The 72089-nt window shown below is 37.8% G+C and overlaps 1 protein-coding gene and 1 long non-coding RNA gene across 2 annotated transcripts; both read left to right on the top strand.

The window, feature by feature from the left end:
• Positions 1-33818: 33818 nt before the first annotated feature.
• On the top strand, positions 33819-34912 carry PEX2 (peroxisomal biogenesis factor 2). Its single transcript, XM_010127469.2, has one exon. It carries the CDS (start codon positions 33889-33891, stop codon positions 34804-34806), a length of 918 nt encoding a protein of 305 aa, XP_010125771.1. The 5' UTR covers positions 33819-33888; the 3' UTR covers positions 34807-34912.
• An 11090-nt stretch (positions 34913-46002) lies between these two features.
• On the top strand, positions 46003-49368 carry LOC147601828 (uncharacterized). The gene is made up of 2 exons (XR_015257867.1): positions 46003-46902; positions 48963-49368. It is a non-coding gene; the product is annotated as an uncharacterized LOC147601828 (long non-coding RNA).
• Positions 49369-72089: the final 22721 nt, after the last annotated feature.

Below are 72089 nucleotides of genomic sequence, written 5' to 3'. Positions count from 1 at the left end.
TCAGTCTTAATAACAGAGTAACTTTATTAGTAGCATGTTGTGCACAGGCTAATTACTTTTGCATTGCAAGGTGCCGATATGCTTTTAAAATCCCCTCCCACCTCCTATTTTCAACGGGAACATCTTCCTCCCATTAGCTAATTGAGTGCCATATCTATGGCACATCATTCTGAGTAGACATCTAATAAATGAATAACAGGTCTTCTGTCACAGTATCATTCATATTCAGTTCTACTGTGTTCTTCCTTTACCCTCCTTGCTAATCCATTATTTTGCTCTTTCCCACATGAGTAAGAGCTCAAATTGTAGATTTATAGAACCTAAGGCTATGAAAAACATTATGATCATCTATGCTGACCTCCTGAATAACATAGACAACAGAATTACACGATTCCAAATTAAATCTATAAACTCCTGCTAAAGCAACAGTTTATTGTATTAAATGACCTCCAATTCCAATTTAAAAGACTTCAGGCTCTAAAGAGCCCATCATATTCCTATACCATTTGTTCCACTGGTTAAGTACCCTCACTATAAAATTAAATCTTATCTAAATCTGCCTAACTTCACCTACCACGCATTGATCTGCTTAGTCTTCTTCCATATGCAAGAGCCTACTATCAGAAATGTCCTCTAGGTTTCTGTAACTTGTAATTAACTCTTTTCCTAAACTTCTTTCATTAAACCAGCTTTCTAGTTTCTCTCAGTCACAGTGGGCTGCAGAAGATGGTATTAATCCAATTTAGCAAATATTTTTGAGAATCAGTAAACCTAAAGCCTATGCAAAAATATATGGGCAAAAATAAACATTGAACATGGAGTAGAAAGAGAAAAACAAGCAAACCATAAAGCTGAAAAAAAATTGCTACAAGAAATTTAAGTCAGTAGTAATGATCTTACATTAGTTATCTAGTCTGCTTTCAAAAACATATAATTGGACTAAGCAACTTCGACACTGGATTCTTTCAAAACATTCAGCTGTTTGAAGCAAAACTCTACTTTGATCACTTAGATAATTTATACAGAACTGAGATAGTCTTATTTCTGCATTAATTGAGAAATAAAGAAAAATTAAGCCCATAACATTAAAAGGGGATCACCTTGTTCAAAAATTTGGCATTTACCATCAGTTAAAATACTCATTTGTTCCTCACCTTTCAACATTATTTCATTGGTTTTCTTTTTCCTAATTGTCATAATAAGCATGCCCACGTAAGTTAATATATATTGAAATAAAAACAGCTAAACAGAATCAAAATGTTTAAAATGTAGCCCCAAGGAACTGCTGGGGAAAAGGGCAAGCTTTCTTACTTTTATTAGAAGTTTAAACTGAACTACAGGTTAAAGGTTCTGTAACATGCTAACAACACAGTTTCCTTTAGGATATAGCTTTTGGAAGCTTACCAAGACAAATTTTAACTCCTTGTACAATTCTAACCCTGTTTGCTATACAAACTTCTTTGCCTCATTCAACTCCTTGCATAAACTCATGACTGCCACAAAGACTGGAAGAAGTTAAATTATTTTGCTAACTCACAGTGAAAATACAATATTTATAATTTTCTACAGCTCCATCCTTTTCCCCATGTGAGCAGGATTTTGTCCCCTTTGTAGAACACCAACACAGTTTAAAGTAAATAATGAATAATTATTATATGAATATTTTAAATGTCAAGGTTCTAGACAACATTGGATTCTATAAATTTTCTACAAATGAGCTAAAACTATCATGTTTGACCAAACCACATTTCATATGAAACTGATAACTATACAGAGTTATGCCAAAAGATTAAATCATTGAAAAAATGCTGAAATCTTATGATAATCAACAGAAAGAAACACTTTCAATAAAGTAAGGATCAGGAAAATTAATTTCCAGAACAAGAAGAAAAATGCTATTAGGATAAAAAAAATAAAAGCAAAGTAACCTAACCAATTGTAACCAATGTAAAAATGAGACACTCTGTTCAGATAGAGCAAGGACATTTTCTGAAGTGTTACATTAGTCAGAATAAAGTAGGTCATTTGAGAGAACTCTGAATGAACAGAAAGCTGAAATTTTAAAAAGAAAATTCACATGTTGAGCAGATCCTCATATTCCTAGGGACTGTGAACCCAATGTAAGTCTCAAAATTAATTTTTTAACTTTTTTACCCATCGATTACAGTTAATTGATTAATTAGGAATGATAACAGCTGTACTGTAAGAAAGAAGAACCACTAACTAAAAAATAAGAGACATAGGACCTCACATGCCATTTCTCTGCTGCTCTTTCCTATCTAGCACCAGTCTAAAAGGAACACTCCTACTAGATGCCTATATAAGACTAAAATTCACTGACAGAAATCTTCCTTTGTAGTAAGCATCTCATTCATCCCACAAGTAATAATGCAAATACCTTGCCTTCTATGAAAAAAACAGTAGAGAAAAAGTTAGTGCCGTACGTTATTCTCCATAGTTTTGTATGGAAACAACAGGTACACATTATGTTATCTATCCATTCATCTTGTTTTACCTAGCTGTAAATGAACACAGTTCATACACTTTAAGTGGCAGGAGCTGCAGTGGTGACCTATATGGGAGGTCATGAACCGCATGTGCCAGTCAAAATTGCCTCTAGCCTGCCTCAAATGAGATTAAAAAGGTGGAAAAAACTGCAGTCTACCAGAGGAGGACACAATATCCTTGCTCAGACATATTTAAGATGGGCAGAGGCAAGTGTGAGGGGCTGGAGATACACTTGGTGGGGATGGGGCACTCCAAGCCAAAAGGTGGTAGGAACAACCCTGAGGGACTGTGACTGTGGGTAAACCACAGCAGGGCAGGGACACCCCTGAAGGACTGTAGCCACTAGCAACTCTCAGCAGTGCAGAGACAATCCTAAGGGACCGTGGCTTACAGGTGATCCACAGAGGAACCATTGACATGAATTAGCAGACAGAAACCATCACATAGACCGTCTCAACCTCCTGGCTGCCCATCACCATACCAGAGGTGTTTGCAGGGATTGAGTACCACTCATGGCAAAGTAAGTGCAGTTGGACTGGGCTGGGGTGGGGGGTCACAGATGTAAGTGTGTGTTTAACCACTTGTCATTTTCTTCATTTCACCACTCAAAACAGTGATCAGAGATTCATGTTGGTTTGCAATAAATTATCTCAAGTAAAAGTCCCCGACTCTAGATTGTCTCACTGACTACACTACCTTAAATTTTAATCCAGGAACGCAGTTCTACCAAATTTGAGAGCATCTGAGTTCCTGAAGATTGTACAGCTGTTGTGGTAGTCAGTAAATGGGGAAGGACAGGGGATAGAAAGGTGGGAATAATCTCTATTAATTCCCTGACTGATGGTAGAACAGGGATACTTTAGATACTATTCACTTTGACAACAGCCAGCAGGCCACTCAGCACATGCATTTTTTGGAATAAGCACAAGCTTTGTTTGGAATAAGCCAGAGCACATGATGCCTTTTGCCCAGCTAACAGAAGCGAAAGGAAGCTGAAGGTACTACAAGCATATGTTTTCAAAAGGACACGAGAAAGAAATGTGGAAAACTGCAGTGGGATTCAAAGGATATTAGAGGACTGATTGTGAAAAGATATGAGGGGCACTGCTTTAGAAAGCCCTAGAGAGATCTAGAGGTAGTACTAAAAGATGTCAAAGAAAGAGGGAGGTAGCCAAAAGCTGGATTTTACAGTGGCAGGATACAAGATACATATGATACAAAAAAAAAAAAAAAAACCACCAAAGAAAACATATTTTGTTACTTCTCACTGAAAAAAAAAAAGTATTGCACTACTCTAACAATAGAGAATTAACATGAAAAATGAGAGATACAGATTATCTTCTCAACATGAAGACGTACACTTTAATGCCATGGTGCTCTAGCCACCAAGAACGGGCAGAGAATGGGGTACCACTCACCCTTCCTGCAGCTGCTGCTGTAGGTAGTCACGAACGCAAGGCACCTGGGACCAAGTATGCCACCATGAGAAGTTTGCCTTCACATCCTTGTTCCCAGGAATGCTTACTTTCTCTGCAAGATCCACTCCTGTACTCTCTCAGATTTCACTGTACAATGACAGAAAGATATCTTTGATGCCAATTATGGCAGCTTCCTTCATCACTCACTCGCTAACTATTTTTCTCTAACAACTTCGGTACTACTTCTCATTCTGCCCTTACTATTGGCAAGATGGTCCCTACAAGACTGTGCTACATTTTTAACTTTTACTGGGGGAAAAAAAGAAGTATTTTACCAATAGAATATTTTAACAAACTAATTAATATGAACTTGAAAGCTATTAACTTATTGAAAAAGCTATTAACATATTTTCATTATGCTATATTGCAAATTAAATATTATCTATGAAAGTCTAAAATCAGGTTTTCATTCTGAGAGGAAATATCTCAGCTAAGGAGATTAATTTTTTTTTTAATTATAAAAATAAGTTCACTTGACAAATGTGTGTACGTTTCTCTCACACATATTTATAAGTGGTGTTCGTTGTACAGCAAATGTTTACAGGCATCAAGCTTTGCTCAATTTTAAAACATTTCAGCTCCTCAAGTGAAAAATCCTTACCTTCTGGCTGGCATGTTTTTATGCTTGTCCCAGACTGCACTTTCCATTTTTGTTAAATCAGGGAAAGAATTACCAAATATGGATGTCAACAAAAACGGTGCATCCACTTAAAAAATGAAATACACAGGAGATGCTTTATCCCTATAAAAAGTGAGGAAATGTAGGAAATGTTTAGTTTAAAAGTGTTAAAAGTGTAAACCTCAACACAATTTAACATAAAGGTTTGAAATAAGGCATGTGGGATGAACTACCTCCATATTGCACTTTAATGAACCCTACAGAAATTCTCCCACCTTTGGCCAAATTGTGAATCTCTGCAAATTAGATTTTGTGTATGCTCAGCCGAAAGTTCATTCCAAAAGAAAAAGTGTCTTGAAAAAAAATATCCTTACTGAGCATTCTACAAGCTGGAGATGAAGGAGCTAATCCAGCCCTTTACAGTTGCCTCTGTTCCAGGCTGTTACAACGCCAAACACAAGAACAGACAGCAAGGGAACATCTCCTTCTGTGCCTTTTGTTCCTTCAATAATTGAGCACTGAGAGTTCACAGATGACAGGAGCATAAAAGAGGGAAGACAATTAAGTAGATTAGAAAGACAACTGCTATTGGAACAATGATACAAAAGGTCAGAGAAAAAACAAAACAAAACAAAACAAACCTGCAGAAGGGGAGAAACTAAGATGAGACCGTTTTAGACCTGTATTTGCTCATGAAGGACAATGAGCAAGGTCAGGACAGACACTAAGGTGAGGATATGGGTTAAGCAAGATAAGGAAAGAAAGGTTGTGTTAAAAAAGAGGGCCACAGACAGATGTGGTCCGCTGACAGGAGGTAGGGTACAATTCTGTACCTACATAACACATCCTGCTCAGAAACTAGAACACAATCTGCGTTTACAATCTCGGCAGTCTTCAGTGGTCAGGAAAGCATGTGCTTTAACAACCTCTAGAATTTGGCCCATATACAGATGATTATCGTTAGTACTCTCTCAAATTAAGTAGCAGATGTTTGCATCATCACAGTGAACTATGTGAAGATCAATATAATTCCAGATAATGGATTTTTTTTTAGTTTGCTTCACTTAAAAACTTAGCAGTTTATATTGATAAAACTACAATTTTTCTGAGTGATCGTTTTCTAACTGGATAATATTATTTCCCAAATTACTTTTATCCCTTCCTTCATGTCATAAATCACTGCTGGAGAAGCACTGGTATTATATCTAAAACTGACAAAGAGTTGAGCTGGCACCACCAGTAACAGGGTAAATATTTTTTAAAGATCTTTTTAGTGCTTTGCAGGAAATATCACCATCACTGCCCCAAGCTAATAAATAACCCTGTTCTTGGATAAAACATTTACTGAATTTGTGCTTCCACAGAAAAATAAAATCTTCCCGAATAAACCTGAGATGCCAAGATCTCTCCGATTGTACGTAATGAGGTGAAAAAAACTAATCTATTTAATTCCCTTACCAAATGCAGTCATGTAAGAAAAATAGCCTTCTCAATAAGTCAATTAAAAGAAAATATCGTAAAAGCAATTTTTTGTCAATACATTTATCATGTTTTCCTAGTCTAGATAATCAGAAATAGAAGAGGGAGACCCATTTTGACGAATGTAGCTGCACTTTTTTCATATTGTTTTTTAATAGTATTTTTTGTTGGGAGAGTCATAAAAAAGCATGTCTGTCATTGTCGCATGCCACACTAAACTGAAGTTTACAGAGATGGTTAGAGCTAATGTTGAACTTTGTATCATCATCAAATATAATGTAGACACACTGTAGTGCCCCTATTCTCATGAAAACCTACACAAAGTTGGAGACATCTATGCTTTGGCAAAGACCTAAAGGGACAAAGGATGCCAAGAACTTAAAATGAGGACACTGCTAAAAGATGGTTCCCCCAAAAGAAAATGAGAGAGACCCAAATAAGAAAAACCATACCTTCTTTATCTCTAGCTATTCTTTAGAAGAAGAATCCTATATCTCTTATCAGAGAAATGTTGACTGCAAAGCACAGAAAGCAAATTTCTTGCATTAATAGGTACCATTTTAAACAGTTACTTTTCAGATTAAAACTGCATTTTACAGTGATGCAAAGAATTGCAAAGCTGAAAAGAAGGATTATAAAACAGAAAGGGTACTCTTCACTTTAAGAAAGATTTCTATTGCTCTCCAAGGAGATTTATTTCATCCACCATATAGCATGTGTCAAGAGTTATGCTGATCCTTCACTGGGAGCTAAGTACCAAATAGTTTTTACATTACCATGCACCACAATAGCAATCCTTGACATTGGTTATAAGCGTCAGACAGAGCCTTCATTAATTGTCATCATCTTTAAGACATAAAAGAAACCCTCTCTTCTTTAATGTTATTACACAAAAAGTGTACATGTTATCTATATATAGCAAGTGCAAAAATGTTTTGTACTGTAATAATAATCATTTAGAATATATGGGATAGAAAGTGTACTATTGTTAAACTGTCAGTCAAAACCCTTGTTATACAAGGATAGAACATCACATTCATCTATAACAGCCTTTTCTGTCAGTCAAATGTGTTGTTCTATACAAATCTAACATCAATTTGATTTTTAAATTGGCAGAGGCTGTAAAACATTATTCTGATGTGATACCAATGTGCTCTAAGTTGATGTTGATATCAGAATACAACACAGGTTTCCTCTCCAATCCAGTTCTTCTCCTGCTTTTAGGCATCTTCATAACGTAGATGATTTTGCATATATAAGTACAGAAATAGTCAAATTAACTTTTCTTTTTCTTTCATTACGTAACAAAGAACACGTTTAGTGATAATCTCCTTCAATTTGAAATAAAACATAATTTGAAAAGTCTGTATCAGAGTGCGGAAATCATCATTAACACGTACCCTACAAAACCCAACAAATACTCCTGTTTATCCATCACACGCCTTCATTCAGAACCAGATTAGACCATTTATCCCAGCTATGAGCAACTGTAGCTTATGAAAATTGAGTTAAAGAGCACTGAATTCCTACAGCATTTTTCTGTGACATTAGCAGCAGAATGAACCAAATGGGACAAAATATTCACTCATAAAAGAATGCAGAGTTGGACTCTCTTTCTTGTCCCACTGCAAAACTGAACACAACTAAAAAGAACAAAAATTACATTTTATTATAAAAAAAAAAGGAAAAGTGAAGACAAACTCTAGCCCTTTTCAGCCTATTCCCATGCACACCTTTATGTCTGCAATTTTTATACTAACGTCCTAATTTTTGTATTTGTGTTCAACACAAGCTAGAGAAAGCACATCAAATCAATCTCTTCACAGACTACTAACAAATTTAACCATCCATTTTCTTCCATCTTTGAAGAGTGAGTGTAGAGGTAATAAAAAGTACAGGTTATCAAAACCAATCTTAAGTTTTCATGCCGTATTTTTTACTTTTTCTTTACTAATTTCATACAGGAATCATTAACCTAGAGTGATTTATTAGCATCCTTACAGTTATTTGGGTATATGCAATGTAGCAGACATATGGATATAATCAGTGACTTTTAATATACTTAGAATACACAACTTCATGGAATACTATCTAATGAATTACAAGATTTCAAAATTCTCAAAAGCTCTGGGTCAAACAAACTGCTACTGTGACATTATCATCGATCTGTTTTCCACTTGCGCTGTTTCAGTAACACCTACAGTCAAAGTCAAGGGTGCCAATGCCTAAATCATCCCAGTTTTCAGAGCACTAAAGCTTACAACTGTTAGCGAAGGCACAGAACTATAAAGCAGAGAGGCTAAAATGCAAGCTCACGATTTTGTTTAGCAACCCAGCTACCTTTTTACAGAACTGAGGTAAACAGCTGGCAACTAAATTGCAGTGAATCAGAATCAGAAGTAAGTTATGTACAGAACTACTCAGGATTAGTTTTCAAAATCAGGCTATAACTCAAAAAAATCCCAGTACCTTGGGTTTGTTCTCAGCTTCAACACCTTAACTCCCCAGTAAACTACCTACTATTTCTATTACTCAGTTAAAATTTAACTATTATAACTCAAAAAATCTTTTATAAAGTCTAACTAGTTATTCATGTTAAAACTAATACTTAATAGAAATGCAATTTGTAAGGCAATCAAGAGTTTACACATAAAAATTAAACACAGGTAACTAATGCAATTAATATTTATTGCAATATTTACTTAGGTAGCATGTCAAATGAAGTTAAAACATAGGCAGCTTACATATTGGTACTGTGTACAGTCTTTCTGTTCTGAGAAAACTGTAATTTACTCAGCACAGTGCACTGTATAAACATAATTGTTCAGCATTATAACATTCCATATGGTCAAGCATGTTATGCTAACTGCTTGTGTTTATGTGCTTTTTAATTTAGGATAGGGATAGAAACTGTTCAATCTCAATTACTATTTTAAATATTTGAACTGGTATTTGAAAGCTGGTACAATGAAAAAGTGTTGACAAGGTAACTACACAAATTACAGAATTATGGAATGGTTGAGGTTGGAATGGAACTCTGGAGGTTGTATTGTCCAACCCCTCACTCAAAGTAGGTTTTTAAGAGCTGTGTCCAGTTGAGTTTTAACTATCTCAAAGGATGGAGACTCCATAACCTGTCTGGGCAACCTGCTCCAGTATTCATTTACCCTTAAAATATGGGGGATAGAATAAAGCACTCACACTCAGTCAACCATTATATTGTCAAAAATACTATAAGCACAGTTACACTGGAAAAAAAAAATCTAAATCCTTTGAACATGCTGCTTGTTCTGCTTACAAAACTGGTCTATAAATAATAGCAAAAGTAGAATATTATTTTTTTTCCCAGTAGAAGCTTCCTGCATGAGAGGGCAGGTGCATGACACTGTAAAAATACATAGGACACAATCCTTGTGTCTGAGAGTTTACAGTATGCCACCAAAGCAAAATTTAGGATAAAGAACCTTAAGTATATAGAAACACACCTGAAAACTTGAAATTAAAGGTATGCAGTTTGCCAGTGCTACAAAATAGACCCGTTCCTTCTTTTTTTTACGGACAAGTAGATATACAAAAACCGAAATGAGCTACATTTTACTTTAATTTTCAACTAATGAGGATAACAACTTATTCTTTAGAAGGAAATAGTAATGGAGAAATAATCACAAATTACTAAAAACTCAAGGAGATTAATGTTTGAAATTCAGGTGAGAAAGAAAATTTTGATCAAACTATACCATATATTTTATACCTTGGAATCAAATGTAAGAAAGTATATTTACAAAACCATTCACATCATTTTTCCGGGTATTTTAAATTACAGAGCTAAAGATATTACAATCACAGTGGAAATTTGCTCCTTTCTATTAGAGACAAAGAAGCACATAAAAGCAAAATAAAATAATTACTAAAAAAAAAAAAAAAACCAAAACCAAAACAGAAAAGATGCACTACATCATAGTTGATTTTCAAATGTATGGAAATAGTCATGGAATACAGCACACACATTTCCACAGTGAGAGTCAAATTCTAATAATTATTTTGATTGATAAAAATGTCTAATGTCTATACAATATAAATTTGCCTACTGTACAATCTCTTCCACCAAAAACCATACCAAAGATTTTTCAGGACCAGTGCACAGCTTTACACCTCATAAACTACAGAATAGAATCAGTTCTCTCAGCAGATCTGCATCTCCACCAGAGCTTCTGCTGGCTATATTAGGTAGGTACTACGATTTTTTTCCCCTTTCTGTGCTGTCATGATTATGCCAGCAGAACACAGTTGGATGTACCAATTTTTAAATTTCAAAGCATAGAACAGATATTAATTTATGTCTACAACACTAAGAAGCAAGCAGGTATTTTACATACCGGGAAATCAAAGAAAGGTGAAGTGCTTTGTCTAAAGGCACTTGGAAGAAATGAGTAACAAAGCCATAATTAAAATTCAACATCAAGCTTCATGTTAATCCTCTAGACCTAACTGCCTTTTTCAAAGTGCGTGATTTGGAACATCAAAAATAAGAATCAATTCAGTCTCTTTTCTCAATACACGCTTTAATGATGAAATAAAACACCACATTCAGCTTCTTCCTCTGTATTGGCACAAACAATCATCTTTCTTAGGAGTCAATTTCATGAAATCATTTTGGATTAAAAAAAAAAAACTAAAAAGGAAGACAAGTCACGGTTAAAATTTAAATTCCACATTTTATGTGGCCTCTACTTTTGTGTACTGAGGGACTCACAGGAAAACACACATACGTGCCAGGTATGCTGGTATATCAGCTTATACTAGACTGACTTAATTAGTTTGCTTTCAATGCAAAGGTGCAGCACCTCAGCAATTATGAGATCGTTAATACAACAGAGCATAACAGCACCTTTAGAGATCTTGTCTAACCTCTAGGCACACATACAACTCCCATTAAGGCTAATGGGAGTCACATGTGTGCATCCAAGGGAGAAGAGACCCATTAAAACTGATACAACATATCCATTAATCTTCAGGTCACTCTTAAGGTCAAACATTATAAAAATGTTTATGAACAGTACTTACTAGGCATGCACAGTGGCTACTTTGGTTTTAGGACAGACCTGTGAGCAGTTAAGGCCATGGAAAATGTCTGCTTTAAAAGCATCACCACGTTTCAAGTACTGGCATGGAAATTTGAGAGTGCTTTTCTGTAGTCAGAGAGGACATTTTTCTATCATCTCCTGAAAGAATTAGAAGGATAGAAATGACAGGGAAGGTTAGACACGAATGAAAACCTTGGACAAAGGTATGCTCTAGCTTTTCATTTTTCTTCCACCCCCCACTCTTTCTTCATATTCCAGTCCCTTAGTTGTGGTTTTCCGCTTCAGGAAGAACATTAACTGCAGTGGCTAAATTCCTGATCTGTGCAGTCCGCTACAAAGACACTACAAATAAGATTTTGATTATTGAATCACCAGCAAACCACAACAATTCAAGCACTGCTTGCAGGGAGGAAGGGGTGTTGAAAGTTTTTCAAAGAGAAAGGTAATCTTAGTTTGCTACCCATCCCACTCTGCGTATCTGAAAACACCCTTTTTCACCACTGTAGTATAGTTTAGGAAAGCACGGTCTTTTCCAGCTTAGAAAAAGCTAAGGGTATCCAATCTGTAAAAACCGATCTGATCAGCAATAAATTTGCTATCTTCATCCACATTGAGTACTGGAGGAGAGAGAGGTTTCTCAGCAGTATGGGGGCCAGATGATCTCCATATGAACAGAGCAAAAGGAACAGCAGGAGGAAATGTGAGTGTCAGATGAGTATAGAAATGAGGACAAACTTCAGATATGAACTACCTCTGTTTGTTTACTGTTTCTTTCAGGAACTGGAGTGAATGAGGAAAAGTGACTTCATCAGGAGTTACTCATGAACTATTCTGAAACTCATCTTCCAGAAATCATGTCAAGACTCTTATTCTGCATGTTAGACTTGTTCAGCACTATCCAATTACACTTCCTGTTACAGTGTGTAAGTATTCCAAGCATTGGCAATGCTTAGCATTGCAAGCTTTTGTTCAGAGACCTCCTGTGACAGATACAGATGGTTAGCTGCAACTGGAGTGTCAGCTCAAAACACAGGCAAGAGGCTGGAGAACAACATGTCACCCAGAAAGCATGGCTCCCAGAGACAGTCACAGCATTGGCCCTGCCCAATAATAGCACATTGGTTCGGTCTGGAGTTGCAGGTCCTCTATTGCCTTTCTCTGGTATGCCCATGCCACACATGGTCTCACTTCACGACTTTAAACGCTGATATAGTGCTTTACAGTGCCCTGCACAAGGAAGTGTTTTTGTTTCTACTTCAAATATGCAATTATAAATAAGTGATAATAAACAGATTAATTTCATTATTCAATTAAAGGAATTACTCCTCAGCAGAAATAAATAATTGCATGGTTTGTTTCAAAAACATTGCAAAAATTGCCCGAATACCTTGGTGTATATGCTGGACTATCTAAACATTTGGGGGTGATTGTTTTTCCTTTATTATTGGTCATAAGCTTTCCACTGCCATGTCTGTCTGTGAAACAAAAGCTGTCCTAGCTCCAAAGATAAAGTTACCTCATTTTGCTTTAAATGCAGTTTTCGTATAAAAAGATCTAATCCCCATTTTGTGAAATCAGCCATGTGAATTAGCGTTGTTTGCCTCAAACAGTTCTTCTAAATGAGGAAGTAACAATGTTACTCATTGTTAACAAAGTAATACATCTGTTCTGAAGATGCTTTACCACTGTGAAAAATAACATCTAAATATTCAATGGAACTGTTATTTCAAGATTATTAATATTCATAAAGGGCTGTATCCTGTTTTGTGACACCACACATAGTCCAGACCTAATTCTTTGGCTGCAAGACAGAAAAAAATGGTATGGAATCTGTCAATACGCACCCATGGAATCTCCCCACAGCCTCCTTAGCACAGATAAACCCCAGCAAGGCATCTGAAGAACTGCGGCTCTTAAGGTCATCCACAAATTTGTACTCATGAATATGCCAAAACTAAACATAATCACTGTTTGGAAATAAACAAAACACTATCTGAGTACCTTTTAATTTTTATGTTTAATAAACAATGACGATTCCTCTCAACCTGTTCCTACAGTCAGATTTTAGAGAGTTTCCTTTAATTTGCTTTCTAGAGCCATAACAGTCAACTTCCCAAATGCGGTTTTCCTCGTCTGAAGTGTGTATTACGTTCAAATAACACCTTCTGAGTCACCTGAAACACTCCGACACCCGTGAGGGAGGACTTGCCTGTCACCAACACCACTAACCAACTGATTATCAAGCAGCGCCGGTGTAAAGCTACTGGAAAAACAACTGCCTGCAGTAGTTACAGGCTGCTGTCTCAGTTCCCCCCCACTTTGCTCGATTTCTCCTTTCACAGCCCTGCGAATCCTCTCAGTAAATGCTACATGAGCCCCTCACGCCTCACGGGCCGCGGCTGCGCCCCAGGCTGCCCTCCACGCCGAATCGCTCGGCCTCGCCCTCGGAAACCACCCCACTCCGACCCGGGAGCCTCTCCACCGCCACACGGGCGGCCAGGGCGAGCAGAAGCCGCTGCTGGCGCTTGCCGAGCTGAAAATGGCGAAACGGCAAATCTGCTTCCCCCGGCCGCTCGCGCAGACTCCCGCTACCCGACGGCCGCTACTCGGCCCCAGAGATGTCCCTCCTCCGGCCTCTCCCATTGGCTCCTCGTCCTCATTCCCAGCCGCTGATTTGCTCTGTGGCCTGTCAGTCAAACCGCCCCGCGGTTCACCCTGGCACGGATACCTTCCCGGGAACGCGTCATCGCGAGCTCACGGAGTACTTCCTGCAAGGCCGCTCTAGGCGGTTAGCTGTGGTATCTATTGTCCGTGCCGCAGCCGCTCTGGGCAGTGGGAGCTGGCTCTGTGACCCGGCGGGGCCCGCCGCTGGGACGTTGCCGGTGGGCCGAGACCGGGAGCAGGAGAGGCGAGAGCCCCCGGGGCGGCCCGAGGGGGTTCTGTCCTCGTAGACCTTAACCAGTAAGCTCGAGACAGAGCCCGTCGTCCCCGTTACCCCTGCGGAGCCCCGGCGGCGGCGCAGGTCAGTCGGGGTGCGGGGCGGGACGAGGTGGGGGTGCCGCCGGCCTTCCTGGCGAGCAGGGCCGCGGCCCTCGGCAAAGCTCGGACCGGCAACACCCGCAGCCCAGCAGGCCCGTGCCCGGCTGGCCCAAGTGCGGGAGCCTCTCGAGGTCAGCCCCGGGCGCTCCTCCAGGCCCGGGGAGCTTGTAAAAACTCACGTTCGCTTCCGTTTCGTGAGTCTCGCGGGCGTGCGGTCACCTGTTGCGTGCTTCGGCGTGCAAAGAGGCGGCAAGGCTTCCCGCTAGGCCCAGGGTGTAAGGTAAGAAAGGACAGAGCCTGATAACGTGCTCTGTAGAGAGGAAAGGGCAAAGTACTCCGGCTGAGGGATGTTTTAATCTGAATTGTTGCTCTGATGTCAGCTCTGAGAGTGAACCTCCAAAGGACTGCTTGCTGTAGGTGACAAGGTTTCCTATGGGTATTGCCTGCCAAAGGTGACAAATGTCTCCTTTACATTTTCTGTTAATCCAGTTTTGTGCAGCCTGTGATTGTAAGTAACAAACCCATTAGTTTGCCACAAAATTAATGTAGATTTAGTCTGAATGGCTGACGTATTTGGGCAGAGGGATAAACTCTACGTATGGTGTAGTCCATACTGAAAACCACACCACCATATATTACTTTCAATCCCTAGGTATGTTTCTTGTATCATCTTTCACCTGTCAGTGAGAGGGAAGTGTTTATCAAGGGCAAAGATGAAGTATGGCCATCTTGCAGTAAAATCTCATGCCAAAATATTTAGCCATTTGTTTTATTTTACTGGAAGTTAGTGAATTCTTGTCTGCCTTATTTGGAGCTGTTATTCAGCAGTTCAGCAACAAGTTGCTGATAAAGTGTTTACTTTAAGACTGTTACTATATTTATTTTTTATTATGATGTATTTTATCAGTGCTTTCTCTTACAAACTTTATTCCCTGTTTATGCTTCAGTTTCTACTCATTAGCAGTTTGTTTTTCACTTCCTGGATGTCCATCACCACTAGTTTATGTAATGAAGTGATTAGTAGGAAACAGCTAAAGTTATAATTGCAGGAACATGGATTAGAGTAGCAAATGAACTATTAAGGGAAGTAACAATTCACACTTCTGAGTTCTTTATTTAAATTTGTCCATACTGCATGAAGTCATCCATTTCTGTTACCTGATCTGGAGTTAGAGGGGTAACTTCACACGGGTTTTTTTTGTTTTGTTTTGTTTTTTTTTTTTCTTTCCCCCCCCAGTAGAAATGGAATAGACCAGTAGAGCACATAATGTCAAGAGTATTGGAGGGACGCTTATATTTTAATTCTTCTGGAATATACTGTGGAAATAGATGATCATGTCAGTACTGGAGTACCTACTGTGGTTGCTAGTGGTCTAGCACTAGTTACTAGTAAGAATACCTTTTTGGAATTTAAAAGTTGTATTCTCCGCAAACCCTTTTTTGGAGACAGTAGCTCACCACTTCTGTCTATGGTGATGTACACGGAGAAAAGACAGTGCTGTGCATCAGAGATTACACCATGAATAGGCTAGTTCAAACTAATTTCTGTTTTCTGTAAAGAAAATCCTTCCAATATTTTGCTATCCTATACACTACAGTAATGTTATGAAAATAATTTATCTTCTTTTGGGTAAATTAGGTATTACTTTTACTGCTAAAAACTGCTAGAAGTTTGTGTCTACCTATTCAGAAAGCAGCATTATTATTTTTTATTTTAAAAAAACTTAATATTTCAATAGCTTATGCGTTTACTCTTTAATTACCATGATATTAGTGTTATACGTATTGTTAAGTAACTGATAGAGTTAGTGTATTGGAAAGTGGAATACATTTAAAGCTATTGTCTATGAAGGTTTTGCAAGGATCTTATATTCACATCCTCTTGCCTACCAGTCTGGGCTGTACTATGGGAAGGTGAAAGAGGTGGAGTGTTTGGGTGTTTTTATGAGTGACTACATATATCTATATATAATGTTATGTATTTAAACTTATGGTTTTTAAAATAAGAAATGAGTACATATTTTTGAGTACAGAGCATACTGAAATTGCATTAATCTGAGGACAAGGCGGCTGAAATAGTTCTTTGCGTAGAGTTTTGCCTTGATTTGTAAGTCCTTTTAACTTCTAGGCCTGCCTTGGCTCAAACTTGTGGGTTTTTATTTGTTGAGATCATCCTTTTTACCAAATGAGGAAAATCACTTCCCATTAAAGTTTTAGTGAAACTTTTATTGTTGATACGATAAAGTAAATAATTAAATTAGGCATCTCTTTGAATGAATGGCAAAGTATCTGTTACTCACGTTAGAACTGTTGAAAACTGTAAAGTAACAGTGGTGAACTCACATGTACCTGAATCAGCTCATGCTTAAGTCTCTTAGAACACTTAGAACTCTTAGTACAGCAGTACAAGTATATAAAATGTCATGCTCTGAATTCATTTTTCAACAAGTTTGATTTCTCAGGTGATGGACTTTTCAGATGCGTTGGAAATCCATCCGCTAAATAAAAGACTGTCAGGTAGCTGGAATGGTATCCCCCAGTTCGTGTTGGTGGATTATTAAGGATTAAGCTAGATATATGGAATGTCTGGTTTCTGCAAGGAAGGTGTTTAGATTTGGGAGGCAATTTGTTTGTTTGAGAGCTCTGTTTGTTTCCTGTTAGATTCTCTTATTATTCCCCCACACCAAGACTGTAGGTATTTTAATAGAGAAGGTAGTGACTCACAGAAAAGTTTTGATGCTTACTGTGATTCAGGACATGTAGGAAGCAAATGTTCTTGTGATGGACTAAATAAAATTCAATTAAAACCTGAAAACAGGTATTGATACTATATAAAGACTTTGTTAGACACTTCATAGAGTAGGATGGGAAAGGTAATTTCTATACTCTGATAGTTTTTGACACTGTTACTAATCCAAGGACCTCTATTTGTGCTTTGACATCAAATGCTGGTGCAAGTCAAGAAAGACATTTGATCTTCTCCTGTGTTTGTGTTTAATTTTTATAGTCCTTTAAAGTGACAGTTCTGAAAATTGCTAAAGGCTGCTACCCAGAGAATATATGAGAAAGAAGGAAACAAGTTTATGGCTATGTACTATTTATACCAAAAAATGAATGACTCTTCAAGATGTCAATAATCAAGGGGTAGGGAGTGATGTCTGAGTCCAGTATTAACATATATCTGGATATAATAATGAAGCACATGGTCTGTCAGAAAATAAAAGACTGTTTAGTTATGTAATCAAACTGGGAGAGAGTGGGAGTGTCTTTCCTTTTCCTATTTTTTTTAGACATATGAAAGTGATTTCAAAGCTATGAGGTTTGGAGGGAGTAGGGATAAAGAAAGGAGGGAGAAGATGAACAGAAGGAAAACTAGTAGTAAATTAAACAGTAGACAAACCAGTCAAAAATTTGAGATTATAATGTAAGTACCTTATTACCTATGTGCTTTATTTCTATATTGTTTATAATGGCCTACTCTTAAATATAAAATTAAAAAAAATCCCACAGCACTATTGCACTCCCAGTTTCTATGTTTATTTAGTGAGAACAGGAATCACAAAAAAATAGAAAAAAAAATTGTGTCCAGCTAACAGTAACTGCTGTTTTTAGGCATAAATACAACTTTGTGAAATTAGCTTGTAAGCACAGTGTGCTCTAATAATAATAATAAGAAACAAACATGAGTATGCTTTTGAATTGAAAGATAGTGCTGTATTTAATAAGAAATGTTCTTCATATATTACCAATAAGCTTGTTCTCGATTAATGTCAGTCTAACTGAAGAATAAGATATATTATATTACATTATTTTTAATATCTGACTTCTAAAACTTTTTAGATATTTTATGATTTTGGAGTAGAGAGGTTTTTGAAGACTCTGTAGATAATACTTTTTTAATAAAGAAGTTTAATATGTTTGTTCTAGTTTAGCTCATGTCTCCTTTAAGCTGTATGGTCCCTGGCAGAAACTAACGTAATCTATTTCTTATTTGGTTGGTTACTGGTACTAGTTCCTGCTTTCTCCAAGAGCCTAGTTTAAGTATTAGAAAGCAGGATCACAGCCCTGAACTTCAAAAGAGCAGGCTCCGGTCTCTTCTAGAATCTGCTTGGAAGAGTCCCATGGGACTCCCACCTTGAAAGGGTGCAGGAAAGCTAGTGGATATTCAAGAATCATCTCCTTGGAGCTCAAGAGCAGTCCATTCCAATGAGTAGGAAGTCAGGCAAAAATACCAGCAGCCCTATGTGGATGAACAAGGAGCTCATCACAAAATTCAGATGTAGTAGGGAAGTATGCAGAAGCAGGAACAGATAACCAGGGAGGAATACAGAGTCAGTGTCTGAGCATGCAGAGACATGGTTAGGAAAGTTAAAGCCTTCCTGGAATTGAATCTGATGGGAAATAGCAAAAGCAACAAGAAGTGCTCCTGTGAATTTGTCAGTGGCAGGATGACTAGGGAAAATATGGTCTTACTGCTGAATGGGAGAGGGGCTTGGGTGCCACAGGATGTTGAAAAAGGCTGAGGTACTGAAGGCTTTATTCACCTCCATCTCTACTAGCAAAGACCTTCAGGAATCATAGAACCCAGGTGAAAGTCTGGAGCAGGGAAGATGTATGCTTGGTGGAAGAGGTTTAGGCCAGAGAATACTTAAGTAAACTGGACATATATAAGGCTCTGAGTACTGATGGGATGCAGCTATGAGTACTGAGGGAGCTGACTGATGTCACTGTGAGGATGCTCTCAATAATATTTGATTGATCATCAAGACTGGGAGAAGTGCCTGAAGACTGGAGGAAAGCCAACATCACTCCTGTCTTCAAAAGGGTAAGAAGGAGTATGCAGGGAACTGCGGGCTGATCAGCCTTGCCTCAGTCCCTGAGAAGGATGGAAGGTAGTGGAGCAGCTAATCCTGGAAGCCATTTCCAGACACACTAAAGACAGGTAGGTGGTCAGGAGTAGTCAGCATGGATTCACCAAGGGGAAAACATACTTGACCAACCTACTAACTTTCTATGGTGAAATGACTGTCTTGGTAGACAACAGAAGGGCAGTGGGTAGTGTTTCAGTAAGGCTTTCAACATTTATATCCTGTGACATCCTCATAGAGAAGCTGATGAAGTGTGGACTGGATGAGCAGACAGTGAGTTCAATATAAACTTGCTGAACAGGTGAGCCCAGGGTGATCAACAAAGTCTAGATGGAGGCCAGTAACTAGCAGTGTACCCTAGAGGTCAATACTGAGTCTGATCCTGTTTAAGGTCTTTGTCAATGATCTGAATGATGGGGCAGAGTGTACCCTCTGCAGGTTTACTGGTGACATAAAACTGGGAGGAGTGGCTGATAGGTCAGAGGGGCATGCTGCCATCCAGAGGGGACCTTGACAGGCTGGAGAAACGGGCTGACAAGAACCTCATGAAGTTCAAGAAGGGAAAGTGCAAAGTCTTGCACTTGGGGAAGATCAGCTTCGTACCCTGTTATCTGCTGGGTGGCAATCATCTGGAAAGCAACTTTGCAGAAAAGGCCCTGGGGATCTTGGTGGACACCAGGTTCAAAATGAGCCAGCAATATGCTCTTGTGGCAAAAAAGGCTAATGATATCCTGGGCTGAATTAGGAGGAGTGTTGCCAGTACTTCAAGGGAGATAGTTGAGGATCCTCTCACTCTCCTCAGCAGTGGTGAGGCTGCATCTGGAGTACTGTATCCAGTTCTGGGCTCCTCAGTGTAGGAGCGGGCTGGAGGTACTGGAAAGTCCAGCAAAGGGCCGTAAAGATGATTAACGCACTGGAACATGATTCCTGTGCAGAAGGACTGAGAGAGCTGGGACTATTTAACCTGGCGAAGCAAAGGCTCAGGGATCTTAGTAATGTCTATAAATACCTGAAAGGAGGGTGCAAAGAGGACGGAGCCAGGCTCTTTTCATTGGTGCCCAGTGGCAGAACCAGAGGCAGTGGGCATACGCTGAAACACAGGAAGCTCTGCCTGAACATAAGAAAACACTTCTGCATTGTGAGGGTGACTGAGCATTGGCACAGGTTGCCTAGAAAGGCTGTGGAGTCTCCCTCCTTGGAGATATTCAAAAGTTGTCTGGACATAATCCTGGGCAACTGGCTGCAGATGGCCCTGCTTGAGGAGGCAGGGATTGGACTTCATAAACTTACAGTAAACACACTGATCCCTTTTTTCTTTGCGCCTGTTACCACATTTATAAAAAATAAAAAGGGAGGGAGTAATAGTCAACTCCAAAGCTTTCTCTTTTTTTTTTTTTTTTTTTTTTTTTTCTTTTAATATTTGGCAACCCACCAGTGGACTTTCACACACGTACTTTAGGAAATTCAGAGAGGGAAACTGTTCCATACTACTTTAGAATGACTGCAAAAAAAAAAGACCACTTTGCCAGCAAGCTTCAAGAGAGGCATATTTTTCCTTAAATCGCAACAACTCCATGCTATAAATATTCTGAAGTGTCTACTGGTCCTTCACATAAGTATGCTTACCTCTCTACAAATATATTCACCTTATATGTATGTTTAGTATATACTAAGCTGAACAACTCATAAGATACAAAATATGGAAAGGATGTGTTTCTACTTGTCTGTAATGTATGCAGTTAGAAGATGATAATTTTGTTAATTAAAATCAGTTTTTCACTAGAATACTGTAATGCAAGTTTCTCCCTAGCAAGGTCTAGTTTCCAAATGTTAACTTTCCAGGAACAATATCTGAATTCACACTCTTTTTTTTTTTTTTTTTTTTTTTTTTTTTTTTTTTTTGAGAGTGAATTTAAATTTCCAACCTAAATGAGGATAAGCTGTGTACAACTAAAAATGTGACTGGGCTCAAACTGATTGTATTGCTGCTGCAGTTAATGATGACAGCCCCCACAACTTGTTACATCTCTTGGACTGCAGCAGAAGGTTACTTCAGTATTATGTTTTCAAGCAGCTTGCTTGTGCTGTTTTGAGGGGGTTTTGGAGGTTGTATTTTTTTTAATTTTTACACCTCATAGACCATACACTTTTTTTGCCTACAGCAGTGAAAGGGGAAGAGAAAGGGTATGATGCTACAACTCTCATTTAACTAACTAGCATGCTCTCAATACCAGCTACTCCACAGCACTCCCTGTACTCTTTGAGTAGTAAAGTTAAAAGCATCAAATAAAAATATATATATTTTTTTTTTAAAAAAAAAAAGGTTTGTTCTACTAAAAAGCTGCAAGTTCATGAGTCAGATGTGCTGTGCATGGACAGAGAAGGTAGCAGGCTCCCTGTCCTGCAGCTTTTCAGATGAGCTAAATGGTTCCTGCAGCTATGCATCTGACTTACGTCTACAAGCATTGGTAGTTCACATCTAAACTTTATAAAAATATTCATGAGAAGAACAAAAAGGATGCCATCTCTTTGTAACATGCCTCTCTCAGAGGTGGTGGTAGGGTTTTTTTGGATGGAGGTGGAATGTAAGAAATGTGGACGATTGTTTCATACTGTTTTTGAAAGGAAACTAAGTGCAGATTTTTTCAGAGGAACAGAGGATAAAAATTAAGAGAAATAAAAAAAAAACCTGTCAGATGGAGGAAAAAGAGTACAAACACATTCTATAGGAAGAGAGAGGAATTACGGCAGTGGTGCAACTCATGATTCAAGATTGACTCTGACAGAGTCTGGGCACTTCTTCTTTTCCCTGCAAAAGAGGACCTGCGGAGGTTTTTGGCCTTTAGAAGTAAGTTGAATCATTCCTAATATTGATTATGTTTGTATCAGTAGCTGCCTGGGAACAACCTCTCTGAAAAGGCTGTCTCTGCCACTGCTTATCTCCACTGTCTCCATTTTTACTAATATTGGCAGTGGGACTGGAAAAGAAAGGAAATAATTCAAATTCTAAGAAAACTTGAAAAATACATTGAAATAATATTATTGAAAAATATTATTATTAATTTTGTAAGCAGACGAGCTGATAGGAGATATCGCGGAAGGGGGCTGCCAAGGGGAAAGGAACTTTTCCTGGAAAGGAAATTAATACAGGGCCATGACACTGTGGGTCATAACTAAATTATGAAGGGGGATTCATGTTAGAATTGCAGAGGGATTGTAGAAGCTGTCATAGTGTACAGCTCAGGCTGCCTAGTCAGGAAATTATTATCCCCTTCTAAACTGTTACTTGTAATATGTGTGTGCAACTGTGCCAGTGGATTCTGAAATGCTAATGAAGTTATAGGATTGAAGAGTGTATGGTGAAAGCATATCAGTCTTCCCTCATGTGCGCTTAAAGTTACCGTAATTACAAAGTAATAAAACTGTCAAGATTTGGGGACATTGAGCACATCTAATTTTCCCAGCATCCCTATTAGTCACTGTGTATGCCAAACATTTCAATGTACAATCACATCAAAAAGGTAAGAGTTGGGAGGAATTACATAGTGTTAGTTATTTAAACAAAGTAGCCTCTCACCTGCAAGCCTGCATGAATCCTACAGGGGACTTGTACAAATAATTCTTCTTTTTTTCTTTTCGTTTTTGAAAGACAGAAAAAAGTTTCAGTATTCACTTTAATAGTGTTGTGGTGTTATCCTTGCACATTCAGTATGTTGGGTTTGAAGACCATAAGAACAGTTCTTCTAGTCAAAGCAAAGGCTTGTTTTTCTATCTTGTTATTGACTAGTGGCAGATGTAAGAGTATGATGCTGAGATTCAAGGCAGCCAGTTTCATGACTACCTTTTTTCCTGGCCCCAATGCTCTTCTTACTGGTACTGCACACATCTTGCCTCATGCTGTGGTGACCTGTTTGTGTACTAAATCTGCAGAAAAATAAATCTTAACATATTTGTTTTCTGCCAGTTTAATATAGAAGAACAGTTCAGTAGAGGATCAAATGAGTATTGGCATTACCCTGTAAAAAAAGGTGGCAATACACAGAAAGATGGGAGGGAGTGACTGTAGGTATCAGGAATTACATTAGTTTATGTTTCTGTAGAATGCAAGCCTAAAAAATAAGCCACATACATGAGGTAAAGTACTGTTATTTGTCCTTTCAGCAGTTGAGAGTTCTTGGTTATGATTAGATGCAATTATTCCTAAGTTATGCCATATAATACAAGGGCAAAACTTAAAACTGACAATGATCAGGCTTGTCTTTTTATTGATGCAGGGCCTTCTTGGCTTTAACATACCATAAATATATACAGGTTGTAACAACATTATTTTTCTGTATAGTCCTTCTTTTGGTACAGGTCTGGACAGAGTTTAATTATGAGTTAGCTATGCATTTAGGACAGATTTTACCTTTCTCATTTAATAAGTATTTCTAATAAAAGATTAAAGGATGTTATGTTCCTGTAGTGCAGTACTTGAATCAGCATTGTTACACTTGCTTGCATATCACTGAATATTCATGACTATGCAGTTGGTATGCATATATATGTAAAAGGAAGAAAGTTGGAATAAAATCTGGGCAATGACTGTATTTCACAAATGATGAGGCTAAGGTGTTTAATGCAAAATTCTAGGGTTCTGTCATCTGTGGTAATTGTATTTGAGTATATAGAATAGCTATTGCTTCTGAATCCCTTCTACGTGTCTTCTCGATCTTCATCCTGGCGTCTCCATACTTATCTGGTGATTCATTCATATAGAGCAGACACGTAGGAGCAGAACAGAAACACAGAGCTATGAAATAGACATTTAAGTTAGATTTTTTTATTTTTTTTTTTTATGTAGTTTTGAATGGAAGAAAGTTAAGGAGGGGCATAAAGTTTGGGTTGACACTGTGCTTGACAAATAAGGCTATGTGAGATACAGTGCCCATACAGCAGTGAAAAGCAGTTACTACGTATGTCACAAGGCGTAAGGCCAACTTTTCAGGTAATAGTAACCAGCAAATAAAAAGTTATGGCAATAACTGCCCACAGTGTGCTCACGACCATGCATTCATGTTTTGTGTTTGAACCATTCTGAAAAGGAACTGCATATGTTAACTTAACTTTCACTTACCTGTCTTCATATCCTCATCATAACCAAAATCTCTTCAAATGCAAGCTTCTCCCTGTCATCTGCTGATGTGATGACTAACAGTTAAGACCTACATTTGTAGCGCAAGGGATCATTGTTTTTCCCATGCGCTTACACCTCCTGATACTGGTTTGATCAGAGATTACCCTTCCTTGCAGGAGGCTATTCCTTTCTATTTAACCATCATGATCTCAACTCTGTCGAGCTACTCCAACCAAACCCTTCACCATTTTGATTTAGCAACAACAAATGTAAGGTATGTCTCCAGATAATTCCCAGTATGTAGTTCAAAAGAGCGAGAGTCAGTGTTGCACATTGGGCATATAGGGAGGTGATTCTGCCCCTCTACTCTGGCCTGGTGAGACCCCACCTGGAGTACTGTGTCCAGTTCTGGAGCCCCCAACATAAGAAGGACATGGACCAGCTGGACAGGTCCAGAGGAGGGCCACGAAGATGATCAGAGGGCTGGAGCATCTTTCCTATGAGGACAGGCTGAGAGAGTTGGGGCTGTTCAGCCTGGAGAAGAAGAGGCTCTGGGGAGACCTGATAGTGGTCTTCCAGTACCTCAAGGGGGGCCTACAAGAAAGATGGGGAGAGGCTATTCAGTAGGGCCTGTTGTGATAGGATGAGGGGTAATGGCTTTGAAATAGAGGGAGATAGATTTAGATTAGAAATTAGGAAAAAATTTTTTTACAATGTGAGTTGTAGAGCACTGGAACAGGTTGCCCAGAGAGGTGGTGGATGTCCCATCCCTGGAAACGTTCAAGGCCAGGTTGGATGAGGCTCTGAGCAACCTGATCTAGTCAAAGATGTCCCTGTTCCTTGCAGGGGGGATAGAATAGATGACCTTTGAAGGTCCCTTCCAACCCAAACCATTCTATGATTCTATATTTTGACTCTTCATCTTAGTGTTCAAGGGATTTTTTTGAATTACCTTTTTTTGGAAAGCCTCAAGTTACGATGCAGCTTTGTTTTGTTGAGCTTTTGGGTTCTTTTATCACTGATTTAATTGAAAGGAGCAATGGCTAGATTACAGATTCTCTTAGTACAGCAGAGAATGAGAATTTACAAGTGGAATTGACACATGCCTTTAGAGATGAATTTGCAGTTTGACATACTAAGGAGAGGGATGACAAAAAAAAAGGAAATAAGATGAGGGAAGAAAAGGAATAGTATATGGGATGAAGAAGAATAGTGATTGAACATATGACGTGTTACATGCTTATCATGCTGTTTATTCTAATAAATGAAAATTAGAGCCATATCCCAAAAGTTGGTAGGGTGATTCTGTCTGTAGCCTTTATGCTATGAGGAATACAAATGCACTTAGAGCTTTTGTAGACTTAAACTTAACATCACAAATTTTAAAAGGTAGTATCTTAAGTATTAGTTATGTGGTAATTAGTCTATCATATCTAGTTGTTTGTGTCTAATAATCTGTCTTTCAAGAGTGCTGTCTGATCACAATTTTTTCTGAAGTCAGCGGGGGCTCTTAGCGTTCAGTCTCTTTAACGGCAGCCAATAATAGGCTTAGTTGCTGACATTCATTGAGAGAATGTGTTGCATTGACACAGGATTTTCAGTTTCCATCAAATACTGACAGAGATGACTGATGTACAGCTTCTAACAGTGCAGTGTTTTCCTACTGCTCTTCATTACTGTTGTATCAATTCTGGCTCTTCTGGGCTGGTTTTCATTTTGTAACTTGGAGCCCTAATATTTTGACTCTGGGAGATAGTTTATGGAAGATAAATCAATGAGCTATCTTTATTTTCTTGCTGTCTCAAGGCATTCAGCAGTGACTAATCTCTTGTATTTCATTTTATGAAATCTAAGTTTACTGAGTTAAAGTTGGAAAAGAAACTTATTTTAATGTATCTTTGTCTTATTCTTCTGACATTAAATGTAACTGTAGCAGTCAGGATTCTGGGATTCGTTACTAGTTGCTCACTCAGGCTCCTCAGTGAAAATCTTAATTTCATCAATGGGATCGACTTGTTACACAGTCAGTTTTTCAATGTTTTCCTTTACTTTGTCTATTTTGAAAAATAGTCCTGCCTCCCAGGAACGTAAGTAATAAATATTTTCCATTATTGCAGTGTATAACTGTTGTTTCAATTAGTGCTAGTAGTTATTCTAAATGATTTAATAATCAGTTTGTTCTTTACAAAATGATAGGTATTTAGATGAAGTATATAGAAATCCAGACAGTAATACAAAATCAATCTTTTGTAAGGTTATTTGAGGTAATGTTATAGTGATAAGTTAATTTTACAGTGATTAAGAGATAACACAGTTGGGGTTCCTAATTAGACTTTGATCTGAGGATATTTCTCTCTACACTTGATGAGCAAGAAAGAGATGAGAATTAATGGTAAAACATGAGGTTTTGAGCAGCTGGGGTTCAGCTTCTGTGTTTTATTATGAGAGTTGAGGTAAAGGAGGATTTTAAAATTAGCTGGATATATATAATTTGATTTATCATCTTTAAAGTTTATTGATTTCAAATTGACATCTAAAATAACCTCTGCTATTGAGAGTAACTGAAAAGAACAGCTAAATGGATTACATTTTCACCCAAAAAAAAAAAACCACAAAAACAATTGACCATCCTACTCACCTCACATTTAAAAAAAAAAAAAAAATCTCAGCATTCTTGTGGTCAGTGGAAAGGTAGTTTTCATTGCTATCTGTTGATGTCCTAGCTTTGTGAACATAAAAGGAGGGATAGTAGACCAAAGGTATGGCTTGCTCCCTCAGTCTCACACAGACCGAGTATGACAGCAGTGAGTGCTCAATACTGACTGCATTGTAACTCCTGAAGTAAAGAGGAACTGTGCGCTAGTGAAATTTTCTCCAGAGAGGATGTGATTCCTAGCATACCCACCACAAACCACTTCCCTCTGCCTGGACCATAGATCTGAATGCTGGGACTTGGCAGAATCTAGTCTGTCGAAATGGCTAAAAAAATGTTATATTTAATCTTTGTCCTGTTGTGTCTTTGTGTTGCAATAGTTTATAGTAATAAAGTAAAACAATAATAATTAATGTTAAAGAGGTTTTAGACAGCAGGAATTCTTCAGTGGCCTGGAAATCGAAAGAGTTGTCCAGGTAAAAATAATGCAACTTGATTAGGGATGAATGTAAAGGAAAAAAATAGAAATGTAAGAATAAAATCAGTGACTCTAAAAGGTAAGGTAAGTTTCAATTTACAAAGCACGAGAAAAGAATCAATAAAAGGGTCAAAAAAATCTAGGGAAGAGGAGGCACAAAGGGATAGATCCATTACCTTGATCTGTTATTAAATAAGAAAGGAGAACAAGTAACAGATTTTCAAAGACTGATTCTTTACTTCATACTTTATACAAGAGAGATATAGTGACCTGCTGCTTCATAAAATTAATCTTAGACAGGAAATAAGAGTGGAACTAAAGCACAGAAAGAATGGCCTAAGGAATCTTAATATAGATGTGCTCAAGTGGCAAACCCTAATAAAATTCATCCTAGAACGACTGAGGAATTAGGTACCACTGATTTTATATATTTATTTCTTTAATGTCCCAGAGGGTGAAAATAGCCAGAGAAGTGGAGTTTTCTGTGTGTGTGTGGTTTTGTGTCTCTATTCTTTTGTTAAGAGAATTGCTGAAGCTCTCAGTTTAGATTCCAAATAAAGATTCATGAGTAAATAGTTTAGCAATTAATTTGTATCTAAAAATACGCCAAAGAGAAATTGTAAAACAGCTAGGATGGTTTGACATGACCTGTTCCTAAGAAACCTCAGCATGTTTCTACTCTTAGAAAGGATGTCAAGCTTAGTAAGTAAGAGGAAAACTATAGGTACAATACTGCCTGATTTTAATAAAGTCTTTTTGCCTACATAAGCAAGCTAGGGAAACTTAATATCGATACTGTCTCCATTAGATGCTGATATTATCAGCATCAAGTTGAAAAATTGCCTTTACAGAGTAATTATCTATAGTACTCTCTCAAGATGAGAAGGCATTAATGAGTTGGATGATCGAAGAGAACACACACTTACAAAAGTTACTGACAATACTAAGGTGAAGAGAGATTTAAAGTTATGGGGGTTTTCTTGTTTGTTTTGAACATAAGATCTGAATAAAAAATACTCTTTGTGGATTTGGAGAGACCCTCTGAAATCAACAAGGTGAAAAGCAAATATGAAGCACTGCATTTAAGAGGAAAAACTCAAATACATGAATACAAAACAGGAAATAATTAGTCAGACAGAAAAGTGATTGGAAGATATAGTATACCGCAAAGTAAATACTAACTATGCTGCTGGAAAAAAGTAAGGTTGTGTTTTGTTGTTTTGTGGTTTGTTTTTTTTTTTTTTCTTTTTTTTCTGGGGGATCATACCAGGCATATTGTAGGAAAGATGATGATGTCTGGTTTGGCAAATCTATATGTAGTTGGTCCCCTCACAGCCTCACTGTTTTTTCCTCTTGAGAATGTGTAGACAAACTGAAAGATCTCTGTTGTTATTGTTTTCTCCGGTGGAATTAAAACCATCTTTATTTGTAATAAAGATGCTTTAGATTGAATATGAGAAAAAGATTCTTTGTAATTATTAGGGAGATAAAACAGTGGAACAGACTTCCTAGAGAAATTGCAGAATCAACTTTCTTGGTAGTTAAGCATCGGTCAAGTTATTCTTGAGCCTGCGTTCCTTCTGAGTTAGGATTAGGTAGTCTATTGTGGTCCATTCCATATCTGCGTAAGTACTCAAACTACATATTTTTGGCTGCACAGAAGAGATAATCTAAAAGTTAAATCAAGTGAATGGATGCACTACTTATTGCATCCTGATGCAATTTTAAGTTAGAGCAGTAAGAAAAAAAAGTTTATTTTTGATTTAATAAAATATATTTTATTTGGCTTCCCAAAAAGTGTTTTGACAAATCATACTTAAAAATATTTTGAAGCTTCTGCATATATTATATGTTTGCCTGTCTTCTAATGATTAGGCCAGAAAATCAGGGAATGCAATTGCAGTAGCACTGAGACACCTTGATTACTCATCCACAATGGAATAGCCCTGTGGAAAAAAATAGCACTCTAGAGGTTACTTGGATTTGTATATTTCTGCAGGCAAAGTTTACAGACCTGTAAATTTAAATGTAGAATTTTTGTGGGCAGAATGCATTGACAAATATGCCTGATGGTAATACATCTCATACTGGTAGTCCCAGAACAGGTCAATAATAATGCTTATATTGATAGCAGCAAAGCAGGAGATGTTACTTGGTATTATAGCTAAAATCCATGTTATCCCCTTAATCATAATTACATTAATATTGACAGACTGTTGACAATACTCACATTACTATTGATAGATTTCTGTCAATAACATGTTTCCAAATAAAATATATTCATTCATAATTTGTACAATGCTCAATAACAGCACTAACATATACCAGAAGAAATTCCTCTTTCCCTGGTGATATACAATAATTTTGTTGTTGTTGCACAGTGTACTGTATAAGTGGGATTATTCATTTGTTTAGTTTAAAAAAAAAAAAAAAACAGACAAACTATCGGTTATTTAAGAAAGAAGTGTTCTGTGCGTTTTTTTTCTGGGAGGCAATTTTTAATTTTTTTTCTCTGGAATGTCTGTCACAGTTTGAAATCAAGGGAGAACATTTCAAGTAGCAGTCTTTAGTGTTTTGTCTTTAACTTGTTAGATTAATAAATTTTATCACACATAGAGTTTATTATGTGTCTTAATCTAATTTTTTGACTATTCAATTCTGATCATACAAGCTAAACCTGATGGCATCCTTAACTGAGCATTGATATTTGTCTCTTTCATTACTGAGTTTACAGTTCTGAGTTCTTAAGTGTTAAAAAATTTAAAATAGACCATATAAGAGAGTTAAATTCTATTTGTGATGTCCTTGCTGTTTTAACACAGAAACATGGAGGAAAAACAACATTGTCTTTATAATCTATGTAGCTCAGCAGAATATGGAATGCGAAAATAACATTAAAAAGTACAAGTTAAATGTCTTGACACTCGCATGTTGTGTTTATTATCTAATTTTAAGCCAGAATATTTCTCATTTATTCCCACTCTTGGACCACTGTTTGTGAAAACAGTACAAACTGAAAAATCTTAACAAATTTCTGAAATAATTTTGTATAAAGGAAGTAATTTTAAAAGGGAAAAATTTATTATAACTTGAAAAAATTGACACCATTGATAAAGAATATAATGACAGTTCCCTACTATAGCAAAATAGAGCGAGATTAGAATTTAGGCCTCTTCTCTCAAATAAACAGTTGCTGCTATCAAGATCATTAGAATATTTGCAGACCTTTTGCACAGGAAAACACAGATTTCAAACTTTCCCTTTTAAAGTTTGTCTGTAAGAAGTATCCACCCTGTAAGTGGAGTAAGACCTTAAATCAGTTCAGAAGTAAGCATAGTGTATAGCAGAACACTTCAGCTTGTATGTAACAGTACGCATACTGAAATGTGCTTACACATTAAAGTCAAAGCTATATGGATATAATTTTTAAGTACCTTGTGGGATCCAGTTAACAGCTATGGCCTATGGCAAACTTTCAGTGTTCTTAGCAAGCAACAAAGAACTTCAGAACAATGCCCAGATTTATTGCTTAAATTGAGAATGCTTACCTCATTGTTCATCAAAAAAGAAAGCTTGGCTTACATAGGAATAATAAAAGCATAATTTAAAGGATTTTAAAGGAGTACATCTTTATTATTAATTACTTATGTTTATTATTATTTTAATAATTAACTTTATTATTACTTTCTCTCTTTCACTGCATATCACGGAAAGGTTTGACTTAATCTTGTCTGTAACTTTGGTAGTGGAAGGTTACTGTTAGATTACTTCCTATCTGCCTTACCTTCAAGTTGAACAATCTGAGTTCCTTCAAGCTCTCCTGATACATCAGGTGTTGGGGCTCCCTGATAATATTGGTGACTGGGCTCTTTTCAGTTTCTTGATGTTTCTTTTGTATAGAAAGAGGCAAAACTGGATATAGTATCCCAAGTGTGGACTCGCCAATGCCACGTAGAAGGGAATAAGCACGTCCTGCTAGCTATGTATGTACTAATGCACTCCAGTAGGCATTATTGCTGCAAGGATGCACTGATGACTCATCTTCGTGCCTACCAGAATCCCCAAGTCCTTTTTTTGCAAAGCAGCTATGCAGTCGGTCAGCTCCCAGTCTGTAGTGATTCATGGGTTTTCTTGTCTATTTCGTGATCCATCATAATCCTGTGTATTTGACACATTTTCCTTGAACTTCAGAAGGTTCCTGATGACCTATTCCTCACTTGCTGAGGTTTCTTTAGATAATCTGGCTGTACTGGGGAAAAAGAAATCTGCACAGATTTTAGCCTACCTTGTTCATGAGAAATCTACAGCAGCAATTTCTAATAGCACCTGGAATAATGGAAGACAACTGGAAAAGATGGTTGAACTGATGTTGGAAAATAGTCTTAGTATGTGGATCAAGGAATCTGTTTGATAAGATGTCCCTTTTGAATAACTTTAGGATTTTGAAAGGGATTTTGTGTATTGGGAATGTATAGAACACTAGTAAGAGGGTAAATGAAATGAGTAGAACAGAGTGAAATGAGTAGAAGGGACTGAGGTGTTACTAGAAGTGAAGAAGATACTAGGCTTTTAGGGGTTACAAGTCAATAGAGCTAAACCAGAGTGACAGGTTCCAGAACAGATGGTTGTCAGAGGCTGTGGTTCCTGAAATGGTAGTGGGATGGGAAGATAAGGGAAGACTAGAAGGATAGTCATTGGAACTAGAGGTTTTGAAGTGATACAGCAGGAATCCAGTAGGAGTTGAACTGACCCTTTGATCACAAGTGGAGGAGGTAAGTTATTGGGGTGATACTGGATAGTGCTTTCCAACAGCACTTCCTGTGCCTCGGTGCTTACTACAGAAAAGACAGAAGTGTGATTGAGACAGGCTTGGGTACACTGGCTTTGTATACTCATGTATACTGCCTTGGCAGGCCAGTGCGGGTTGATGCAATGAACACTATAGGATTTGCCCAGAGGAGGTGGCCTTATACTACCTTCAGTCATATTTTGCTTGCTAGTGAGGAACGAGGAGCTTAAAGAAGCCAAGTAGAGCTATTGCATGCCCTACCCATGTAGTCAGTCTTAGTTAACTGGAAACAACTGTTTTACAGCATACATTAAGGAAAAAAAAAAAATCATATTTCCTGTTAGCTTTGCATTATATTTTCCTTACAGACATGACCAGTTATAATAGGAATGCTACAAATAATGTTTTATACTAGGTTTCAAAACTTTTGGTGCGCTTTTGTTTCAGCAAACAGTATTGATTTGTAGGGTTGTTTTTTGGGGTTTTTTTTCTGTTTTTTTTTTTTTAGTATTCTTAGCATCATTAGCAACCATTCCTATATAGGGTCCTACACAGCATCGTTTATTCAGAGCAGTCTGATGTTTTAGCAGGTTTTCTTCTTATAAATAAAGATTTTAAGTACCTCCTTCTGTACTTTCTCCAGAAGACTGTTGACCCTTGCTTGTCTGTTATGCAAAGAATCTGGTTTAGAAAGTGAAATACGTTGCATACTGCCTGAAATATACTACTTCTCCTAAATCACTTTGGGTTTTTTTATGTGGACAAAAGGAACCAAAAATCAGTTACCCCACAACTTCATATTACTGAGGGGTTATTTATATTTTGCTTATGCAATTTATTGCATTTATTTTCTTAGCCAGAGAATTCAAAATAAAATAACAGTTAAACCAAGCAATTTTTAAAGTATGCTTTTATTTTTCTCTATAATACTTGAACAAGAAGAGTATATATTTGTTGAAGTTGCTACTGTACATTAATCATCTTGCCAGGAAATTTATTATATGACAAGTAGCACAATCCCATACCTGTCAAAAGACTAGAAAATATATGCAGACTTCAGTGATGTACTGTATGATAATTTATGTCTGAATGCAGAATATTTCTTTAATCTCATGTAATGATTCTTCTCTAAACAAATCACTGCCTTTATTTAGCAAGTGTTATTCCCACCCTAATTTTCATCCATGTCTTTCTCTGTGTAATCTTTGAATTTCTTAGTATTTTAAGATTTTGCTTTCAACTGCAGCTACTGAAGTATTCATAGGGCAATATTTTCTATCCACTCCACTGTTCTCGTCTAGATTTTAAGTTAGTATGTTCATTTTCCCTATTTCTCCATAAAACACCATATAGTTTTATAATCTTGTTTCTGATCTTCTGGTTTAAGGTCCAAATGAATATTACAGTTATGCCCAGAAACTTTTTTCTTTATTTATACAGTGAAATATTAAATCTGTGGAGTTTTCTAAGTATCTGAAAGATGTTAAATGCTTCTCTGTAACCAAATACAAATGTTACTGTTTGTGAGAAATAGTCTTATGTAACTCATTTTTAGATGAAATTTTGTACTGTTAATGTAATGTGACCTGAAAGGAATTGTAGCACATTAATAGCATATTAATATAGCACTCTGAATAAGCTTTTTTCTTATTTCTTGTTTACTGCTGATATATTGCAACTTTGTTATCTTTCATAAGAAAAAAAAAAATAGAAAGTGCTCCATTGTACTAAAATCTATTTGTGTTTGTTCCTAGAAAGTTTTTTTTTTTGTGAAGAAATGGCCTCCAGCATTGGAAGTGAAAAGAGTGTGAATCCTGTGCTCAGAATAAGTCAACTTGATGCTCTTGAACTAAACAAAGCCCTGGAACAACTAGTGTGGTCCCAGTTTACCAGCTGCTTTCATGGATTTAAACCAGGGGTGTTGGCTCATATTGAACCAGAAGTAAAAGCATTTTTATGGCTTATATTATGGAGATTCACTATCTATTCCAAGAATGCAACTGTGGGACAGGCTATTCTGAATATTCAATACAAGAATAACTTATCTCAGACAGAGAAATACCAATCTCTGAGTAAACACCAGAAGTTATGGTATCTTATTTTCACTGTTGGTGGAAGATGGTTGGAAGAAAGATGTTATGATTTATTTAGCAACCGTCAACTCCAGTCTTTCTGCAAAATTAAGCCCTATATTAACTTTGGAGCTGGACTTCTTAAACTTTGTGGACTTCTAAATTTTCTGATTTTTCTTCAGAAAGGAACATTTGCAACACTTACAGAACGCATTCTAGGAATTAGGTCAGTTTTTTGCAAGCCGCAAGGTGTTCGTCAGGTAGGATTTGAATACATGAACAGAGAGCTCTTATGGCATGGCTTTGCTGAATTTCTGATCTATCTACTACCACTTATTAATGTACAGAAACTAAAAATTAAAATTTCTTCTTGGTGTTTGCCTGTTGCAGGTCTTTCCAATAGTAAAAACACATTAGCAGCTCACTGCAAGGAATGTTCTCTATGTGGAGAATGGCCTACCATGCCTCATACCATAGGCTGTTCACATGTTTTTTGCTACTACTGTATTAAAAGTAACTATTTATTTGATATGTATTTTACATGTCCTAAATGTGGCTCAGAGGTACACAGTCTTCAGCCTCTGAAATATAAAATTGAAATGACAGAACTGCATGCCTGGTAGGAGTTGATTTGTTTTTATACTGTACAGGAAATACTGTGTTGCAGAGATTAATGGAAAAATTCAGAAATATTGTAAACAGACAGCTTAAAGATCTTTTTGGAGACTCTGTAAGTTGTTGTAACATATTTCTTTATTGGTATTAGTATTTTACTGAGTAATGGTGTCAACTTGCCTCCCTGTAGGAAAGGAAAGAGTTCACCAGCTCTTCTAGTCTGTCAGACTGCTTGATCCCATTTTGTCACTGTGTTGTCAAGTCTTTCCTTCTTAGATACACAGTCTATCAGCCTTCCAGTTCCTAACTGCATGCTTCCTTCAAAGGAAGATGCCTAGTAAGCTTTTACCTATTTTCTGGATTTTCTCAACCTTGTTGTAAAAGTTTTTGCTCTTACCAACTTAGCTAGTAATCTAGTGGGAAAGTAATTGTTGTCATGCCTACAGAAAAATTTTAAATTTGAATTTTAAAATTTGAATTCCCAGTGTGATATTCCAGTGCAAAATGGAAAGGTGTAAAATGAATTGTCATCTCAGTACAGTATTAATAGTTTTCATCATATTCAGCTACCATAACAGGGCATAGTCTTTCGGTAACTCAGAATTGCTCTCTTACAGATAGACCATGAGCTTTAAGTGATCCATCTGGTAGACAGACAGATAGTTCATAGTTAACAGGTGCCTACAGGAGATATAACCACTTCCAGTGCACCTTCTAGACCTTCATGAGATGGCTGAATCATTTTCTCGCTCAGCTGTATGTCTGTGATCCTCAGTGATGTATGTATAACGACCTCCCACTTCTTTGCTATAAAGCTGAGGTGTGCAGTCCATTGTCTATTGGAATGTGGCAGCTGCCCCAAGTAACCTGCATTCTTCTGAGTCTGAAACACTGGAAAAAAAAAAAAACCTGTTTACTCACAAGATGCTGTCTTTGGGACTTGCCACTCTTCTTTTTTTGGTGTGCTCAAAGGTGGGTGCTAAACCTCACTAATAGTTCACTACCACACAGAAAAAAGATCAGTTATGTGCATGTAGACGTATTAAAAAAAATTAGGTAACTCTTCCTGGTTTTACTGTTACTATTTCTTTTCTCTATTTGCTTTGCAATGGTTTTGTTATTCTCTGTTTTAACACTTTATCCATTTATTCTCTGGCCTGGTTTTACAAGATTTACTTTTTTTTTTTTTTTTTTTTTTTTTTTTTTTTTTTTTCAAAATTGCAGTCCTTTTTTAAAATGCAGTCTTACCCAGAAGTGTCTCATTAACACAAAAATACATTACATCCTTTTTTGGCTCTTAAATCAAGTTCTCAAAAACTTATACAGTTAAATTGAGTAAATAACTTTATGATGGCGTATTCTTGATTGGCTATCATCCACAGTCAGTCCCAAAAATAGTGTGGTAACAACTGATCCGGTATCTTTGATCTACTTTTATGAAATGGTTTATTACATTCTTCAGTGTCTGATTAAAACAACCCACCAGCCTATTTGTTTGAATATCTTAAATTCTAGGTTTTGATCTTTAGTGACACACAACGCTTTCATCTGATGTAATTAAATATAGTTAGTGAGTTCATAAGTATCTTTGGACAGCCCAAAACTTCATTAATTCTGCTACTGTTCTGTGAGTCAACAGAGACTTAAGCACAAGTGCTTCCAGATACTGTGCCGCAATGTATTACTTGTCATCAAATGTGTATATCTGCAGCCTGCCAAATTTCTGTTATTCACAGTTGCAGTTTGAACCAACAGGTACAAAACTGTCTTTATTAGAAGTATCAAAACTGGCACATCTGTTGGAGAATATCCTGGAGTCACTTGCTGGTCCTGAAGTGATTCTGTGTGAATTGTCCCTCCGCATCACTTAAAAGCTCTTCCCAAAGAAATATATTAGCAACCCTGACTTTGAGGTGGTCTCATGTCTCCAGAAAAGATCATCAGCATTCCTACTACCTCTCTCTGACTATCCTTACTTAATTAAGATTTGTACGTATCCAATATTCCTATTTTATAATCATAGCAGATCTTTTTTTCCTGTGGACTCTTCATTCCTTCTGAAGTCACAGTGCAGTATTGTGTCAAAAGAGTATAGATTTTCTATATTGAACTGTTAGATGTCACATCCTTCTTATGTAGGAGTTAACTTATTTCCTATTTAGAAATGTTTCTTTTTCCTGAATATTTAAAGACTCTAATCTTCCTTTTTCATTCCACCTCTCTCTGTCCTGCTGTTTGATTTACCTAAGCTGTATGAATTTACTGAAGTTTGTTTTGACTCTTGCAGCTCCATGCAGGTGAAATTCTGGTAAAATGTACTCTATTTTTCATCGCTGTTACAGTATCAGTACAAAACCTGTTCCCAGAAGTTTTTTCCTCTCTATTGTACAGCTGTTTTCTACTGGCTGTGCTATAATGCACTTGACTTCCTTGTTTTTCTTCTGGACTTGAACTTTTGATACTTAACTTATAATGGTTTATTATAACAAAGCATTGGCCTACTACTGTAGTACCTCATCATCACTGTGTTAGGTTTGTAGCCCATAGGACTGACTAATTTTGTAAAGTCTTTGACTTATGACATAAATAAACAGTTTGCATTACCATAAGATCCTAGATCCTAAATTGTGGCTTTAATTCTTTTATTTTTCATGCAAGTAAGCAGGTACCAGGCATCTACCAGAAACAGATGGTTTGTGAAGAGAGTGGTTCCTTTAGTACAGAATTTTTTATTCTTTTTTTTTATCTACCATGTGTTGAAATCTACACTCAGTTGTAGTCACAACTGAGACTGATGAGACCAAGGTTTCAACTTGCATATTGAAAAACTACTTGCTACCAGGTTAGTTTTTAGGACTCCAAAGTCAATACCCAGCAGCTTCTGTATAGGATTGTAAAATTAAAAACAGACCTTTCTTTTCTACTGTGTTTCTGCTTTGTTGTATCTTGTGGTATATAAACTGCAGAAAAGTCTTACTTAAAGATATTACAGGAAAAAAATAAATAGATAATTTGTAGACTAATCAAAGGATAATTAATTTTATATACTAATTGCATTGATAATTTGTCTTCATAAGCATTATTTTTTCAGGTTAAAACTCTATTGTAACAAAGAACTAAGATATATCTGGTGATGCTTCGTACAGTAGAGAGAATAAAATTTATTTTAGAATGTTAATCTTTTTAGTTATTTTCGCTAAACAAAAGGTTTTTAGCATTCAGCTACTATGAGAATGGACTTCTGATCGGTCATATATGCATCAGTGAAAAGGATAAATGCCTAGAATTTAAGAAAGCTAAAGGACCAGAACTCTTATTCAGTCTTGGATGGGAGTTAAGCCCTATATGAACACTTTTATTTGTGCTCTGTTCTGTGTCTTTGTGTGCTGCATGAACATTTTCATTGAAGTCAAAAAAATGAAGCCATGACTGAAACAGACTAATTATATTAATAAACGTATTATGAAACTTTTCATATCTTCATTTGAATGAAAAGTACCAGTTGTCACAAGGTGTGATTTTGGAGACATTCAGGTTAAAGGAGTCCGAGAATGCTGATTCCTTGCTCCCACAAACCGCCACCACTCCATTTACACCATGAGGTTTAAGAGAGGTCTCGTTTAAGTAATATTATCAAAAACTTAAACTTAAAAGCAGGAGTTTCAATATTCTGTCAAACAAATGACAGGGATCCTATCTGTTTTCGACATTACCTGGAAATATTTCTTTATTTTTCCATAAGTGTGAGATGTGACAGGCAAGCATGATCTGGAAAAAGTGATAAAGAGAAGATGTTAAGAAAGATGGAAGAAATATATTTCCTAAATACAATGATACAATGTAATGAATGTCCTTATTTGAGATTATTACTATAATTGTTATCTGGGATGTATCATTCTTATGAAAACCAAGTTGACAAATAAAACATACATCTTAACAGGAGGTTCTGAAGTTTGCCTTTTTCTTAAGACTTTTTTTTTCTCTTTTTTTTTTTTTTTTTTTTTTTTTTTTCCCCCCCCTATGGAAGGCTAGTTATGCTTGTTCAATGATCTGACTGTCAAGTGACTTCATATTTTATGTCGTAGTTCAGCCCCGATCAGGACCAGACTACGCAGTCTCTCTCTCGCTCCCCCCACCCTCCAAGAGAATAGGGGGAGATGATATAAGAAAAACGGCTCGAGGTTTGAGATAAGGATGGGGAGAAAATCCTTAAAGTTACCGTTACGGGCAAAACAGACTCGACTTGAGGAAAGGTATTCATTTATTACTAAAACTAGCAGGAGAATGAGACAGGGAACAAGATAACCTCCCCCACCCCTCCCTCTTCCCAAGATTAATATTATCTCTACTACCTCCCCTCCCGAGTGGCACAGGGGGGAAAAAGGGAATGGGGGTCGCGGTCAGTTCATCACATGGTGTTTCATGCCACTGTGTCATTGCTGGGGGAAGAACTCCTCGCATTCCTCCTCTGCTCCAGCGTGGGGTCCCTCCCACGGGCCACAGTCCTTCATGAAACTGCTCCGGCGTGGGTCATCTCTTCCACGGGGTGCAGTCCCTCTAGAACAGCTGTCCCAGTGGGCCCTCCACAGGCCACAGCCTCCTTCAGGCCTCCACCTGCTCTGGCGTGGGGTCCTCCACAGGCTGCAGGTGGATCTCTGCCCCTCCATGGACCTCCATGGGCTGCAGGGGGACAACCTGCTCCACCATGGTCGTCACCACAGGCTGCAGGGGAATCTTGGCCAGGAGCCACATTACTCCTTCCCCTCCTTCTTCACTGACCTTGGTGTCTGCAGCCATTCCTCACAACAGGCTGGCAGATGCCTCTCAGGATCCTTTTTACATCTTATTCACTTCTCATCTCCTCTCCACTTCTTGCAGCCAGGCTGGGCCGAGTTGGGCCCAGTCTGCTGCCTGGTGGGAGGCCAGAGGGTGAGGCCTGCAAGGTCCACAAGGCTCGTGCCTCCCCGACTCAGCTGCTTCACATCTTCTCTTCTCCATTTTTCTGTTTTCCCCTTCTTAAATACGTTATTGCAGCGGTGTTATCACGGGACATTCTGCTACCAATTGGCTTGGCCTTGGCCAGCAGTGGGTCCGCCCTAGGCCCAGCTGAGTCCACTGAACAAAGGGGAGCGACTTCTAGCAGTTTCCTACAGAAGCTACCACCTTAGGCCCCCCTTCACTAAACAAAACCAGAACATATTCATAACACTAAAATATAAAGTGGGAAACTAGTTTATAATTACAGTTCACTTTAAAAGTTTCTTCAATTTTAGGTTCTAAAGCAAATTATCTTTTTAATAATTCTTTTGAGCAGACTAGTCATAGCAATCAATTGCCAACTGTTACACTTTGCTGTGTGTTTGCTAGGAAGCTGTCTTGGCTTGTACTAAGCAAATATTGTGGCATAACTGGACACACAGAATAGTCATGTGGTTACTGCCATGATAGATATTAAAGCCGATGGTCATTTACTTCTACTACCAAAAATACAGTAACCTGCACTACTGCAAGTCACAGTACAGACAATCGAAACACCAGGCAGCAATTTCAAAACAGTGCTTCATATCTTTTGAGTGTCAACCCCTTGTGCATTCCCAGGAAAAACTTAGTAGAATTGGTCCAAGTAGATTACAACTGCTTGCCTTCACCTTCCCAAAAAGATTTTCTGTGTTGACACCGTCAAAACATCCACCTAAATTGTTACTACAGTCTTAATAGTTTCCATCATTCCAGGGGAGCCCACTTCCAAGGCAGGATCTGACATAAGCCTGGCAAGGTGACCAAATAGATGGCATTCAAGCAAAAGACATTTGTAGAGTGATCCCTCTCAGGCTGGGACACTGGGAGCAGATGACCACACAAACATGCACAGAGATACTTATAGCCTGATCTAGCATCTCGGAATTGTTTGTACATTTGGGAAGGATACCTCTGGTACAATAACCATGTCAGGAATCTTCCTCAGAGATACATTGTCTTAGTGGAAAAAAAAAAAAGTCACAGCTTGTAGGTTCAGTAGAAATCTTCAGGTAAATATATCGGATTCCCTGACAAGATTGCTACTACAAGATTCTGTAATTCTTGTATTGTTTGGGGCCTAAAGACAGGGTGCAGAAAGGATCAGGTTTCTCTGTCAAAACACAGGGCAGTCACTGGGGCTAGGCGACTAGGAGAGTGCCTGTTGCAACAGGTGAAGACAGTTAAGTAGTGTTTGTGGCAGTGTTGACTCTTACATAGGAATCTGCATTAGCACTAAAGACTTGCAAACGAGTTTTGAAACTTGCTCTGCCTTAAATGCGATCTGCTGCCTGTTACATGATTACTCTGAAGGAATCCTCTCCTGTTATACACAATCTTGATGCAAGGTCATGGTTTTGCATGGTGCAGTAAAGTACAACAATGGTCTTGGTATTCTGGATGTTGATACCCAGTTTGTCACTGGTGATCTCCATCTTGCTTTCAGATGCATTAAAAGACAACAGGAACTGAACATACTATGTGAGACCAAATTATGTGGGCAGAGGTGCATGGCTCATGACAAGGCATAAGAAGAAGCGTTCACGATGCAGACCCGAAGGCTAATTAAGCTTTTCTGAAAATGGTTTTGCACTGATGAAAAGAAGGCTTCAGTCTGTTTGTGCTTAAGTAGGTACGTTTTGCATATGAGTGACTACCATAGCCAGTTAGAATATCCACAAAACAGTCTCTGTAATTAGCAAAAGCCTATATGATGCGAACGCAGTATTTATTGATAACTCCTAATGCCAGCTTCTTTTGATGTAGATTCCTTCCAAAGATTGTGAATCCCAGGGATTGCCCGTCATAATAAAGTCACAGGATTCAAAGCATGGTTTAAGATAGATTCAGAGAGCAAATAATTACCATCGCTTCAGAATAGTTTTCATAACAGGCTCTAACATCTCTACAACTGCTACACTATCAGCAATACCGACCCATCCCTGATTTGTTCCATATTAACCCAAAGGTTCAGAATAGAGCCAGACTAGAGGCAGTGAGTAGTGTTGGACACAGGAATCAGAGCTCTAGAGGACTGTGGCTTCAGGGTAATTGGCATGAGGATTTTGAATCCTTTTGAAGCCTTTCCCATGCAAAAGCTTTGCACTCACTGCTTTTCATTCCATACACAGAGGACAGAACGGTCCCATGTGTTGAGTAATATTTATTCTTAAAAAGCATTGCTTGAATGGCCAGAGAATGCTGCAAATGCAAGCATGAGGTGGGCAGGTAGCCAAGTGGCATAGCTTCTATTACATGCATTGTGTAAAATAGGATATTTGCTTGGACAGTTGTCTGCAAGTTTAAGCAAACCTGGCCATTGCAGAAAATACAGATGGACCTGCAGCATGCCTTCTGATAGCAGACACCATTGCCAAAGGTAATGTTGCCAAAGGTGGTAGATGTCCGGCAAGGCACAAAGGAATGCAGGTTGCTCATTGCACCATTGCTCAGTGCCACAAAAACTCGTCTTCATAAAAATATACTTATAAATTAATCCAAGAAAGACTGGTACAGTAGCAGTACTTGCAGAACCAATATAGATGTCAGGATAAGGAGATAATAATATGAAGAAAATAACACTTGAAGGTTTTCACGTACACAGCAAAACAACTTTTGCTAAAGAAATGCAAAATGCATTAGTCATTAAAAATATATATGTGTACGTTTCCAATCACCTACAACTATTTCTAGTAATATTTGTCAGGATCCAAAAAGAAATCACATTCAAGCAGTGACATCTTTTACTGATATATCTCAAGATACTGAAAGGAATTAAAATATTGTAGCAAACTCAGCTCTTCTTTCCATCCTCCAGTGTAAAAATAAAACAATTACTTCAGTTAAATTCTCAAAACTAGCTCCACTAATTAATTTGCAGGCATACAACTGTCTTAAGAGGCATTTGATTGTGAAAAGTTATTTTTCATATTCAAATGGTCGGTTCTTACCCACAAGCTATCAGTTTAACTCTTGCTTAAAAGAGATTGTTAGTGAAGGAGCATGTAAGGAAAAGCAGGTACTTGGTTGCCCATGATTACAGAGGGACATTGCTTGCTTTTTGAGCAATTGCTCACAGCATGATTTTCTTCTAGACTATATTTCAAATCTGCTTTTTGAAGCAGAATGCATGGGGTTTTGGCAAAAGTATTAATTTTCCTTTAAGATACATTAACTAAGGTAGCAATGTTAATATTGTTCCTGTTATTCTTTTTTCTTGTAAGACCTTAGAGGATCAATGGAAGTTTTAATTCTTTTATAGAAGTAAAAGCCCTTTTTTGACATTTTGTAAGCAGGTGATATTCTGCTAGTGACTGTCTTTTCTATAATGCCCTGGTCTAAATTCTGAATTCTATTATTTTACATCTACAGCAACTGAAAGTATATTTTTTATAAACAGTAAACTTCAAACCTCATAAAAATTCATTACTTAAGGGCATAAACAAGTGCTTTTCCTTCCAGTCATTGGCAGTAAGTGATTCATCAGTTTTCCACAGAAAACCAATTTCGTTGCAGATGTTCTGTAATTTCCAGACTCCCTGAATTGTAGAATCATATCATCCAATCCCAGTGCAAGGAACGTAGGGTTTTTTTTTTAAAAAAAAAGGAGGGAAAAAAGGCTGTGCTTAGTCTTTTTAATAGGATTGAATATCATTTGCTGTCTCATCAGTTTTGTGAAATAACCATAAAGTAATCAGCTTGCCATTCTTTCCTTTCCTGTACAAGCTATCAACTTACCCACAATGCTGATTCCATAGCAAGTGCACAAGTGAATAACTTGCAAGAGAGAAAAATCTTCCTTTGAGGTTAAACAAAATGTAACTGGTTTACATAGTTGTCTCTCTCTCTTTCCTTCATTCTTTCTTTCCTCCTCTGCTTTCCTCCCTCCCTTTCTTATTCCTTCTTTTCCTTTTTCCCTTCTTTCTTAATACTTCAAAATATAGAAATTCCCCATAGCTATCAGCCTACTAATTTTCATTGTCTAACAGGCTTGCTGTTTTTTTTTTTCCTTTAAAAAAAAAAATAAATTAAGGTTTATTTTTATAAGAACCAATAATTAACTATTAATTCAATTCTGGTTTATCCCAATGAGCCAGAAATAAAGGATGTGCCTAAAAGCAACTTTTTGCAAATGTATGCAATTTTTTAAAATTCTATTTTGTATAGCATATAGAATCCACCCTACTGTATTTGCATTGCATTAAGTAAAGTAGATATCAGGTTCAATTGTTATAGCTGAAGGAGGGGAGGGAGACAAATGAAAGAATATATTCAGGTGAAAATGGAAAGGGATGGAGAAAGTTTGAAGCAAAGAAACCAGAACAGTAGCTGACAAGCAGCAGAAGCCAGAAAGAATTGTTTTTCAGTAGGGAGAATGTATTTCATCGATAACTCCCAAGATCGGGTTGAATTTAGCCCTTAGAGAAGAAGCTGATAGTAGCAAAATGCACAAATTGAGTCAGCAAGTAAATGTTGGCTTATACTGCTTTAAGTCTTACTGTAAGTCTTCTATTTCCCATTTTTCCTCCATCACTACTATTATTAACATAGCACGATGAGAGAACATTTCTCCAAATGTATGTTAATCACTAGACTAAAAACAGAGCAAGATCCAATTTTATATCTGTATCCACAAAAATATGCTGAAAAAGAGAAGAAGAAACTGAAGAGTGAATTCTCCCAGAGTGCTCTCTGCTTCTTTGTTGCTTCTCCAGTTCACTTCTTTCTGGGGCAGAATCCCTGAGTGGTTTCCCACTGCCAGAATAAGCAAAAGAGCTCAAACTGCTCATCTCCATGATTCCAAGATAAAATCCATATGATTTGCTAAGGGCGGTGCTACAGAAATCATCTCCCCGTGCCCATTCAAGTTCTTGCTCTGCAAGGACGCTGGGGCAAAGCCTAGAGTGGGTTTAAGCATGACTGTCTCCTAAGCTCTTTCTTTCCAAGCTTATTTCTGGCTCCCAAGTATACAGGACCAGTGCTGACTGTGTGTTAACGTAGAAAAGATAAATTTGGCATACCTCCTAGAGGACAGTGTGCTCAAGCTACCTGTATTTGTCCTTTGCAGGTTACAAAAACAAAAACTTGAGCCCGTGCTATAGCCCTCAGCATATCCAGTCTCTTACCCCTTGAGAGAGCTACTGAATTCAGAGCTACTGAATTTATCCTCTATGTCTGTATTTAACAGTGTAGTAAACAATATAAATGACTAACAAATCTAAATCCAAGAACAGGCTTAGATACTTAGATACCTTCAGTATACATAGAAAGGATGAATACTGATGTTGTCATTAGTCCTGCTTTCTTTGCGTGTCCATGAAGATGGAGCTATGGAGTAAGTGTCAACCAGTGCAAAGAGATCTGTTCAATCCTAAATTCAGGTGTGGTGAAGAATGAGAAATTGCACCCTGATAGTAGTGAAGAGTAGATTTCTTCATATATAAGTAGATACAGACATAAATATATATTTAAAAATATATGTGGTGGTTTATTAACTATTATTTTTAGGCTCTACTGTTGTAGCATTATAAACTTTCGTCTGAAAGCAGTGCAGCTATCCCCCAGGGTGCCAGAGAGTGTAAGATCAGACACCTAAGGAGAAGAGTTTACACAGTTTTGTAAGAACGAGCTGTGACAAGACATAAAAATGTGGTTCGGGAGAAAAAAAGCTATAGACATATGGACAGAAATAAAAAGAAGAGGAAGTAATTTCAGACAAAAGCCTAAGAGGACTTGAAAAAGGAGAAAGCACTTGGCAACTGTGAACAAGAAAATCTACCTCATGCAGCCTGGTGGACCTAAGGAGAGTGGCACGTAAGATGAAGAAAAGTTGATTCTTACTGAGGTATTGAAACATACTATTGAATTAAGTTTTTCCTTTAAGATGCCTTGCTGGAGCTTTCTGTCTGAAAAACAATCAGCCTGCTAACTGCAGGCTCCAAGTGAATATGTGGGAAAAGATTTTTCTTCCTGTGATATAGGTTACACTGACATGTAGAATGGAAGCTTAATACTGTACTTTATCATTAGTCCAATGAAATTACAGATATCAACTCCTTTAATAAATTAAAGTTATACCACATGGAGAAAAGGATTAAACCACATACAGAATTAAGGCTATCTTCATTCTTTTCTGGTCTTAGACTCATTGAAATGAAAAGAGCTGGTTTGAGAAAGTTGCTAGGAGACCATAATCACAAGTGTCAGAATAATACATTTTTATTTAAAATGGGAAATGTTGATTAATGAACATACTTAACAGATAATGAGTAAAGGTATTGAAAGCATCTATGTTCTATCAAATTTCAGGTGAAACATTTGTATGTTGAAAAGCCAATGAGAATTGCAAGTCTTTAAGGTAAAGCCAACCAACACATGCAGTTAAAACTGAAGGACTCAACAGTTTTGTAAGCACTTGATTAGAAGCCCCTAGATACTGAGAAGCAAGAGACAATGTTTCCAGCATGCAAGTCCAATAAGACTAAAAACAAAGAACAAAAAAAGGAAATTTAAATATTAGAGTCTCATGCAGGCATGTTGTCAAAACTAAGGTAAGATGAGCCAATTACTTTGGAAGCAATAAATTGATTTAAAGGTGAGATACTGGAGAAGAAGCTGTGTATATAGCACGTTAAAATTAGAGAAAAATCAGCAATAAATTAAGTTGATAGTAAAGAAACTTCAGCCTAAATGAAAAGTTAACTTATTAAACCCTGAACAGAATGATCTTAAAGATTTATCAAACCAAATCCTCCAACAGTGTGTACTGCAGCGACAGCCACATTGATTTAATTTGTATCATGAAAATTTAAACAGGTATTATGCCCTGAAAACACTAGCATGATATTTTGTGTGCAAGACTTATGATTCTTATGTTCTGGGAACTTGGAGTCCGAGAATGTTAGATAGCTAGGAATCAGAAACTACAAGATGTTGACTCTCCTTTCTCACATTTAGATGTAAGTGGTGATGGGTAATGCACAGTTTACTGTGATGACCACCTCAGCTTCATGTGCATGGCATGGATTGTGATCTCATTGATTCCAGTCAATGTCTTGACAAGGAACCAAGTCAACAAGACTGTCCATGCGAGTAAAATAATTTTAATGATATGAACAAATTGCTTCCTTTATGCTAACAGACACCTGCAGAAGACGGGAAATGAGATACTGGTCCAGTGTCTGGCTGGTTATCACTCGTCCTACTAGTAACAACAAAAGCTCATCATAGATGCAGATCTTGCTAAGTCTTTGAGGGAAGAAACCATCTGTACTAACAGATCAGGAATCACAAAATGCTCCTGAAATAATGGTAGTTTGGTATAAACTGATAATTCCATTTTTAATATGGAATGATCATAAAAGCATAATATTTCTATCGTAGTTTTACTTGATAAATAATAAATCCAGACATTTCTTCTTACCATGCCACCACTTAGCTAATTCTAACTTAAATATTTCTAATAAAGTGTTATCTGCATAGGTTTATTTCTAAGTACAGCACATATTATTTCTAATAAGAAAACATAGTTGCATGCCATGAGAAAACAGTCATGCCTAAAGGAATTACAATGTGGGAAAAATACATTGTTGATGATGTTAGCTGAAATGACAGCTACTTACACAGAGAAAGCATAACTTGAAATAGTGCTTCACTTAAAAGTAAAATAGATTAAATTTATTTTAATAGTTGGCTCAAATTTGAAAAATCTTATAAGAAGCACAGTGTACAACTGATAGTTTTCCACTATCCAGTAAAATAATGAAATTAGGAAAAAAAATGTTTTGGTAACTTTAATTGAGAACAAGAAGTGTGCCCTGTGTGTAACAAAAAGAGTGAAATAGCACTAATTTGGAAATAGTTTGTACTTCCAAAGTTTGTAGTTACTTCCATTAACAGTTCCAACAACTTTTTAACTTTTGATCTGAAGAAAGCTTTCCTGGCAAATTGGAAAGTAGTGGCACTACAGACGCCTCTCTTGATTGGTGCCTTTGTCACCTACCAAAAAAGAAAAGTGAATAAGAAAAAAATTACTGTTTATTATTTCTTGACAGAAATTACAAACTCTGGCAAAATGTATTTGTTTGAACTTTGATATCATCATTATTTAGCCATCTTTATATAGTATGATATTATTCTAGGATTGTTGATTTCATTTATGCTCTAATTTAATTTAACACCAGGTCTTGAATCCTTGTATTAGTTAGTGAATCCAAACTTACCAGAAAGACAACATAAGTAATCAGCCAGTAATTAGCAAAATTACATTTCTATTGTGTAAAGGAAAAAAACAAGGAAATACTTTACATAAATTAGTGCACTCTTTTTCTTCCTGCACGTTAGGTGAGTTATTTGCTGAAATATATGGCAGAGTTTGCTCTTCCTAGGAATCTTGGGAAAGCAGTTACCAGTTGAATTTCATAGCTATTATATAGGGCAAAAAAAAAAGGAAATATGTAGAAATTAGTAGTTTCCTGGGAACATTTTAGGGAGAACTTTTTTCAACTTCTCACACACACAAAAAGACTAAATAGTAAATAACATAAATGTGATTAGTTCTTAAACAGAAGCAATCAGGCTCTAAGGACATATTCCAGAAAATATTTCAGCAACTAAGTTCAAGAGAGGGATCCACAACCCCCACGAAATATTTAGGCACCTTGCATTCTACCAGTAGCTTCATTGCTACAGCAAATTTCTTAGACATCTATTACTCTGGTACTATGCATGCCCCAACTTACAGCTCTTTTGGGAGAGCAGAGCATGCCAATGCCCACCTTGTGCCTAAGACAACTTGGAATTTATAAAGCAGCTATCCTGCGTTTGTCTCCTGAAAGGCCTGTTTCAGCGGTTATGCACCAGGATCTCCAAACATGCATTGACAACCATGAGTCATACATAAAACATAGAATGAGATAGTGAGAGGTGCACCTGCCTATATCCATATTTTTTGGTATAACAATGGGTAGAAGTGAGAGATTTGATTTTTGTGATATTCACCTCCTGGAAGTTCGACTCATACATGCCTGTGAGGAGCTAACACCAGCTCTAGATTAGGCTACAAGGAAGGCAGCAGTCAAATATGTAAGCATTTATAGCATCTAGATGTGTTTTTTTTAATGATGTATTTCTTTATTTTCTATGCTAGGTTCGTCACTGTGCTTTCCGCTGGGAGCAAGTTGTCCCTTATTTTTGACTGAAAAGATAATGAAGTATGATGTTGGCAGAAATATTTTGACAATTAATATCTCCTCTTACCTCTGTTGATTGCTAATTCTCTATCTTTTCTTGGAGTTCAGCATTTAGGAGTTACTAAAGATCAACATCAACTATATGTCAATGGGAACTGACATTCAGTAGGAGCTGATGGCATTCAATGCATCATTGAATGTAATAGCTTCTGTATTCGTCTTATTTCTTCTTCATCTTTTTGTACTGGACCTAAATTATATTCAGTTGCATCCTTTCCAAATGATTTTTTTTTCCTGTAAGAGGTTCACTATAGACAGTAAAATTTTATTTTATTGTGTGCTAATAAAAATTAGAAATTCTTATGCCCTTATGTTCAATTCTGAGAAGTGACACAAGACAAAAAACTTCATACTATCTTTTTTAGTAACAGCAAGAATGCTTCCACTTTAACACAGCACTGCTACTCACTTTCTGAGCCTGAGTCCAGAAAGCCCTTTGAGAATGTAGACCTTAATATACTATCTGAGAAATGTCATCTACCATTCTTGAAAAACAAAATCTTCTATTTTGCCTATAACCTGTTTTAGCAACTTAAAGACATCATTTTTCTTACTTATTTGTCTCATAGATTGGAACTATGAGGTAAGATGGAGTGGAGTTCTATTCCAACACCAAATCAAAAGATGGTTTGAGCTTTCAAAAGGATTTGGGAGGTACCTCTGAATCTCACAATAAAGTCATAAGCTATAGTTACAAGCCTGCCTTAATAAGATGTATGGAGTGGATTGTCTGATTCTATCAGGTACCAGACATATTTTTCAGCACTGGAGGAGGAAAAATGTCTCCATTTTTCTGAAATGCCTGAAACACAGCATCTAAGCCCCAAACAACAGTACTTGTTTTTTTTACCAATCTCAGCTAATTCTCCAAGATTATAAGTGGCATTGTCCCGTGTTCTACCAACATTTAGGAAAGAAAACCAAAGAAACTTAAACATTCATTAAATTTCTAAATGAAAGTACAAAGTAATAGTGAAGAGGGAGGAACTGTAAGGCTCAGTCTGCACCTATCAGTATTACAAATAAATGCTTTACACTAAAAAAAAATATGGAAGGACTTGAGTGACTATAATTCACCTTTTTAAAGAAAATTTATATCCCATAGTTTGTTAAGTATAACATGTCTAACCAAGAGTGCAATTGAAAGAGTAGTCTTGCTTGTTCTGTTTGTTGTTTTTTTAATCAAGTGTAGCTAAATCCTTCTCAAAAACTTAAAGATTTTTAGGTTGGACAAATAAAAGACTTTCTAAAACTGAAACATTTTCAAAAAGTGTCAAACATCAGAATACTGAAAAGTCCTTCATAGCAAGGGACCCCAAGGAAGACTCCTGGTTCCTATGGTCACTTTTGATAATCTTAGCAATCTAATTTTAAATTTTTAATCTAATTTCCTGTGCTTATTTATAGAACAGTGCAAGGTGAGCCCTTTGTTGAACTGCAGCCATCCTGTGAGTTTATCAGTTTTAAAAAAGCGTGCTGCCCCAATTTCACAAGTCCTTAATTACTCATGTCCTCCCACAGAAACCATTAGCAAGTGATACATGATATGTATTCTTTAAAATATACCATGGAATGCAAAGCGAAGTGTCAGGCTATTCAGAAGCTATGCGTGTTTTGGTGACTCAGAACAAAGCACAGCAGTATAAGAAGATTAATAAAATTAAGAGTTCATATTCATTCCCATTTCCAATTGGTCTTATTTAATCTGGACTGTCCTAAGGTTAAAAATAAGCCCTTCTGTTTTTTAAGCTTTTAAAGTGTAGCTTTAATGCTTTGTATCATTTAAATTTGATAAGCTATATTCAAAGCAGATGGGTTATAAATATTCATTATTTATTTAGTTAGTTGAATGATGCCCATTGCAAACCAAAGAGGTCAGCAAAATGTGATTTCATAACTTTCCACTGACTATTGAAATGAATTCTCGATATGACCACAAAAAAAAAAAAAAAAAAAAAAAAGAGAGTTGTTTAAGTTTTGTTTTAATATTTGAACTCAGTATTTCCTCACAGAAAAGTGGTCTGGTAGCAAGTATTTTTAAGGAGTCCATCAGACTGAGTCATACTGCATTTGGTGCAGAAAAACAAACATGTTGCGTATATTTAAGGAAAGGAGAAATGTAATCTGGATAATTACAGGCATAGTAATCTTACATCATGAAGACGTTAGAACAAATGTGAATCAAAGTATAATTAATTAGATAAATCAGAACTGAAATAAAATTATCAGTAGGTTCAGCAAAGGGAGATCATGCCAAGGCAATGCTGTAACTTTCTTGGCTAAAGTAATAGGTTTTCTAGGCAAAGAAAATGGAGTAGCTAAAGTATGTCTGGACATCAGATTTACTACAAAGTAATTTGCATAGAAAATTATTTATTAAGTTAATGAAGATAGATTAGCAGAAGAATTTTAGTATGGGTAGGAAAAGAGAACAGATGATACTCTTAGGAGAAACTGTTGTGAAAAGTAGAATAGTTTACAACATTACTAAATTGGGATTAGCACAGAAGAGGTCCAGACTATCAGACAGAGCTAAATGGAGAACTGAACGTTGGAGTAAAACAGTTGGGATAACAGATGACAGTAGGAAGTGTGAGGTTTAGGACTTATAGCAAGACTTTGGTGCTTAGAGTGTGGAAATAATGGAGAAAGAAGATAATTCTTGGTACTATTAATCAGTCACATAAAATGTTTGAACCACCAATGGGAAGAGACTACCAAAATGATGAATATGATCTGCAGTTGTGGCAAATGAGGTATTTGCAATAGAGACAGGAAGGCTGTAATATGATTATAGAAGATGTTGGTGAGATCTCACCTGAAGTACTACTTAAAGTTTCTGCCATCTGTTTACCAGAAAGATGTATAGAAAAGAAGCACAAAGAAGTGGACCTGAAATATCTGCCTATAGAATACAAAGAGTATGTTTAGCTGCACCTATTATATGCAGAATAGCTCACTTTCCTTCGCCCATGTGCTGAGCTTATAGTCCTGTAACTGTGTTACAGAAGTACTTGGTTTGAGCTGATGTAGTCTACCTCTGACATGTTCTTTTAGACTGTGTTACCTAAGAAAAAGTAGAACATGCAGCCAGAAAAAAAGTGGTTCTCACAAAGGTGGTCTTTAGTCTGGAAGGCTAATATTTCTTTTCTCTGCAGTCTTGCAACAGTCTGTGAAAAAAAGATTCAGAACATATAAAATTAAGCTACTACGCCAAACTGACTGAAGTTGATGAAGTTGTTGTGTCTGTGTAGTGGTTTTTCTTTTGCAGTATTTAGACAATTGTATGTTTAATGTACATGACTAGGACAACTTTGGAGAACAGAAAATTATGGTTCTCAGTGGAAGCTTCTCGTGTATTCTTCTGCCTAGCTACTTAAGGAATGCAGGAACCAGAGACAGAGACATAGCCAGATTTTTTAAATATGAAGTGTATTGCATTGTTTTATCAGCACACTCATTTACAGTAAACCCTCAACTTGATTCATAGATAGACTATATGAAATGTAAGCTGTTGGAATCAGGGAAATGGAATATCTCCCAGAGGAAGAGAGAAGATGGGGTGGTCTACCACTGTAACCTACATCAAAGTGGAAAATGTGAAGCTGCATGTAGAATTTAAGAGCCACTGACATTTAGATCAACCACGTCAACCTATATCCCTGCCTTCTAAAGAACAACAGATGCATCTGAGTGAAGCTCAACTAGTATTTTGAATTTGATAGTGAAAAATATAAAAGTTTTTTTTAAAATTTATATGTAATGAGTTAGATAAAATAATATATTATTGACTTGAAAATGTGTATTTGTTCATCCAAATTACCACTCTCTCTTCAATAAATGTTTAGGAAATAATTTATGCTGCAGGCTTCATCAGTGGAATTTCTGTTAAACACAATCTACTGAGTATTAGCAGTCCAAGTAAATATCTGAGAACGCTAGCTTGAAGTATTTTATTCTAGAACATATTTTTATCAGGGTATATATCAAAACCAAATAATCCTCAGGCCGAAACTTTTTATACTCTGGAGCTTTTTCTCCCATGAATCCATGAGACATTTGTCTTGATAGCTCCTATTAACACAAGTAGGAGTTGCAAGCCAATCCCCTATGCATTATTTGAAGAACTTATCTCAAAGCATTGCCCAAAGCAAATTTTTATGATAGGTTGGCACCCCTGGGAACAGGGATTTATAATGGCAACAACTGAAAAAGACCCTAATCTATAGTTTAGTGATGGGAATAAGAGTACTGTTATACGTTCTCAGTTATTATGCTGCTGAACTTGAACTCCAAATTGTTTCCTTCTTGAGGAAATATTTGAAGTAGTTTTATTGAAATAACTATTAAAATGCTTTAAAGTTTCTAAGGATTTTAATATTATCTCAGATTTCAACATTTCTTTCCATTCCTCTGTCAAATGGCACAATATATAACCACATGCATTATTAACAAAACTTATATAAAACCCTTGAAAACAATAATTTGTAAAGCAACAAACACTCTTTTATGTATGCATTTAAAGTACTGTTTTCCTAATATCTATACGTTTAATCTATTACTAGAAATTTTTGCTGTGATAAAGGATCTGACTTGTTCTTTGGATAATCATCTATCTTTTAAAAACTTCCAAAAGGAAGGCACCTCTGTGCCTGGCAAGGTCATACAGCAGATTCTCCTGGAAACCATGCTAAGGCACATGGAGAGCAAGGAGGGGGTTGGTGACAGCCAACATGGCTTCACCAAGGGCAGATCGTGCCTGACCAATTTCGTGGCCTTCTATGATGGGGTGACGGCATCGGTGGACAAGGGACGAGCAACTGACATCATCTACCTGGACCTGTGCAAAGCTTTTGACACTGTCCGGAATGACATCCTTCTCTCTAAACTAGAGAGACATAGGTTTGATGAACGGACCACTTGGTGGATAAGGAGTTGGCTGGATGGCCGCACTCAGAGAGTGGTGGTCAACGGCTCAATGTCCATGTGGAGACTGGTCACGACTGGCGTCCCTCAGGGGTCCGTGCTGGGCCCGGCCCTGTTCAGCATCTTTGTCGGCGACATGGACAGTGGGATAGAGTGCACCCTCAGCAAGTTCGCTGATGACACCAAGTTGTGTGGTGCCGTCGACACGCTGGAAGGGAGGGATGCCATCCAGAGGGACCTTGACAGGCTGGAGAGGTGGGCCCATGCCAACCTCATGAAGTTCAACCAGGCCAAGTGCAAGGTCCTGCACCTGGGTCGTGGCAATCCCAGGCACAAATACAGGCTGGGCGGGGAATGGATGGAGAGCAGCCCTGAGGAGAAGGAATTGGGAGTGCTGGTGGATGAGAAGGTTAACATGAACAGGCAATGTGCCCTTGTGGCCCAGAAGGCCAACCGCATCCTGGGCTGCATCAAGAGAAGCGTGGCCAGCAGGTCGAGGGAGGTGATTCTGCCCCTCTGCTCTGCTCTCATGAGACCCCACCTGGAGTACTCTGTCCAGTTCTGGAGCCCCCAATACAAGAAGGACATGGCCCAGTTGGAGAAGGTCCAGAGGAGGGCCACGAAGATGATAAAAGGGCTGGAGCACCTCTCTTATGAGGACAGGCTGAGAGAGTTGGGGCTGTTCAGCCTGGAGAAGAGGAGGCTCTGGGGAGACCTGATAGCGGTCTTCCAGTACCTGAAGGGGGCCTACAAGAAAGATGGGGAGAGGCTATTCAGTAGGGCCTGTTGTGATAGGACAAGGGGTAATGGTTTTAAAATAGAGGGGGGTAGATTTAGATTAGAAATTAGGAAAAAATTTTTTACAATGCGAGTTATAGAACACTGGAATTTTTAAAAATCCCAAACTTAAAAGATCTCTAATTTTATCAGTCTTGTTTTTTTAAATGTTGGGCTGCATTATTGACAAGATAATTTGCAGAGCATTAGTCATGCCATTTAGCTTAAGAGTCCTTAGTGTTTCTTCATAGAATCATAGAATCATAGAATCATAGAATGGTTAGCGTTGGAAGGTACCTTCAAAGGTCATCTAGTCCAAGCCCCCTGCAAGGAGCAGGGACATCCCCGACTAGATCAGGTTGCTCAGAGCCTCATCCAGCCTGGCTTTGAACATTTCCAGGGATGGGGCATCCACCACCTCTCTGGGCAACCTGTTCCAGGGTTCTGCAACTCACATTGTAAAAAATTTTTTCCTAATACCCAATCTAAATCTACCTCCCTCTATTTTAAAACCATTACCCCTCGTCCTATCACAACAGGCCCTACTGAATAGCCTCTCCCCATCTTTCTTGTAGGCCCCCTTCAGGTACTGGAAGACCGCTATCAGGTCTCCCTGGAGTCTCCTCTTCTCCAGGCTGAACAGCCCCAACTCTCTCAGCCTGTCCTCATAGGAAAGGTGCTCCAGCCCTCTGATCATCTTCGTGACCCTCCTCTGGACCTTCTCCAACTGGGCCATGTCCTTCTTGTGTTGGGGGCTCCAGAACTGGACACAGTGCTCCAGAACTGGACACAGTACTCCAGGTGGGGTCTCACCAGGGCAGAGTAGAGGGGGAGAATCACCTCCCTCGACCTGCTGGCCATGCTCCTCTTGATGCAGCCCAGGATGCGGTTGGCCTTCTGGGCCACAAGGCTCATGTTGAGCCGGCTCATGTTAAGCTTCTCATCCACCAGCACTCCCAATTCCTTCTCCTCAGGGCTGCTCTCCATCCATTCTCCACCCAGCCTGTATCTGTGCTTGGGATTGCCATGACCCAGGTGCAGGACCTTGCACTTGGCCTGGTTGAACTTCATGAGGTTGGCACTGGCCCACCTCTCCAGCCTGTCAAGGTCCCTCTGGATGGCATCCCTCCCTTCCAGCATGTCAACAGTACCACACAGCTTGGTGTCATAAGATATATATAAGATATACTTCACTAGGTCTGAGGAGAGGGGAAGGATCTGCTCCTTTGACTTGCCGACAACACTGCTAATGCAGCCCAGGATACCATTAGCCTTCTTTGCTGCAGGGCATGTTGCAGGCTCACAGAAGACACTCGGGTCCTTTTCCGCCAAGCTGCTTTCCAGCTAGGTGGCCTCTACCATGTACTGGTGCTTGGGGTTGTTCTTCCCCTACTGCAGGACTTTGCACTTCCCCTTCCTGAACTTCGTGAAGTTCCTGTCAGCCCATTTCTCCAACCTGTTGAGGTGTCTTTGGATGGCAGCACAATCCTCTAGTGTATCAGTCAGCCACCTCTCCCAGTTTTGTGTCATCAGCACACTTGCTGACATGGCACTGCTCCATTATCCAGATCATTAATGATGATGTTAATGAAAATGTTCTGAGTTCTCTTCTTTCATTGTCTCCAAGAATATTTCCCTTATTCTCTCCATGTTTCATACTAGCTCTTTTGTACTTTTAACAACAGCAAATGATTTAGGCATGCTGGCTGGTATGAATACTCAGAAATCAAAGGGAACTCTAAAGTGCAAGGAGTAACAGAAAATCTAAACTGAGTATGAAATGCATTCCAGGTCATACTGCAATGGCAGAGAAAGATATAATGGAAAGACTAATTTAGCAGCCAGCTCATTAACTGCTGTCATTTCATATGTCTTCATACATAATACTCCAAACTGTGCCATCCTTGTTGATGTGCCTCCCAGTGCCATGGGAGGCAGCCATGAAGGGAAGAGGGGCCCAGGAAAGTTGGTCCGTATTCAAGGAGCACCACCTCTAAGCTCAGCAGAGGTGCATCCCAATGAAGAACAATTCAGGTAAAAAAGGACAGGACGCCTGTGTGAATGAGCAGGGAGCTCCTGGATCAACTGAAAGTGAAGAAGGAAGCCTATAAAGGGTGGAAGCAGAGACAGGTAGCCTGGGAGGACTACAAAGAGGCTGTGCGTGTGGCCAAGGATCAGGTGAGGAAGGCTAAAGCCCTGACGGAATTGAATCTGGCCAGGGATATAAAAAGCAACAAGAAAGGGTTCTACAGGTATGTAGGAGACAAAAGAAAGTCCAAGGAGAATGTAGGCCCCCTCCGGAAGGAAACCGGTGTCCTAGTTACCCAGGACATGGAGAAGGCTGAGGTACTCAATGACTTTTTTGCCTCAGTCTTCACTGATAAGGGCTCTTGCCTCACCACCCAAGCTGTGGAAGGCACAAGCAGGGACTGCAAGGATGAAGAACCGCCCACTGTACTCAAAGAGCAGGTTTGGGAACATCTATCTGAGAAACTTGAAGGTGCACAAGTCCATAGGACCTGATGAGATCCATCTGCGGGTCCTGAGGGAACTGGCAGATGAAGTTGCCAAGCTGCTGGCCATTGTATTTGAAAAGTCGTGGTGGTCTGGTGAGGTCCTCAATGACTGGAAGAGAGGGAACATAACCCCCATTTTTAAAAAGGGGAACAAGGAAGACCCAGGCAACTACAGGCCGGTCAGCCTCACCTCTGTGCCTGGCAAGGTCATGGAGCAGATTCTCCTGGAAACCATGCTAAGGCACATGGAGAACAAGGAGGTGGTTGGTGACAGCCAACATGGCTTCACTAAGGGCAGATCATGCCTGACCAATTTGGTGGCCTTCTATGATGGGGTTACAGCATCGGTGGACAAGGGACGAGCAACGGATATCATCTACCTGGACTTGTGCAAAGCATTTGACACTGTCCCGCATAACATCCTTCTCTCTAAACTAGAGAGACATGGGTTTGATGGACGGACCACTTGATGGGTAAAGAGTTGGCTGGATGGCCGCACTCAGAGAGTGGTGGTCAACGGCTCAATGTCCAAGTGGAGACCAGTCACGAGTGGCATCCCTCAGGGGTCCATGTTGGGCCCGGCCCTGTTTAACATCTTTGTCGGTGACATGGACAGTGGGATAGAGTGCACCCTCAGCAGGTTTGCTGATGACACCAAGTTGTGTGGTGCCGTCGACACGCTGGAAGGGAGGGATGCCATCCAGAGGGACCTTGATAGGCTGGGTGGAGAATGGATTGAGAGCAGCCCTGAGGAGAAGGAATTGGGAGTGCTGGTGGATGAGAAGCTTAACACGAGCAGGCAATGCGCCCTTGTGGCCCAGAAGGCCAACCGCATCCTGGGCTGCATCAAGAGGAGCGTGGCCAGCAGGTCGAGGGAGGTGATTCTGCCCCTCTGCTCTGCTCTCATGAGACCCCACCTGGAGTACTGTGTCCAGTTCTGGAGCCCCCAATACAAGAAGGACATGGCCCAGTTGGAGAAGGTCCAGAGGAGGGCCACGAAGATGATAAGAAGGCTGGAGCACCTCTCTTATGAGGACAGGCTGAGAGAGTTGGGGCTGTTCAGCCTGGAGAAGAGAAGGCTCTGGGGAGACCTGATAGCGGTCTTCCAGTACCTGAAGGGGGCCTACAAGAAAGATGGGGAGAGGCTATTCAGTAGGGCCTGTTATGATAGGACGAGGGGTAATGGTTTTAAAATAGAGGGGGGTAGATTTAGATTGGATATTAGGAAAAAATTTTTACAATGCGAGTTGTAGAACACTGTAACAAGTTGCCCAGAGAGGTGGTAGATGCCCCATCCCTGGAAACGTTCGAGGCAAGGCTGGATGAGGCTCTGAGCAACCTGATCTAGTTGGGGATGTCCCTGCTCCTTGCAGGGGGGGTTGGACTAGATGACCTTTGAAGGTACCTTCCAACTCTAACCATTCTATGAGTCTATGATTCAGGGGCTTAAGAACTAAAAGTTGGGGTGAGGAGAACCGTGCTTCCTTGTATTAATGAAATTCTTACACCACTTAAATGGATGCTGTGTTACACTGGACCACTTCTAGTAGAGCGTAGGTTTGGTATGAAAAAAATTATGAAATTGTGTACTCTCCTCATAAAAATATACTGGGATGAATTCAAGACTGATCAAATCTGTGGCAATTACTGTACAGTTACAACAATGACAAATTTGTACTGTTCGAGATCTAGTTTTAAGCGACTGTTAGGAAAGATAACATCATGCAGGTATAAACTATTTTGGTCCTTTATTTTGAAATGTAAATTTTATAAGAATTTGATGCCTAAAAATATCTAAAATAATTATGCTACATTAATGTATTGTTTAATTAACTTCCACTTGTGGAAATATTGATACAGCTGACCTGCTATTTCCTGACAGTCGTTATTGTTCTTAAATTATTTTAACCTAGCTTACTTATCTGTGCAAATGGTTGGTTTTTGAATAATGTTAGAAGCCAAGTAATTTATTTGGTTTTGTTTCAATAAATTACTCCCTGACTTCTTTGTAAAACTATTAGGTTTCAATAGATAGCTCTCTACTTCTTCTAATATATGCATAAAATGTCACATATGTTCATTATGGATATCTGTATATCTCAGTTCACTTCCCTACTTCATATAGTATTAACTTACACGGCTTAATCTTTCTAACAAGAAACTAACAGATTCCAGGGCTTTTCTTTAATGATAACCATACTTTTTTCTCTCTATCTAAGGTAGTTGGCAGTCAGATGAATGATTCAAAATGTTTTGTTTGAATGAAGATGACCAGTCTCTTTATCCGTGAAGTGTTTGCACCTATACAAAATGTGCCACACATGTCCTTTTGTGCTGTTTGAATTATTGTATTTGCCTGAAATAGGTTAGAGCAATTTCATTTTTCTTGGTATCTACATTGAAGTAGCATACTACATAAACGGAAAAATCCCATTGACCCTGAATATATTTGCAATATTATTTCATATTATGGACATATTCTGACCTCCACCTAAAGAAGCTGCTCACCAAGGGAATAAATTGAGGGAGAAACCTAGATTGCTGTAATGAAAATCACTGTTAATATATATCCCATAATTTCTGGCAATAGAAAGCAGGTTGCTATCTATTTTGAATATCTGCATAACAAAGTTATACACAAAATAAACTGTCATGAGTTTTCTGTATTCAAAATAAATATTTCTGAATCATTTTAAGCTTCATTCCATTATTTCTTATAGCAGTAGAATTCCAGCTTATTTATTAAAACCTGAGGGCCCATCACGTGATAGGTTGTAATCAATAAAACTTGTGCCAACTGATGTTATTCTGCATGTCAATTCATATTGCTACAGTTCTGTCTCTAGGATGTTACAAAGTGCTAGCTTGTTTGCTGTGTTCTTTTCTACCTTCCTAGCACTGACTCAGGAATTGTTTCTCATAGCTATAGCAACAGGAAAAAACTAGTCATGTTCCATCCATTTCTAACAAAAGACAAAAACAGACCAACAAAAGCCATAGAAAATTCTGCTCTAATGTACCAACTGTTACTGCATTGCCTCCAACACGTTATGCAAACTAAATAAATTACCTTCTGGTAGGAAACTTGCATGATCATTCAGTCACATCAGCTTGTTGCCAAACCTGACTAATTTAACCAAACAAACCAACCAATCAACCCACAAACTACATTTGACAATGTCAGGTCATCTCAAACACTACAGCATTCATCTGGATTATCTTGTTGTATGTATTTTAAGGAATAACCTCGATTTTATTTATAAGAATTGTTTCTCTACATTGGGGAAGTTAGGAGAGAGAGAGGGCCCTTTTGAAGGAAGAAGATACAAGTACAGAATCATCAAGGATAATGTGGTAAGTTTTATGGTAGAGATTCACAAGGGATCAATGAGGCTAGATAAGTACTGTCATTAACATGCACTACAGAAGCCAATTCTATGACTCTTCAAGGGTCAGCTATTTAAAGCTAGTTTTGTTCATCTAATATATATTTACATATATCCAGAGACAGGAAAAGATTTCTGTTGCCATTTGGTTTTTGACAACTGGTCTGCTATTTAGTTCTCATACATTCCTTCATTAATGTCTTGGACATTGCAGGAAAAGAAGACAAGACATCAGGAATGTGGTTTAAGTAGGCCGTGACTTCATAAATAACACATCTGGGAACCATCTGGCACTGGCTCGTCCAGTGCAGGTCATACTTCCTTTGTAATCCATACCATGTGGTGGCAAACTGCCATCAGCCCTCCACCCTGCTAACATGGCCTTAGCATCACTCCTGGGATCCATGGGCCCCCTTCCCCTGAAGAAGACTGAAAATAGAAAAAGGAGGCTGTATCTCAATTCAAATGTAGCCCCAATCTTCTCTGCAGTCTTCTGTTCCCTTTTCACTTCTGATTACAGTTTATCATAAAGCAGACTCCTTAGTCAACAATTACCTTCACTGGACATTTGCTACAGTGAAGCAACAATTTTTCTGCTCCAGCCAGATTCTCACACTGTCAATAATTGCTTCCATTAGAGCAGCCAGTGTTGTATTCCCTTTCATGTCAGAAATTTGAACAGAACATAGAATTCAGTTGAATACACACTCCAAATGAATAGTTATCTGATTTTTCTTTTCAACTTATTTACAAATCAGCCGAATTGCTCCTGTGATCACCTAAACCTTCTGGTGTGGTGTTCTGAAATCATAATAATTTTGCTGCAATATGATCTGGTTGTACTTATCTCTTATCTTAATCGCAATTCTGCCATTATTTTTTTCCCTCCATTGGTTTTATCATGATTTATCTTGCTCTGTTCATATGGCCACTACCTCATCCCGAATGAATCAGACTTACCTTCTGAACCCCTTCTATGCCTCTTCAGTTGGGCTAATGCCTACCTGAAAGCTCAACAGATCAACTTCCAGAAAAAAACTGGCTTCCTGATGCAAGCCAAATCATAGAATCATAGAATCACAGAATTAGAGAATAGTTCGGGTTGGAAGGGACCTTTAAAGGTCATGTAGTTCAACCTCCCTGTAAGGAGTAGGGACATCTTCAACTCAATCAGGTTGCTCAGAGACCCATCCAACCTGGCCTTGAATGTTTCCAGGGATAGGGCATCCACCACCCCTCTGGGCAACATATTCCAGTGTTCCACCACCCTCGTAAAAAAATTTTTCCGACTGTCTAATCTGAATCTACCTCCCTCTATCTTAAAACCATTACCCCTTGTCATATCACAACCAGATAGTATATTTACAGTTTGACATATTATTCTGAAAAATAGGCTCAACATTGGCACTACTGAAACTGTCCCCTCCATACTCGTGTGTCATCTTAGATATGATCAGTGACAACCACAGTCTTTTGGGTTCCTCTTGCTACATTTGCTTTAGATACTATCATTTTCATTTGGAATGAAAAAGAGCCTATTTTACAATGATAATGTCTGTAGTACATATTCTTCGACATCAACATGAAGTTAAATATTCTTCATGAATTAACTGCTGTCCATGGAAAGCAACAGGGGCATGGCATCTGTTGACCTCTATCCTTGTTACATCTCAATAGTTTGATTGAGAAAATCTTACATTGTTGTAATACAGAAATTAATTTCTTCACCCTTATTTTTCAAAACAATATTCTCAGAAGCAGAGGAATTGTAAGATGTAAAGGTAGCTTTTCTTCTTTTTTCAAAAACCTGATTTACAGATACCTAAGCCGTGGCTCTACCAGATATGTGTTTTGCCAGTTCTTGATAAATTCTGCAACTATGACGCTCTCAGACCTACTTAAATCTAATATGAAGTTTCTCTTAAGCTGATATTCTCCTAAAATAATGCTGCTTAATACTAATGCAAAAGAAAGTAATAACACATTGCCTTGTACCCTAACAAATAGAGATGGAAAATCAAAATCTGTAACATTTTAGGACAGATTATCTTTCTCCACTTAGGGAAGATGAATAAAATTATTCATGCTTACATATTTCTAGATGTTTTGCATGTTGGCAAAATTTCTGCCAGAAATCAAGATTCCGGAGGCCAACATTACCTGAATAGGCTCCTTCCTGGCCCCTAGCAAATTCTCACAATCTCTATCTTTTTCCCTCTTTGATGGATTTGAAAAATATTGATCTTATTTTTCACTCTTCCCAAAAAATCAAATTAGTACCATTTATGCAAATGGGAAACTTTACTTGTCCCATAAGATATCAGTCTATCTTAGATGTCTATTATGGCTGACTAGTCCTACTCTATCAGTAATAATAATAATAATAATAATAATAATAATAATAATAATAATAATAATAATAATAATAATAATCAGGACCTCTCCAAAACTACGTCCCCAATTTCTTGGTTTGCCTTTAAGAAGAAATAGGGTCTGGTCATTAGTTAAAGCACAGCTGATGGAAGAGTATCAATTTCAAAGTGACTTCCCAGAATATTAAAGATATCATAAAAGATATCAAAAAATATATATTTTTTTAATATTGCAGTGATCTTAATGATTTTCACAATACTAACAGCTTTAGTAAGCATTTAACCTAGTCTCTAGCTGAACTAACTAAATGTAGCACTAAATAGAGAGGATAATTCACTATTTTTCATTTGTTGGCAGTACCCCAAACTTACTGGCCAAAAGAATACGAAGACAGCAAACTTTTGTCCTCTTATGAGCTCCTGTGCTGAGAAGTTCACTATGGTGAGTACTTTTGTGTGATCTTAAATTTCAACCCATCAACATATATTGATCCACATTGGTACTGTACTGCACTTTTACAACCTGACTATCTTTTGGTTTGATCTGCAACCTGGACTTTTTGGTTTGAAGCAACCTGGACTTTTCACTAAAAGGTGGAATTAGGCAGAAATGTAGTTAATGAGGTTCTAGCTTATCAGTATATGAAGCACAGTGCAGAAAAAAAAAAGAGTGGGTTGGACTCCTAGGTGCTGGGAAGTGAGAGGAGACATCACAAAAGTCCTACTGATATGAGTGACAGATGTGAGCACATCTCCAATCCCTTGGATACACAAAAGCAGGTAAACACGTGAGAAGTATTTCTGCTCCCTGCCTCCTTACAACAGCTTTTTCTTCTAGCACCAATCAGGTACCCAAGACAGAGATCTTCTATGGAGTTACATGTATATGTATACATATACATATGTTTATTCTACATATGTATATATATGTAGAATATCCTCAAGGGGAAACACTCTCTGGATGAACAGGAGCCAGGAAACTGAACTATCTGCTTCACCAGTCAGCTACAGCATCCTCCTTCTTTCTTTTCAAGGCTTGAGAAGAGGCTGAATGGCCAAAGAATCAAAGTCTCTGTTGGCCCAGACTATTTCCCTAGCCTCTGAAGATGCAGAAGGTGTTATCCAGATGGACAGTGCACAAGGTGACTGTTACAATGCAAAGTTTTTTAAAAAAAATATCTTTAGCATTTTGGTTCATAGGCTTTCTCTTGTTTCTAGAGCTTTGTACTATCATATCATTCCCTAATTGCTACTGAGAGAATGTGCTTTGAGTTGCAAACTGATGAGAAGAGCAATAATTAAGAGGGTATATCAAATACATCTGCCTTAAGCAAAAGTAATTTGCAATACTGAATTAATGTATTCTTTGTCTATCAGTGATATTTGGTGCCACATTTGCTTCTGTTATTGTTTTGGGCATATTTATTTATTCTGACTTATTCTGTCTCCCCTGAGTGTGTTATTTCCCCAATCTCACTTTCCTTTTTTCCCTGAATAAATGTAAAAATAAATATGCCAGAAGAGTGCCTCCCTGATACTCTGCATAAAATCAAAAGGCTTTTTTTTTTGTTAATATTTATCAGAAACTCATAAAATACATACATATCTTTTGACAGAGCCAACTGTTCTCTGAAATTGAAATTATTTTTTAATTAATTTGATTTTAGAAGTATCCTTTTCGTCCTAATTTTATCTATTTCAAACTTCTATTCCACTATTGTTTCAATAAGTTTTCTCATGATTCCAACAGACATAACCATTACGAGGTCAATTTAATTTGTTTGAGGACATTATTTTAAGTATTTCTTTACCTGAACATGTTTCCTGAAGATCTTTCCACCTCACAGATTAGCAAAAGCTAAACCTACAACAGGATTTAGATGTTGAAATGCAGACTATTGCAACATTTTTTTGTATCCTAACACTATCCCCAGTTTCCCAGTGCGAGTCATGAGGTGTGTCTGGTTCTTAGCAATTGACTCAAAGCAGCTAAAAGTGAGTGCAGAGCCCTCCACTGTAAACTAAGGATATATGCAGGTTGCCCACACCATGTCCCTCACAGGGACTTAACTGAGTGTGAATCTAGGCTGCAGTAAAGTGCTTCCTTCTATTCTGGAGTCACATCTGGAAACCCTTTCCTGAATGAAGCACCTATACCAAGTCAATCATTTCCTGAAAAATAAAATCTGTAGGGAGTTTTTGTTTTCATTAAACCCAGCTGCCTACACGTTAAAGCATCTGACTAGTTTAACTACATGAAAGGATGTAGGTGATCTACGTCTAACTATGTCTCTCCATGCACCACTCAGAGCATACTCCTGCTGGTTGGGCTAGTACACTAGCCATGAGGGTATAGTATATTTGGGGGTAAAATTCCTAGGTGCTTTTAAAGCCTTTTTGTATAAACTACTCACATATTCACTTGGAGCAAGGAGTAGGAGCTAGATTTCCCTGGTGAGTGATTTAACCAAGAGGCATTCTAACTCTCTCTCTGGCTAATGAATATTTCATATTTTATTCTGTGGAACAACATATTATGCAATCATTCAATTAAGCACTGTCTCATAATGCATATGCACAAGGTGTTATTCATGAATAACACCACTGAAACTGAGAGGCTTGTTTTGTAAAATAAAAAATGCTGTTCTTCATTATTAAGCACTACATCTTTATCGTTCTGCTGTTGAAAGCAGAGCTCATGTTTGGAAACAGAATATCAGCCAGCCCCAGTCAACCTCCAAACCAGAATGGAGAGGTTTGGAGAAAGAGGGTTATGGTCTTTCTCCGTCGCTTGAGGTATATTTGTCTGTCTTTGAAGACACAGTCAGCTTCCAGGGAAGAGAAGACAAGAAATAGTCCAAAGAGCAGAAATACCAAATATCTGGGTACGGGAAGAGGCATTTGTAAACAGAAGAGGCAGGAATTACAAAAAAAAAACCAAAAATGAATGAGGAAAAGTAGAACAAAGAAGAACTCAAATTTCAGGTGAATTTTTCTTGCACTTAATAAAGAGAATTAAGAAGTTTATGTCATTGCCTCATCTTCAGGAAAAAAGCCAAATGGAGGGAAAGAGGAGAGGAAGATCTCAAAAAAATAGCTTACCTGAAAAAATTGCATGCCATTTTTCAGGAACTTAGCCTACTCTGCTTCCAAAGACCACAAGTGAAGGCTGGAGAGGCCTAAGAAGAGGAGACTAATTGTAGGTCTGCCTTTACAAATATCAGAAGCAGAAAATTTTGAGAGCCTGAATTGAATCACCATATTGGAAAGATTTTTACTTTTACATAAAGCCTGTAGACTTTTTCATAAGACAGTGTCATCTGCAAAGTCTTGGCCTGCATTTCAACAGTATTCTGAAACACATTGAAATGTGCTGGAATCTGTCACAGATGGGAGTGCTGGAGTGGCTAGAGGTAGCTGGAGATACCTGCTGAAACTCATAAACACCCCCAGTGCTTATGGAGCTTCCTGCAGGTCACAGTTTTGCTGGACACAAACAGTACATGGCTAGGTAGCAAGCTCTTGGGGATCTGACATATGGCAATGGAGAAAAATGTCAAGTTTGAGTTGTGCTAAGAAACCGTATCTCAGCTTGGTTGGTAGATAAGGGAGAGGCAAGGGGAGAGGAGACAGTGATGGGGACAGCAAGCTTTAAAAACAATCTGAGGTAAATGGGATCAATCTATTCTTTAGCCCCTTAGGTAAGGTAATATAAGGACAGGCATAAATATCTGTTGCTAGTGACAGGGCTATTAAAGGGCCGATTCTCGCTTCCAGGAATAATTATGCTTCAAGAGTGGGATTTGTGTGTACAGCAACTTAAAGAAGAGATATGTTTATGTGTTTTCTGTAAGTCTTTTGTTTAGGAGGTAATGAAAGCTTTAAATTTTCAAATAACAAGGTATGTTAATAAGCAGTTTTGACCTTGTAGAAATTACAAAAATTGTTAAAATAGCATCAGTTAATTGCAATTACGAGTGTTTTTCCTTCAGTACCAGCACGAAGAGATGAAGAGACGAGGTATTCAAATGTTTTTAAGCTCAGCTATGGTTGCAAAGAGATACAGAAATATTTTAAAGTCAGTTTTCTTTATATTTTAGTTGTATTACTAAATGCTGGCATGAAGTCAAGATCCTTGCTTTTTACATTTTCATTCCCATACTACCCACTTTAAGTAATACTAATTTGCTTTTTCAAGTTTTAAAGTATTCTAACCTTTTGTTGTCCTCTTTCAAAAATAGTCTGCTATAAAAAGTTCATATTGATCCTATGCATTAATCCTTGATGAGAACTCCTGCATTGAGCTAGTTTGACCAAATTTCCTTTCCAAATTAAGTTACTCAAGGTCAAAACTGCGACTGTTCAAGCCATTCTCTCCAAGTATCATATACAAAGATAAACTTTCAGGACTTGTGAACTTGGATTAGAAGTGCTGTAATTCTACAAGGTCCCAAATCTTTGTGCACTTAAATTTTCACAAAAGTTATATACTTCAACAACAGAGAACTAAAAAAATCCAAAACTTTATAATGAGAACTAAATACTCCACAACTTCATAATATCAGTCAGCATTTTCTGAAAGTTTCAGAGAATGTGCTATCTTTTGAGATAGTATTGTAGTCTATGAATGCCAAATTTGAAAAATTGCTGATGTTATCAGTGTCCATATAGAATCCACAAAAACAACATTTCACAGATTGTATTCAAGAACATCGCAAATTTTGCTGGACACTTCATAAGGTATGCTATTTATGGGCTTCAATTAGAGTACTTCAGAAAGTGACCATAAAAGAGAAATCCATCCAGCACATTGGGTGGTTTTGTGAATTTTTATAGCTATAATTGTAGGCACTTTATTTAGGTGAGATTCAGCGCTAAGTTTATCAAATCAAAGGAAGTCTTTTTCTCACTGCATTGATCAGAATCTTTTTCTCTAATCGGTTAGTAGTCAAGCCTCACATCTTTCTGCATTGTATTCCTGGTTGGTATCACTATTTACTGAAGGTTGCTTTCTCAAGGAGACGCTATTCACATTTATTGTGTAAGGACTGTGGGCATCTGAGTGAAGCTGAAAAGTCCATGCAGTGACTGAATAATAAGTAGTTTGGCACTGATATTATATTTAGAAGTGTAATTTAAGAATGTAGTTTTACATTAATTAGTCTTTTAAGTTTGATTAAGGCCCTTAAAATTCACCCGAACTGTGGGGCCTCTGTTTCATATTTATCTTCATAAAAGTATTCTGCTTATAAGAATAAAAAAAAACAAAATCAGACATTCACAAAGAGTAATGATTATCATCTCCCTTCAGCAGATGTATTTAAAAGAATCAATGCTCACGCTTTTTCCTCTTAAAAATGAGTTAATTTGCAATTAATAATTTAATTCTAGCCTTACTGTGTGTTTAACTGTAAATATTTTATATTATTTTTTCCTGAGCTTCTTTTGATGTGATTTTGTGCTACACAATGAGATGGACAAATCAGTAGTTTTGGATGTTCCTTTGTTCGCTTTTGCAGTAAACACTGTTTTGCAATGCAATGTTGAATCACACTAAAACTGGAACCTTTTGTGCTGCTTTTGGGAAAAAAAAAAATAACCCTAGCCAGTATTTTAAATAAAAATAATTTCCAAATATCTTAGAAATACTCTGAATGTTTGATCTGTCTTCCTTTTCTGGAATAGGAGAAAGCTCTTCTTTTTGTATCTCATCCTGTCACCACCACTCCTTGAGGTTAACATATTGTCTGTCTACTTTTAATAGAAACATTCCTCATGTATTCTAACAAATCACGTATATCTGAATTCTACATACAAAGCTGTAATTCCATTGAGAGTTTGTAGTGACATTGATAAATGATGTCACCAGAACCCTTTGCTTGAATTACAATCTTAATTATGTACACCTGGGTTCTTATTATTCTTTATATTATTTCTGTCATAGCAGTATCTTGTCCTATTCTTACTCTGATGCTAATTTGTTTTATCAGTAGCCTAGGCACTGCAGCCTGGCAAAGCCTGTCCATAGTGTTTAAAGGACTGTAAATTTCTTCCTTGTTATTGCTGTTTTAGAATATAGCAGTAAAGAATAAATACAATTTTTTTTTTTTTACATGAAGCCTGTGCAGAGTGTACATAAAGTTTTTTGTATTTGTTTTTGTTTTCCTCAGAGTTCTCTTATTTAGGATTGTCCAGCATTTCTGACTACTCTTGTTGTTTCAAGTCTCTCAAGAAAAGAAGACCAAAACGGTTTGTTTACTTATTTATTTTTGTGGGAGAGGAATTCCCATATGGCTGAAGGTGGGAAACACTGTGTATGGTAAGCCTGAAAATGAGAATTACAAGTTTCTTCTAGCTCTCATTCTTTTGTTTGTTTTTTTTTCCTGTATTCACCTTGTGAACCTAAGCAGGATTAGTTTTGTCACAGGAAATATAAAAGACTTTACTTTGAGTGCATGTGTGGCCAATGGAATCCCTTTAAAAATGATAAATCAGGCTGTGGCTTGCTTAGCTCTGGAAGTCTCTTGAAGACACAAGCTTGCAACAAAGGTGATTAAAAGCTCCCAAATCCACTTTATCCTCCTAACATTTAAAATGCATGAAGAAATTGTAGACTTTTAGAATGTAAGTTGCATCTGTTAATTATGTTTATTTAAACTGAAGAATGTAGGTCCTATCCTGTACAACTGTCACAGTTACACACTTTAAAACAGTTCAGAGCTAAATGCTAACACATTAGTTTTGAACTTGATCTTGAGTCAGGCAAATATATTCATGAGATGTGTCAGACTTGAAAAGGGAGTTGGAAGATTTGATTCTTGTAACCATCCTTTTTTTTTCTAAGCCTTCTCTTCTTTCTGACCGTTGACAGAACCTGAATTGCATCCTTTAGAAAAAAGGCACATTTCTGCTTACTTCGTCATCAGACTGACCAGGACTGAGTATTAACATCTGTCTTTCTTCCCGTCACTAGTGATTAAAATTCTTTATTCTTTCTGCAACAGCAATCCACAAAATCCTGAAACAATAAGAATCAAAATGCTCTGTATTTTGGAGCATTCAGTTACTGGAAAATCAGGAGAAAATCTTAGAAATCAAAAGGAGTGTGGACAGAAATCTGGACTATCATATCATCTGGACTACTCTATCATAAGTATAATTCTTGTACCAAATATGTTTTAAACAAATAGTTACTTACCTTTTCATTTAGTCAAGACGGCTAGCATATTTATGATAGCTATTTACTTGTATATGAACAATCACATACACTCAAGTCTACACTAAAGAAATTATTAATTATTGCCTAAACTCTCTGCCACTGAAAATTTATGCTTACATTATTTCTCTTGCCACTTGCTACATTCATCTTTACAGTCTCAGTTCTTTCTCATGAGATGCATAGGTCAAATGAGCCTTTGAACTTTTCCCACACCATTTCTTGAGCATAACGTCTGTTCTGATGGCTCTTCCTGTCCCACACATACATGACACGTTCCTTCAGAAAACATTTAGTCCTTCTTCCATTCTCTGAGATGACTGTTACTTTTTCCTGTTTTAAAGCCTTTAAAATGCTACTTAGACTCAACCCACAGGTTGTAATTCTGAACTTTGGATATTTCTCAAAAATTCATTAATCATGACCTTCTTGAAACTGCACAAGCCGTCACAACAGTCAAGAATATGGGAAATTGTAGAAAGGTGGACCCAAAAGCCAGTGCTGTCAGGTGAGAGAAAATCTAAGCCTGCCTTTACTTTGCTAATCCTTGAAGCACTTGGATCTGGCATCTCAAAAAATTTTGCATAAACTTTTTCACACTTCTGATATGTTCACAGAGATCTGCTTTTCAGAAGGTCTTGGCGTCTAAAGCTTGCTTCAAATTCAGCCAGGGTTCGATTTGCATTCTAGTTATTTTAAATGTACCAGAACGCACCAGTTTCCTGTTCTGGTACCCCTTACAATTTCGAGAGTGTATAACAGGCCTTTTTTATTCATCAGCAGAAGACCCAAAGAGGCCTTTTTTCACTCCTCAGTTGATATATCTGTATGTGTGCATGCATGTAAGTGTGTGTAGATGCTCTTTCTAAATGTCTTCTATTTTCTGTCATTCCAAGGTCTGAGGCATGCAAATTGTTGCCTAAAACTTGCAGCCTGCTCTGAAGAATGTGAGCCAAACAAATAACAAGATGAAGCACTGATACTGTTGTAAACTGTTGGAGAGATTTGGAAAAGGTAAGCTCTTTCTGGTTTACCAGTTTTACTTTGATGTTTCTGGGATCCTCAGTAAAAAAAAAGCGAGAAACTAGGAGAAAAAATATTGCTGGAAAGTTAGCACACATGGCCTACTAGGCAGAGCCTCATCCACCTAAGTCTCCTTAAAAAGTAGCGAGCCAATAAACCTAAGCTAAATACTTGGAGTCCAGACGTTTAAAGCTCCATTGAATCAGGAGTTTTACAGAATCTCAGTGGTAACATACATTTCCACACCTGGTAAAAATACGTATACAAAACTGACTCATTTTAAAGAGGAGAGGCAGGGGAACAGATTCCTGTGGCTGGGATCCAGTTCTGTAATTTTGCTATTAATTTCTGTGTGTGGAGATGGAAGAAGTTCCTATGTAACTAGAGAACCTGATGGGACAACTTCCACATTATTTTAAAATTAACTCTGTCATAGGTGAATAATGTTTAGGGGTAGATCGTACAGAATAGATATGGCCTGGAACAGAAGTAAATGAAATTATCCCAGTACTGCTTACCTTAGTTGTTTAAATGGGAGACAAATCTCAAGCTGTTTTTTTTTCTCAAAACTATGCAAGTTCTCCATGAGTTAGGACTGACAAACTATTCAGCTTGTTCTTTTAGGAAGGTACATGAACAACTTTCTTCCCTTCTCCTTTTATTGTCTGAGACACTCACTTACTGATGTATTTTTTAGCTCAATTGTAAACCAATTTATAACAGGGATCCTAATGAACATGTAGAACTGAGAAATGCTTTGCTGTGCATTCCTGAGATCACTTTGCTTGAAAAGGACTTTGTTTTTACC

The sequence above is a fragment of the Chlamydotis macqueenii genome, chromosome 2 (genome assembly GCF_036417535.1).
Source record: "Chlamydotis macqueenii isolate bChlMac1 chromosome 2, bChlMac1.mat, whole genome shotgun sequence".
Lineage (NCBI taxonomy): Eukaryota > Metazoa > Chordata > Aves > Otidiformes > Otididae > Chlamydotis > Chlamydotis macqueenii.
This window is presented reverse-complemented; position numbering and strand designations above follow the sequence as displayed.

Bases quoted from the DNA above. Each gene is read 5' to 3' on its own strand.
- PEX2 (XM_010127469.2), top strand. From the start codon at position 33,889: ATGGCCTCCAGCATTGGAAGTGAAAAGAGTGTGAATCCTGTGCTCAGA.